The sequence below is a fragment of the Haliotis cracherodii genome, unplaced genomic scaffold (genome assembly GCF_022045235.1).
Source record: "Haliotis cracherodii isolate W230 unplaced genomic scaffold, xgHalCrac1.p SCAF_4, whole genome shotgun sequence".
Lineage (NCBI taxonomy): Eukaryota > Metazoa > Mollusca > Gastropoda > Lepetellida > Haliotidae > Haliotis > Haliotis cracherodii.
This window is the reverse complement of record NW_027266297.1, coordinates 9,747,270-9,799,042: the sequence shown is the minus strand read 5'-3', so window position 1 is coordinate 9,799,042 and position 51,773 is coordinate 9,747,270. Positions and strand designations below refer to the sequence as shown.

Below are 51,773 nucleotides of genomic sequence, written 5' to 3'. Positions count from 1 at the left end.
GTCTGGGACTGATACAGAAGCCATGGGCTGATACAGAAGTCTGGGACTGATACAGAAGCCTTGGGCTGATACAGACGTCTGGGACTGATACAGAAGCCTTGGGCTGATACAGAAGTCCGGGGCTGATACAGAAGTCTGGGACTGATACAGAAGTATTGGGCTGATATTAGGGTCTAGGAATGATATGGGAGTCTTAGGTTGATATTGTAAAAAGTGACAAAAAATTACCCATAATTATCACTTCATTGTTACATGAAAGTAACGCTGGTAAATACACGTGTTCTTTTCATCAGAAACACTTGTGTTCAAGCTACTACATTAATATTATTTCTGAATACAGCATGTATGTTTTGCATCGACTGTAATCGTACGCATCTTCCTTGATACATCTTCCTACACTGAAACTGTAGCATACCGGACGCTTGGTTTTATCGCAAAAACAAATATACTTAAGCAGCATTTAGAACTCGCAGCAAACCTATATTATTTCTGACAAATGATAATGACATGATACATTTAGTTTTAACATTTTGATAGCGTAGCTGACACCGTGTAGAATTGCCAGCAGTAGTTATAACATCGACCGTGTCTAGTTGTGTACAGAACAGACAGGCAATGCGCTTGTAATAATCACATCATGAGTGACATTGCGATACATCCAGCACATCAAGACATATCACGGCTCCCTGTAAATATTTAAATCCGGTTCAAGCATAAACTATCAGCGATGGTCCCGATATCACACTGTCACTCAGCCGACACATTTTAACCAGTCTATCCTCATCTTTCCTCGAAATATGACATTCTCGGAATACTGGCGATCAATTCAATTCACGAATTGCACCAAACATATCTTAATACATGAAGTGGCCGTTCTTCTGGATATTGCTCGGAACGGTTGTTTACCGTTACTGTTTTTGAACTTATAAAGAACCAGAAAAAATTCTTACAGCTTTGTTTTCAAAGCCATTTCAGTTCCCTGTTGCAATACGTGTACCACAACTCGAATTGTCAGGCTTCTATCCATTTTTGTTTATCGGACATTTAATCATAAACTTGCACCTTCACATCCGTGCACCTGCCCACGTACATATTCCATGCTGCTTGTGTTTCAGTAACATGTCTTGTATAACCGTATGAATTATTTATTTTGTCTTAATATGAACAGTTATGGATTGAAAGATTGAGTGACTGGGTTGGGTTTAACACCGCTTTTAACAGTATTTTCCATTTATAAGCGTGTCAGCTTAATGTGGGAGGAAAGCCCGAAGTGATGCAGGTCTCCTACGTTTAACGCTTCGGTAAAACCCACGAGCACCGGTATGGTGTTGACAAACCTAGAAACATAATCGGGGCGAACCGGGATTCGAACCCACAATCATAGATTTCTGGTGTGCCCAAGGGACGCAACTCTACACAGCGAAGCGCACCGCCTCGGACGAGTGGGCCACCCGTGCCCCATAGATTTGAGGATTGTTTTCTGTGAGCGAAAGGTTGAGTTATATAAAATGTTAAAATACACTTGCCTATCTAATATCATTAACATGTAATTACTTCATCTTGACACATTAAGGCTGACCGCATGTGGTAAAACTTGAATCAAGACTGAAGAGTAAATATCTTGTGCCTCCCTTACCGTAGCTGAATGACACGAAGTGGGGATCCATTTCTTTTAAATCGCATGTGTGGTATCATCCTATTGTTTACACAACCCATTATTTTCCTATAAAGGACAGTTCATTGTCAATAAGCTATGCCCTGGTCATCTTGAAACCACATGTCATTTAATGCTTTGACTTCAATCTTAGAGAAAATTATATCTACATCGACGCGAACCCGCATCGTATGATGGAGGTCGTGCACTCGGCGACAGCGATATATACACTGTGTGAAATAACTAAATTAAATAATTGTTATAAATATTTTATAATATCATGAGGCTAAAAAAGTAATATGTATTGTGTGGTTATAAAACAATGTTACCTAAAACAATATTCATGTTAAAAGTGATGTGATAACACTTTATGAGAAATGTAAAACAACAACCTAAAAAAACACATGTGTCCTTGTCCCGGGCTCTACATGTCATTTTCTCAAAACGTGCTCGCGATTTATAAAATACTTGTTGAGGGCCCCACGAAATTGTAAACCATGTACTGATCAACTTGCGACAGAGCGCGTGTGTCAGCAGCATTTGATACATTTCACGCGCAGCACACAAGAGCGACTCACAAAGTATGAATACAAACTACAAACAGTTGTCATTTATGTTTTGTTTAAGATAATCATGTCTAAAATTGGAGCCATTTGTCGTAACTGTCGGCTCGTGAGAATCCTCTTGTGTTTTCCTTTACGGTGACGGTGGATATACCTTCTGTTCAGTATACAGTGCATGACATTGTCATATTTCCGTACTTCCTCTCAACCTCTTTTCATTTTTAGTTTATGCACAAATTGTTCATCATTAATTTTTTTTCCAAACGTGTTTAAAACAAATACGTGAATGTTATTATCACAATGTAAATAATAGTCTGGACTAGCCAAACCAGTGGTTGACATCATGAGCAACAGTCAGTCACACAACACGTTGTAAACATCGGATGCCCATTTACTGATTTTATATAAACTACGAGAACCCTTGGATATAATCTGCAACGTAATCGATTAAATAATAAGCAGCTAGCAACAGGTCGACATCCTGACATACTACGGGAGACAATGTCACAACATCAAAGTAGAAGGAACATACATCGTTGTACTCATGCGAGGCTGACACATGACTTCACCTGGTTATGGGGAAGTGCACTCGATGAAGTCTTTTCCCTGGGGAATGTATGCATGTTTGACGTGTTACGAGCCATGCATTACATTATATGTAAATATGTGTGTTGCCATGCCTGATCTACTTCCTTCATACAGACAAACCCAAACAGCAACTATCCTTTTTAAAACGCTATTTTTGTTCATTTTACTGAGCATGTCGTTTCGGCTATTTGGGCACATCAAATGTCAATAGATAGTTTGTGTGTCATGTGAGACCCATGGTGTCATAAATATCAGTCACATTCGTTCAACAGAATTCACTTCTTGGTGGTTCACAATGAACAGATCTAAATAGAAACGTAATATACTTCCTGGTTTGTGCGCCAGAGTGTCAGAATGGCGGTGTGGGCCAGGGTTGTGTTTTGGGTGGCCAGTCTGAGTCTCGCAGCAGGTAAGTTCATTCGTTACCTACATGAGATTGATCACAGGATATTTGAGTATCATTGTACATTAATGAGTTCTATTTTTACACAATCGTTGAGACACGTGTACCGAATGGTATATCAGACAACATTGTCATTGTTGAACTGGTACCTGAAATCACCTTGTGTCATATATTAGGAAAATTATACCAGCGAATTCTCTCAATATACTCAAATGTCGCCAAATAGACAATTGACAAAAGTGTATAATTTGTTTACTGTTACAATATAATCATATCATACATGGTAATGAAGTATGCAATGGTGGAATGTCATCCTAATATGCTTTACGTGCCTCCGTGGTCTAGTGGTAGAGCGTCCGCCCGGAGAGCGAAAGATCCGAGGTTCGATCCCCGGCCGCGTCATACCAAAAGATGTTCAAAGATGGCACTTGTTGCTACCCTGTCTTGCGATCGGCATTAAGGGGCTAAAACAAAGACTGGTCGGTTCGTAGTCAGTATAGTGTGTCTGAGTGGGATATTCGTGTTAAACTGCGGCATAGTATATAAGTGGGATAGCACTGTTAATCGGCATCAGCCCGGATGATTGCCAGCACCAACCCCCACTCACAGGTGCATGCACGTCGTTATATAAGTACAATAATCTGGCGCGCGAGGCTAAACCCTATTACCCCTCCCCTATATGACATCCAAGCATGTACATTCATTGTATCACTAACGCGATCACTGTGGCCTGACGGGAGCACTGTAGCCGAGATACACACACATTTAGACCCTGTCATCACTAGTTTAACACAAATCTAGCCTTTAATGTTTCCTCGCGTCGATAGTGGGAAAGGTTGACTGGCCGCGTCTCGCCACCCGATATAACTTCCTGAATGACTGTCACGGTTGAATCAACAGGCTTGTTATTGTGTGGATACCAGTCGTGATACTAATTCTCGGATTGCCGTCACGCGTGGATACGTCTGTGCGTAGAAAGGGCAAGTTGAAATGCATATTTTGTGTGACAAAAGTCACTTCACAGAACAGGTCACAGGGTTTCAACTGGGTATAGATTACCAACTGATCATTCGTGAACTGCTTTGTATCAGGTTTGTAATGGAGACACGCTGACCTGTAAAGATCAATGTGTCTCTATCACAAAGTCTTCAAACTGGAAAAAACAAGTTTGCCGCTTGTATTATTCAAGTGCAAACGACACAACTGACATTCCGAATTGTATATAGATTACGTTATATCAGGGGAGGATCCATGATTCGGATAGTGGGGTATATGGGTGCGTGGTGTGCACCCAAAAGCTTAAAAAAAATCACAAACACTGTATGTTAACTTTTATTTTATTTACTTTATCAACATGGCAATGCATACTAAATGTCAAAATGTCATCAAATGTTAAACAAAATGTGTGTGGCCAACACTCCCCCGACACCTGCCCCCCAAAACTGCCGCGTTATACCCTGAATCCAACACTGTTATATTGTTATACTATACATGGGAGAAATATATTGGAACAGCTTCAAGTGTTGTTAACTATTTATGAAGCAATGTAATTCAGATAAGAAGGGCACAGGACTTTGGTGTCTGATGCATAGTCACAATTTGCATGTTTGTTGGGAAGGAAAACTATGTACAATAAACAAAAGATACCGTTTGCCGTAAACATGCCCACGTTCAACACACCCTAAGAAAATATGTTATCAATAAACAAACGAGCCATTGCCTTAAGTAAACTTAAAGCAAGACCTGACTGTTTATTCTGTCCCTTGTAACAGCCATTGTACACACATAAACTAACTCATATGTATTCGGATTTTGTTCAAACATACTTCAGTGTTTAATTTGTTGAGGAGCTGTATCACACCCCTTCACACACGTGTGTGTAAACCTGACAAAGCGGGACATCGTTATGCAGTTCAGTAGGACAGAGTCGCTTCAGGGCCCATGACAGATTAATGCACTTCAGCGAGAGACTATGGAAGGGACATTGTCGCGGCGTCGTCCTTATAAGAACAATCAAACAGTTGCAAAATTAAACAAAGCGCGACAATGCGTCATTATGACCATGTGTCGCATTGTCGCATGGTCGCATTGTAGCGCTTTGAGTAACCTTTTTTTATTTTTACCAAAGGTCGACAATGCGAGATCGCGACTTTTGTTCAGGTTAAAATATATCGCGTTGTCGCATTGTCGAATTGTCGCCACATCTAAAATGCGCCACACCGCGACATTGCGACAAAGCCTGATATTACTGATGTTGCATTGTTACATGGTCGCCCTTTTTGATTATTGGTGCGCATGGGTACTAAGTGAATTAATCTACGCACACGAAGACATGGTTTTACTCTTTTTGTCTATACCCCAGTTGTCTTTTGTTAGCTCCAGTTGTTCTGAAACCAAACTCGCAAGGGCCCTGGAGCTGCTTTTCTAATAATCAAAACAGTTCTTTCATTGTTGCTTTAGACGTTATTTCATACATCCTTATTGTCGGTGACGGGTTTTTTCTATACACGAAACGAATTTCACAGCAAGAAAAAAACTCTTTGCATTTCTATTAAATTTAATTCCGGTATCCGTCAACTTATCAAATCCATGAGGGCTCACGGATATGCGTTAACTTCAGAAACATATGATCGTTAGTTCGAATTCCCGGTTCGCCATGATTATTTATGTTGCTTGTTTTGTACCTACCTCACTTCCGGCTTTCCTCCCGCATCTGGCTGACACTCAGTGACATCGTAAAAACTGTTCAGACAAAGTTAAACAATACTCAATCACACACTCACTCATTCATGACATTCTTTTGGACGAAACGACGCCTAAAGAGCTTAGTATTCATCACTGAAACGAACTGTAGCCCAATCCTGGTCTGTTGTGACATGTCGGGTCAGTGAGATTCGAATGCTTGCCCTCCGTGACCGGAGACCAACCTTGACAGAGACGATTATACACGAAGTAGAGACGTTAACGCCACTGGCGTCTTGCAGGTCATTTCTTATTGTGCTGGCAGTCACGAAGCTTTGAGGCCTTCTCGCTGTCTATCACCTGCATGCTGCTTTGATAGCAGATCCAAACATCGCGCCGTTTTCATGCCCTGCTTTTCTGACTCTGACTGACATCAAAGACATCACAACATGACGATGTGTTCATCCAGTTTCAAGCATGGGCAAACGTGCATTTACTTGTTGCAGTCCCCTGTGGCAAATGTTGTTGTGCTCTCTGATAATGATGTGCAACGATTCTGTCATGGTACAAGAGCAGAGGGGTACGATTCTGTCATGGTACAAGAGTACGATTCCGACTATATTATGAATATGTGTTTATGAATCACTATCAAATAGTGATGATTGCGGGTGTTCGTAAAAAATGAGCGTATCCTACCCTACCGGTGGCACCCGTCACAAATTTGCTGAACAATATCAAAGTTGGAATAATACATTTCTGAAAATGAATCACAAGTATTTTAAGTGAAAGCAATGAACCCCAAGCACACCGACGTTGTTTGTAGCGGCGTATCTATATTGTGTTACAGTGGCTGTCTGTGTGTATTCAATGATACCCAGCCCCCATTATCACCTATGCCTTCACTGATAACTGAGCCAAATCATGCTAAGTGGTAACTTGACATGGATCCAGTTGCGATATCCACATATTGAGCACGGGTGGCCCTGACTATTACTCTTTGTCAGTCAGCACCATACCCGTGATCGGGCATCGTAGGTCCTGGGTTCTCATCCTAGATTCGCCCCAATTATGATCAATGGTTTGTCAACACCCTGTCCTTGTTGGGTTATGGACTTTTCTTCCTCATCAAACTGACAGGCCGTGAACTACTGTGAACTACTGTTCAAAGCGATGTTAACCGATCCACACCTGTATTATATACAGAACCATACCAACAAAGAGAGACGGGAGGCCAGAATACAATACATAAAACATACCGGTTCCATCTATCTTCTATGCATTCTATTAGGTTTAGAAAAAGGATAGATTAGTTCAGGACACAATTGTATTTAAAATGGTGGAAGATGGTTTCAACATCGGTGCAGTGATGGTATGAAACCATCATTCAACAGGACTCAAGAAGTCACCTTATGGAATGACTAATTCGAAAAAAGAACTCGTGCACCGAATCAAATGGTGATAATATTCGTTTCTATCTGTCTCGAGGGGCGGTCGGGTAGTCTTGTGGTTAAAGAGTTCGCTCGTCACGCCGAAGACCCGGGTTCGATTCCCATTATGGGTACAATGTGTGAAGCCCATTTCTGGTGTCCCCCGCCGTGATATTGCTGGAATATTGCTAAAAGCGGCGTTAAACCATACTAACTCATCTTCTCTTTCTCGATAATTGAAAAAGACAAACCACTTTCCATAGTCATAAGAAATATCTCGTCCATTTTACGATTCTAAATATATCATAAACGTTTGTCGCGTAACTTTGACTCTCTGAAGTTGTCATCAAATGATTCCTACAAAAAATATATAATCATAGCATGAAATATTTTGTAAGTATTTTTTATGGTCTTTCGTGGATAACATTGATAAAGAAACTTATTAAGAATGTTTATTCTAATCTTGATTGCTTGTTTGAGCTTGTGCTGTGGACGTACACTGTAAAGGCGGTTAACATACAGCAGCAAGTGTGTGCTGTGTACTTTTGCTCAACATCCCTGTGCCATCTATTATATCATAATGTTTAAAGTCACGTGGATATGTTTGTGCCATGTGATGTCATTATAATTACCTCCAATAAACAACATTATGGCTGAACATCCTCCAAAAGTAGTCAACTAATGTTCAACATCCAATAGTTTTCAACCGATAGTACAGGAACGAAAGCAGTTAAATCATCGTTGAATAGCCAAAACGCAACGCATTACTTTTCAAGTGAATAAAATTAAAAAACATCACTTCGGAATTGTTAACAAGTGAAATAAAATAAACAAGAAACAATTAAGCATTTTACTCTTGAAGGCCAAAGACACAACTGTTGTATCAGGCAGATTAACTTTCGAATCTTTCTTCTCCGATGCCGATGCTGACGTTGATTGGACAGCCATGTCTACAATTCCACCCGTTAAGTCTTCCGTTGTAGCAGGTACTGTTGCCCTCGATACCAGATAGAATTTTTGGTAACGGACGTGGCACCTTTCAAGGACTTCCCACGGATGACACTGTTCAGGAGGCCCCCATCTCTGCGGAGGTTCTCTGCAATTTAGTGTAAATAAGTCTATTTTCAATATTCTGTTTCTGGATTTGTGACATAGAGATACAGCTAATCAAGAACAAGACAACTATGCATATTATTATGAAGATGGAGGTTTAAGGATGATAGATATTGAATGTTTTATCAATGCTCTCAAACTATCTTCATTAAAAAAGTATATAAAAAGGTATGAAGATTCTATAACAATCTTCCCTCTAAAACATCTTTTCAAACTGGGTTCTAATGCTGTAGAATGTTTATCTAAACATGACAGCCCTTTTTGGAGAAATGTATTGTCTGCTTGGAAGATATTTTACCAAAAAATTAGTTTGTATGAATATGATTTAGACCACATTCTGAATCAACCACTCTGGCTGAACCATTTTTTTAAATCATCTTATATTATAAAAAAACTGGTTTAATCAAGGTGTTCAGAGTGTTAGAGACCTTTGCGACAACAACGGTTTTCTTAGTTTTGAAAATTTCAAACAAAATTATAAGATCCAGGGAATTTTTCTAGATATTCAAAAATTACTGAACAATATTCGTTCAAAGATGGCACTTGTTGCTACCCTGTCTTGCGATCGGCATTAAGGGGCTAAAACAAAGACTGGTCGGTTCGTAGTCAGTATAGTGTGTCTGAGTGGGATATTCGTGTTAAACTGCGGCATGGTATATAAGTGGGATAGCACTATTAATCGGCATCAGCCCGGATGATTGCCAGCACCAACCCCCACTCACAGGTGCATGCACGTCGTTATATAAGTACAATAATCTGGCGCGCGAGGCTAAACCCTATTATCCCTCCCCCATATGACATCCAAGCATGTACATTCATTGTATCACTAACGCGACCATTGTGGCCTGACGGGAGCACTGTAGCCGAGATACACACACATTTAGACCCTATCATCACTAGTTTAACACAAATCTAGCCTTTAATGTTTCCTCGCGTCGATAGTGGGAAAGGTTGACTGGCCGCGTCTCGCCGCCCGACATTACTTCCTGAATGACTGTCACGGTTGAATCAACAGGCTTGTTATTGTGTGGATCCCAGCCGTGTAGAATACTCGTACGCGGATTACCGTTACGCGTGAATACGTCTGTGCGTAGAAAGGGCAAGTTGAAATGTAAATTTTGTGTGACAAAAGTCACTTCACAGCAGTGTAATTCAGATAAGAAGGAAACAGGACTTTGGTGTCTGATGCATGGTCACAATTTGCATGTTTGTGGGGAAGGAAAGCTATGTACAATAAACAAAAGATACCGTTTGCCGTAAACATGCCCACGTTCAACACACCCTAAGAAAATATGTTATCAATAAACAAACGAGCCATTGCCTTAAGTAAACTTGAAGCAAAACCTGACTGTTTATTCTGTCCCTTGTAACAGCCATTGTACACACATAAACACACTCATATGTATTAGGATTTTGTTCAAACATACTTCAGTGTTTAATTTGTTGAGGAGCTGTATCACACCCCTTCACACACGTGTGTGTAAACCTGACAAAGCGGGACATCGTTATGCAGTTCAGTAGGACAGAGTCGCTTCAGGGCCCATGGCAGGTTAATGCACTTCAGCGGGAGACTATGGAAGGGACATTGTCGCGTCGTCGTCCTTATAAGAACAATCAAACAGTTGCAAAATTAAACAAAGCGCGACAATGCGTCATTATGGCCATGTGTCGCATGGTCGCATTGTAGCGCTTTGAATAATATTTTTTTTATTTTACCAAAGGTCGACAATGCGAGATCGCGACTTTTGTTCAGGTTAAAATATATCGCGTTGTCGCATTGTCGAATTGTCGCCCCATCTAAAATGCGCCACAACGCGACATTGCGACAAAGCAAGATATTGCTGATGTCGCATTGTTACATGGTCGCCCTTTTTGATTGATGGTGCGCATGGGTACTAAGTGAATTAAACTACGCACACGAAGACATGGTTTTAATCTGTTTGTCTATACCCCAGTTGTCTTTTGTTAGCTCCAGTTGTTCTGAAACCAAACTCGCAAGGGCCCTGGGGCTGCTTTTCTCATAATCAAAACAGTTCTTTCATTGTTGCTTTAGACGTTATTTCATACATCCTTATTGTCGGTGTCGTTTTTTTCTATACACGAAACGAATTTCATAGCAAGGGAAAACTTTTTGCATTTCTATTAGATTTAATACAGGTATCCGAAGGCTCATGCGTTAACTCCAGAAACATATGATCGTTAGTTCGAATTCCCGGTTCGCCCTGATTATTTATGTTGCTTGTTTTGTACCTACATCACTTCTGGCTTTCCTCCCGCATCTGGCTGACACTCAGTGACATCGTAAACACTGTTCAGGCAAAGATAAACATGCTCAATCACACACTCACTCACTCATGACATCACTGAAACCAACTGGAGCCCAGGCCTGATCTGTTGTGACATGTCGGGTCAGTGGCACGCGAATGCATGCCCTCCGAGACCGAGACGACAATAAGTGGAGACGTTAACGCCACTGACGTCTTGCAGGTCATTTCTTATTGTGGTGGCAGTCACGAAGCTGTGAGGCCTTCCCGCTGTCTGTCACCTGCATGCTGCTTTGATAGCGGATCCAAACATCGGGTATTGACTCCATGCCCTGCTGATCTGACTCTGACTGACATCAAAGATCACACCATGACGATGGGTTTATCAAGCATGGACAGACGTGCATTCACTTGTTGCAGTCCCCTGTGGCAAATGTTGTTGTGCTCTCTTATAATGATGTACAACGATTCTGTCATGGTACAAGAGCAGAGGGGATTGTACGATTCCGACTCTTAGTATATTATGAATATGTGTTTTTGAATCACTATCAAATAGTGATGATGGCGGGTGTTCGTAAAAAGATGAGCGTATCCTACCCCACCGGGGGCACCCGTCACAAATTTGCTAAACAACATCGAAGTTGGATATCGATTAATACATATCTGAAAATGAATCACAGTTATTTAAAGTGAAAGCAATGAACCCAAAACACACCGACGTTGTTTGTAGTGGCGTATATATATGTATATGTATATGTATATATATATTAGGTTACAGTGGCTGCCTGTGTATATTCAGTGATACCTAGCCTTTATTATCACCTACACCTTCACTGCTTACTGGACCCAGAGCATGCACATTGTTACATTCACATGGATGCAGTTAGGAAATCGATATCCACACTGCGAGCACGGGTTATAACTCTTTGTCAGTCAGCACCATACCCGTGATCGGGCATCGTAGGTCCTGGGTTCTCATCCCAGGTGCGCCCCAATTATGATCAATGGTTTGTCAACACCAGTCTTTGTTGGGTTACGGACTTTCCTTCCACATCAAACTGACAGGCCGTGAACTACTGTTAAAAGCGATGCTAAATCCATCTGCCAGTCTTGCCACCACGTAGAGAGTTAACCAAGCCTGTATTATATACAGAACCATACTAACAAAGAGAGATGGGGGACCAGAATACGATACATAAAACATACTGGTTCCATCCATTTTCTATGCATATACTGTTCTCCTCTGCAGAGACACTGCAACCAATGTTCCTGGTGCCCCAGGAACACTTCACCGACAATCATCGCTCTCCATAAGAGCATATACGGTGGTAACATATGACATACTAACAGCAAATACACAATAATGAACAACAAAATCGTCCCGCTATAAATCAAACTAATATATTTCACAACTAAATAAGCTCTATACATCCATGCAATTTGAACTTATACTTGTATCAGTTATATTACTGATATATAGAAATTATTGCTTTCAAATTAATATTGTTTCCATCCGTTCATATGATCTTCTACCTTTTAAATTTAAAAAATATATCTTGGACTGAATGTTAGTCTTCCTTCGCCCGCAAAAATTGATTACCGAATAACCTTGAAAAAAAATCATCACCTCTGTGCAGAACTTGGATAACGTGGACATCAGAGTATGTTTTCCTACAGCAGTCTTAGCACACCAAACATTGTCCTTCGTTTAGTGGAGGGGCGCAGTTAAAGTGCCTTGTATTTTCTTACCCTTCCTTGGCCTCTTCGTGATGCCTCAAAAAGTTCCGAATCACTGCCACCGAAATATACAACAGATTAATCATACTTCAATAAAAAAAATCGGATAATCTGCTTCTGCAAAAGAAAAAGTCATCATTAACAAGTTTCACCTTATCTTTTGAATGATTCGTTCACAGCGACAAATGCACGTGCATCTCCATTACATAAAATTGACTTTCTGCACAGTATTCACATACAGCTAGTAGAATACATCGTAGAAGTGGGATCATCTTTAATGAAACTGACACAATATACATTGGTGACATTTTTTATGTTTACTACAATCATTTCACCCTCAGTCAAGTTTGGTTTCCGTCATGACCATTCAAAGATCCATACAAGACATTACTGCCTCAACCCAAGGTCAACTTAAGGAATATTTCCTTTTTTCATTATTATATACGATCGGGCACATTATATCCACCGATCCACCCGTATCCACTTATCATTTGCAGTGGGTAGTTGATTTTGATACACTATATTTCGCAAAAGAAGTATAGTCGAGTATCCTAAGTTTGTATAGAGATGATGTCAAATCTTATCAATTCGTGTAAAATTCAGTGTCAAAAGGCACTTACAGTCATTACGCTAAATAAATGTTTTAAGCAGCTCCAACACACCCAAATATATGTTTTGTGTATATAAATATTCATATATTTTATTGAAACATAGAAAACAATCTATTTCAAAAAGTATCATCAGAGTACCATAACAGATATTTCCTAGTTCTTAAGAACTAATTAATGTGTCTGCATCAATCTCTAACTTCCATCAGAACTTTCATTGGAACAATTCTAAATACATATACACTTTTTAATTGCTATTTTGACATCAGAATAACACCTTCTTTGTTTATCGTGCTTTCTTTGGTTTAACGCAAGTGTTTCATGTCACGTCAGCTATATGTTGGGGGAAAGCCCCCCCCCCTGCGGAGAGCGGAAGACCCAGAGTTAGATCCCCGGCCGCGTCATACAAAAGACATTACTTGTTGTTACCCTGTGTGACGCTCAGCATAAGGGGAAAAACAAGGACTGGTCGGCTTGCAGTCAGTGTACTGTCTGAGTGGAGTATTCATGTTAAACTGCGGCATGGTATCAGTCCGGACTAGTACAAGCAGCCACGCACGCACGCACGCACTATATAAGTACAATGATCTTGGACGCCACGTTAAACCCCATTTTAGTAAGTTTATATTTGAAAACATATCGGTTATACAGGTGTGAAAGAAAATGTCGCCGAGAACAAACCAGCATGGATGAGTACAACACGCCAATCTTCACAGTCTGCTGATAAAGCTGTAGACGGAGTGACTACTACAAACCACGAGAGGTACTCAATCCACACCAAGGCTGATGAATCTACCGCCTGGTGGAAGGTGGATCTGGAGACATACGTACAGGCAGCACGGGTTACAATCTACTTCAGGACAGACTGTAAGTGTATTACATGCTTTACATGATTGATATGCTGCTTCCTGAATACCACTGCACCTTACCAGGATGTTAACTGTGACCGTCATAGTATACGTTGATGTTGTTATAATATATACATGAAACTTGGTTGTACAATACTTGCATAATAGAAGCTTTGCTTACAAGATACTAGCTGACAGAAATCCTCAGTAGATTTACATAAGTTCACCTTAAACCCGAGTGGTGAGGGTATGTCATTATAGCAGTAATATAATAATAATATCCAATACTTATTAGACTTTTTATCGATTCATATTCAATCTTTGTTATCATTTAGTACTCCTTTTACGTGAAAAGATGAGATGTATGTCTTGAAAGTGTGTTAGTTTGAGAAAGAAGGACAAGGGCACCATGAAAATACGACCTGGAGTTTTGATATTGTTTTATCAGAATGATCTACACATGCGTCATTCACAAAAACACTGCCACAGCATTCTTTAAAGGCAGATATATATTTGATATATACATCGGCAACCAGTTAGTACATGTTGTGCAAAATATTGTCAACTCTCTCCATTTGACCACGCATTATAGTATGTCACTGTAGTATGTCACTGTAAGACAAAACTTTCCTTTAACGTGGCATTAAAGTAAAGTATTGCAATATATTTTCCCACAATTCAGTTTTTGCAAACAAGCACCTTCTTCTTCCTGTAATGTACCAGGAGGTGTGAGTTGTAGCAGTTCACTCGACTCGAAAGTTTGATAAGTCACTATTGCCAAATGCATCACTTCTGAAATGTTGTAATGTATTTTATGTATTTGGTAGCATTTCTGTGCAAAACATAAAGTTATCTGATTGGACCCTGGGATGCATTTTATCAACGCATCAAGTCTGGCTCAATGACAGTATGGTTAATGACCCGTTTGTGTACGGATGGCTTCTTTAAAAGTTTGATACAACAGCATGTAATGACACATTCATTAATGGAGGTTTTATGACAAGTTAATGTATCGTTAAGGTTTGATACAACCGGGTCCAGATGTTAATGTGTAACACATCATTACAACCTAAAACTTAATATCTGAATCAAGAGAGACGAGAAGCAGTGGCAACGTTGAATTGTAAAATGTAAAACGGAACGCGCCACTCGAGAGGATACATAACGTAACATTATTAAAATCGGACATGTTCTCATCTGATAATCACCAAAGCCAATTTCAATAGTGCCCCAGTTGATAAAGATGTAAGGTGTAATACAGCAGTTGTGTGTACATCGTGGTCAGTAATAGCACAGGCTAACAGTAAAAGTGGTAATAATTCACGTATCGTATTCTGTCAACGACTGTAATTGTCGACTTTGTCAAAAAATATATTATATCGCCATCCCTCCAGTAAACTGTAAAACGATGTTTGTAGCTTGTTTAGGATTTTAGATTACATGCAAATTGCTGTTGTCACCCAACTCACTCACTCACAAAAAGTAAAGCGCAGTAAAATCTATATTGTTGCGGGTCCTAAAAGGCAAAATAGCGGTGAAAATGGATCACTGAAAATTAGTGATGACACAAAGGGTAGAACATGATCCCGTAAGAGGTCGTCCCGGTTGCGTTCGCTATGTGTTCTCCCATGATTTACGATGCCACCCCATACCATTTCGCTTCTAACCCCCAGCCCCCACCCCCACCCCCACCCCCAAACTGACGACTTTGAATAACGCAAGCGTCGCTAAAATGTTCTGCACGCCTGTAGACCCCTGCGGGACCATCAGAGCTGTCCAGATGAAACCTGAACTGATTTGTGAACAGTATACTGCCCCAGATTTGTCTTTTGAACCTTAGATGTTATCTGCACGAAGCTGGGTTTGCCTGCGGTGATGTGGAATCACGATCTCAAAGATGAGGAGATGTCTTAATGGACAAATATCATGACCTATTATTAAATTTCATAAAAAATACATATTGCTATTGAACTTTTTATGAAGCACTTTTACTTTCCCCCGTTAGTATACACATTTAAAAAGGCTCATAATTACGGTACTGACTGTTTCATTTTGGAAGCCAGGTTTCGAAAAAATCACAGTTGATACAAAACAGATGGTGTGGCGCAATCGACCTATTATATTCATTACATATACTTGTATATCACGTGGTCACTTGTATATCATGATGTTTTTATTAATTACTAAAGGATTAACAGGCAAATTGTCAAACGTTCTACAGAGCATGTACTCATCAGTTAAGGCATGTCTCAAGACAGATAAAGGAATCACTGAATGTTTCAGAACTTCAGCTGGTGTAAGACAGGGCTTTGTACTCAGCCCTGTCCTATTAATATTTTTCATTAATGAACTTGTAACTGAAATGTATCATGAATGTGATTACGGAGTCTTTGTGTCACAAGATATAATTGATATAATGCTGTTACTATTTGCTGATGATATTGCTTTATTATCATTTTCAGTTAGTGGCCTCCAGAAACAGTTAAATGTTCTTCAGCTATATTGTGAGAAATTGGGCCTTGAAGTAAATTTTATAAAGACAAATGTTCAGAAAAGGTGGTATTTTAAATAAATTTGAAAAATGGACGTATTGTAATAAGACAGTCAATATTGTTTCATATTATAAATATTTAGGATTGACTGTATCTTCTCGATTAGCATGGTCAACAGCATGTAAGCAGTTGGCTCTGCAAGCATCTAAAGCCTTGATTCCTGTCTGTAGAGTTTTTAAAGAAAACAAATTTATATCTTTCCGAGTTGTTTCGGACATTTTTCACAGAAAATAGCACCGATTCTTCTGTATGGTTCAGAAATATGGGGATGTCATCATAATGATTCCATAGAAAACAATTCATGCCATGTACTTTAGACGTTTTTTAGTTGTCGGTAAATTTGCCTCTAGCAAAGCCATTCTAGGAGAAACTGGTTGTACCAGTCTTTTTGTTTTATCCCAGCTACGGGCAGTTAAATATTGGATAAAGCTACTTTGTATGAATTCAAATAGATTTCCTCTTCGTTGTTATAATATGTTAAAAGCCTTGGATGAAAAGGGTAAATATTGTTTATGGGTGTCTGATATCAGGAATATTCTTTGCATGTCTGGTTTTTCTCTTGCATGGATATTTCAAGATGTTGGAAATGATAAATTATTTATCTTCATTCTTAAGGAAAGATTACTTGATATATTTTCACAAGATTGGCACTGTCAAGTATCATCCTCAAGGTTTTTATGCCATTATACAAATATAAAATCATTTCTGATTCCTGAAAAATGTATCTGTACTTCAGGATAGAACTTTGAGGAGATCTTTGTGTAAATTACGTATATCATTACACAATTTTAATGTTAATAATCTCAGAAAGAAAAATGTACAAGATCAAGAAAGTAGTTTTTGCCATTATTGCAATGAAGGCTATATTGAGGATGAGTTTCATGTACTTCTCATTTGTAAATATTATCAGTTTCTTAGAAATAGATACCTGCCTATGATTTCAACTATGTACAAATATGAACAACTGATACAAAATTTGTTGAACTCCCGAAATGCTAATAAAATATCATCTCTGTCAATATTCCTGAAGAAGATTCTGGAAATTAGACGTTAATATTTGATGTAAACTTATTATTACCTACACGTGACTGTACAATGTTGATACAAAAAGCACTTTTGTACTAGAGGTCGTGCGGCCTAAAATATTGAATAAACTTCTGTCTGTCTGTCTGTCTGTCATATCACGAAGTTGTAAGCCCAGGCTGTTCAGGCATATCTATAATGTCGTGAATCAATAGAGATAGATATCATTTCAGCATTTCTTCCCTTTCAGACAAGGCACGACGCAATGGCCTTCAAATCTACACCTCTGGTACGAATTCATCGGACCCAAAAGAAGGAAGTCTATGTAACACAGTTACTGAAAGTCCTGACGGTACAGAAATCCCTGACGTACTGAATGTGACCTGTCCTGGAACGTGGCGCTACTTGACTGTCTACACTGAAACAAGTTATGATGGAAAGGGGGCTGTGCTAGACTTTGCTGAGGTAGAAGTGTGGAGTAAGTATCAACACAAATACAGATCATTTGCATGTTAATATGAATTGTTTTGTTCTCATGGTACTTTGTAGCGCATAAATATATTTGTCAATTTCAAAGTCGTGTTTTTGATACAAGATGAATCAGATCTTACCATTTGTATTTTTGAAGAAAGGTCACGTGTTACAGGAATAACACACACAAGTAACATTAGTAAAATCAGAAAAAAACAATGTCACTGCAACAACATCAGGAACAACGTAAAGTGAAAATCTTTTGAATTGTGAAATTTAACACCATGTCTTGGATCTTGAACTGCCAATGAAGTGTCAAATTTAAGTCACATTAAGAATAGACGACAACTCAGCGGCTTACTTGCAGCTGTTTAGTGCAATGAATGGTAGAGAGTGTCAGCAAGAGTGCAACTATAACACGACATCATGAACAAGCATGGGGTTCACGGTAACTATTTTGACCCGCATTGGAATAAAGGAAGGTGGTTAGCAGTTCACTATCGTCATGCCCTGTTGTTTCATACTCAAATATGTCCGCGTAACCAATTACTGATTGCCAGAATAATCCTGGCAGACGTTTTATGTGGCTGCATTTGTTTTATGTCAAATAAGGTTCACTGTGCCCTAAACAATTGAAGGACCCACCACGATGACGATTATTTGTCGTTTTCTGTCCAAATCTGGAATATGTTATCGTCTGACAAACAACTGATTTAGGTTAGATAAATGTAAATGTGTGAGTAATCTGGTTAATACCACGTTTAGCAATATTCAGCTATATTACGATTTTGGTTTCACACCATCTAAGACAGACCATGAAATCACGACTAGAATTTGGATCTGGCCTTCTGTTGTGATGTAATCACGAGTCTATATCACAAAGAAAACAGAGTGGAAAGCACGGATATAGATCAGGAGACCAAACGGATGTATACATGTGGACATATGAATGGAAATGGTCGCATATCAAACTAAATGCAGTTAGTTATTTGTTGCAGTCAATAAAGCCACGGACTTGTATAGTTCCTAACTGCTTGTTTAAAAAAGTGTTATTTTATGTGAAGTATTACTGCTTTTATTAATCAGTATGTGTTTGGCGCAAAGAGGATATTGAAAGATCTTTTCTGGAATAACATAACATGAAACCTATCCACCAGATGTTCAGCAAGCCGCTAGATTAACATAGACACTCTGAATATTCTTAAAAAACTTAATTGTCCTTTGATATATCATCGAAAGGAATATAGAAAGTTTGTCTGAAGAAATCTGTTGGCATGGGATGTTTTGGAAAGTTGTATTTCACAATTAGACAAACGCCTAGTCTCTGAAATCATATTATTTCGATAAAATTGAGCAACTATATTTAAATTGAAAAGGAGCCACAGTAACATGTAAATTTCTGAACCTGACGAAAATCTAGGCTTGCTTCATTTGGGGTTATAGCATTGGGGTTATGGTTCAGGGAGCGTGAGACAAAATACTTCACGGTCTGTATGAAAGACTAGCAAGCCGAGGGCTGCTTGCCGTCGTGATCTTGAGTGCTTAGCAAACTGAGCCATCTGAAACGGGACACCAGTTGCACCCATCAGATACAACTGACTCCTTATCTATCCAAACGTAAAATAAAAGGTGGTTGGTTGGTTAGTTTGTTGTTTAACGCCACACTCAGCAATATTCCAGCTATATGACGGCGGTCTGTAAATAATCGAGTCTGGACAAGACAATCCAGTGATTGATATCATGAGCATCGATCCACGCATCAACCAAGTCAGCGAACCTGACCACCCGATACTGTTAGTCGCCTTTTACGACAAGCATAGTCATAAAATAAAAAGAAACATGTCCGAAGTGTATGTTATTTTACCTCCAAACTTACCATTTAGATACGTTTTATCTTTTAATATAATCAATGTATCTCGTGTTCAAAAATGCGATGCTGGTGCAGTGTTTGTCGCCATTGTGTAGATTTTGTGGAGTCATTATGAATATCAATTACATGTATCGAAATATGAACCAGTCAAAGAGCTCAGCATTGAACCCATTTGAATGCCGTGTACGCATATACCGCTTAACTACTTATACACACTTCACAGAACATAGAAAGATTTTCATTGTACCTTATTATTCAACACCCTCCAACAATGAGGTATTAAACTTCTTATTTTATGACCAAAGTGATGGCATAAATCCTGCTGGGGAGTCATGCAGGAAGCATAGGTACTGTAAGTCCCCATGATCTCCAGTAAGGTGGTCTAACTTTTGTTATTAGTGGTCTATAGCCTTGTTTTAATTGATAGGACTTAATCTCTTATTGCTATATGTTTTAAAGGAAATTATGATCTTGTTTGTTTTATTAAAAAACTGTGATATAACTTACTATTTTACTGTCCTTTGTTGACAGATATTTTAGATTTAATACCTAGTTTTCATCGCTATATGGCTGAAATATTGCCGATGCGATGTAAAATTTAACTCACTCACTCACTCTTATTTCATGACATATATAGTTTGATTAATGAATTAATTAATAATCTGGTAACTTGCGTTGATAGTTTGTATGTAAGATAGTGCACATGTCTCAACCCTATGGACTCTTGACTTTTCATAATGGTTTACGTTCCGTCTCTGGTTACATACCCACACTAACAGATTGAAATGATTGGTTTTTTTCTTATTTCAGTTTAATTAATTCATACGTAAAATGTAAAAATTGACTTATCATCGTATCAGTCAAACCGGTTTATATCACTATCTGGTGTTACTCTTTTATTTGAATCAGTTATAATTTTAAAATGCAGAAAGATATACTGCATTAGACATTGATTTCCCATTATTTGAAATGGAATATTATGATATTTAGAGCATGATATAATGATTCGATTTGACGATGTGTGTGGTGGTAATGCACACTAGACAGTGCCCTCGTTTGTGTGTCCTTGTTCTATTCAGCCAACAGTCCAAACTTGCCTCTGGTACAGCTATTTATACCTCATTGTCCGATGTGAATAAATCGATGACAAATAAGGATCTCATGCTTATCGTCGATGCCAAGCTACATTATCGCGTATTCACTATGATCAAATTGACTAGTGTGTACATTACTTCAATGGACATGTACATGGTCACGCACTTAGTATTATCAAGTACTACAGTTCTACTATGAATTGAACTGTATCAGCGGTGACATTTGATATCAATTTTCCATCGATATCTTTCTTGGTTGGTCTATTCATGTTTTACAAAAGCAATTTTAGATATTTCACTGAATGATGTATATTGAATGTATACATGTGCATACAAATTGTATAATTTTACTACTATTACAATAGAAGCTGTATATTTGCCATCAGTTACTTGGGGGATTGCGTTTTGGCCCGCTGATATATTTTTAACGGAGAAACATTCATAATGAACAACACAGGAAAACGAATGACGGCTTATACCATACAATAACACGTTCAGTTTGGCCTTCGAGCTGTTGCCCCTTAGAAACCTTTTACATATAAACATTCACTTTTCATATTCATAATATTGTAAGATATCTTATCTGGTATTCAACTAAAAGTACAAGGCAAATTATTATTCACGTACAATTAACTGATCTCCGACTGTCATTTAGGAAGATTGACGTGATTACTTGTCTTGTAAACTTCTCCAGTCACGAATTTCATGTCTATGTTTGGGTTACACTGTGTAGAAGAGCAGACCAGTATTTAAAAAAGAGTTTACAATGTATGTAAGAGAAGGATTCCCCCGTCCAAACACCAGGGAAATGAAGGAATGTCTTGTATACTTGTACTTGTGTAAACATTTTCCTTAATTTTCAGCGTATGATGCTGCACATAAACGGTTCGATCATAAGTAATCATAGTTTGCTCTTAACATTAAAAAAAATAATTGCTATGGTCAAGATTGTGCAAGATATGATATCAGCTACCATTCAGCAATACGACACACAGTTCGTGTCACTCTTGGCCACCTTTATCATTCGAACGTCAATGTCCTGGCCTTCCAGATCTCCGGATCTGAACCTGATAGAGCATCTGTGGGATGAACTCGGTAGACGTGTATATTAACGTCACAATAAGGCACAGGCACTTGCACAACTGGCCAACGTGTTGCTTGGAAGATGGATAATTCCACCGGACAGAATCCATAGGCTTATTCAGTCTGTACCGAGGGGGTGTAGATGAGTGATAACAGCACACGATGGTCACCAGGATTTATCGAAACGACCCCGTCCTGGGCGAACGTGTCCTGTGACTCGACAATCAGTATTACCATTATGTCTATAGAACATGTGACTAACACCAGGCTAACTTTCCTCCTTGTGTCATTTGCACATTTAATTGAATATTTTGAAAGTTAGCTTGTGTATTTCTATTTTCGGAGAGTGTATGTTCCACAGTATTTATAAAAATGCAAAAGTCCACTATTTATTATACACTTTACTTGAAATGAGTTAATGGATTACTTGAGAAAAAAATAAAAAATGTTAAGACTTTTAGTTATATTAGATAATGTACCTTTTATTGTAAATAATAATAGCAATGATAATGATATTGATAATAATAATAATAGTAGTTAGGTTTTTGCTTAGCAAAGAGGAAGGTTATCAACCTTGATCTCTTCAGTATAGATCCCCTCACTCACCTCCTTTGCATTGATGACCTTGAACTTTTTGCCAAAGTTGGCTCCACACAAAGAAACACAGATATCGGCATGCCCTTTGGACTCGATAAATGCAACATTCTTCGTCTGAAACGTGGCAAGGTGGAAGAGGCGAGGATCAGTCAGTTTACTTGGGGTGGTTTTTTTACCATCTCGTGGAAGGTCTGGCCACCGTTAGCATCAATCAAAGCTCTGCATCGGCATCTGATTGACGTCAACAATGTCTATAGTTCTTGTTGTGGAATTCTGAAAGCAAGGCAGTCTCAAGTTCCCGGATGTTTTGAGGCTTAATTTGGCGTCGTCCCACAAAGGTTCAATTGGATGTATGTCTGGATGGTCAAGGCATAACATCCACGTGGTTTGCCTGCAGAAAGTCCCGTGTGATGTGTGCCGTGTGACTTGTTGCAATGTCACGCTGAAACGTCATGTCAGCGTTGGCGTTTGGGTAAAGGACAACATGCTCAGAAAGAATCTCGTTACTGTAGCGCATCGCATTTAGATTTCCACGATTAAGAACAAGAGCAGCGTGATGTCCCTGTGCAATTCCAGCCCAAACCATTACAGATCAAGCTCCTCCAAAACGATCTCTCCCAGCAACACAAGTGTCAGTATAACGTGCATTCCTCCTTCTGAACACCTGATGTCGACCGTCACTTCTGGAGAGTGAAAAACGGGAATCTTCACTGAAGTACACTCCTTGCTCAAGCTGTGCAAAAGCCCACTCTGCACATTGACGTCGATGACGTTGGGTAAGAACTGGCCCAACGTATGGCTCCCTGGCCCTCAGACCATGCTGTCGCTGCCGATTGTGGACAATTTGAGCACTGATTCTGTTGGTATGAGTTTCTGGAGTGGTCTGTGTTGTAACACAGTTGCTGGAAAAAAGCATTGCGTAAATGTGACGTCACAAAATAGCGGTCTTGAGTTGGTGTTGTTACACGTGAACGTCCACTTGTGGTTACTCCAGTTGCGTTGTAACGCTTCCTGGAACGTTGTACACATACGTCTTATATCTTCACATACGCACCAACTTAGCAGTCAGCAGTACGCATGCCTCAGTGCAACATTCCGATGGATGTCAGGAACATTATTGGGGATTCTTGACATTTTGTGTTCAAGGTAATCGTGTGAAAAAGAATGTGTTTACGGTGTTTTCTCGTGTGTCAATAGACGTCAATGATAACTAGTCATCCTACCATTCACGCATACGACATGCAACTTGTGCGACGCACGTTCGTTTTGTCTGTGTTTAGGAATGTGGTTGTAACGTTTGATAATGCTTAATTAACTGTGCTGGTTTGATACCCTTACACGCTTGTCTGATTTACCGCCTAAGTTATTGTAGACAAAAATACGAAATATAGTTCAATTCCTTTCTGGTTCAGTATATGAGATAGGTTTTTGAAAGTGCATTCGTCAATGGACGATAATAATACATTAATCGTATATCTAGCAGCATAGGTATAATATGTTATATGCTATATATTGGGCTCTAAAATCATCATATCTTTTACAGATCAAAATAAAATGATATTCATCTTCCATACAGTTCTCTTTACAAAAAAACAACACATATTCTATCTTCTCTCTTTTCTTTAGTAAACATTCCTGATTCAATTATTTTGCCATAGGAACTGTATCTAAACTGTGCCAATGCGTTTCTAAATTTATGGTTTGTTTGTTTGCTGTTTTGTGGTCGGATTGTACTCAGCAATATACCAGCTATATGACGGCGGTCTGTAAATAATCGAGCCTGGACCAGACAATCCAGTGATCACGCAATTGGGATCGATGATATGCTTCAACCAAGTCAGCGATCCTGACCACACGATCCCGTTAGTAGCCTCTTACGACAAGCATAGTCGCCTTTTTACGGCAAGCATGCTTTCGAAATTTATGACATGTAAGTCCTTGGATATAGTATTCGATGATAATGTTAAATTTATTAGTAATGAGTGATCATATTATTTTGTTCTATCAGCTAACGCCCCATGCAAACCGTTTGTTCTTCCTTTCTTTATTGTTTCTGTTGTTCTGTTCTGTTCTCTTTTGGTGTTTCTTCTAGTTTGCCAATCCTTGACACAACATCATCTAAGCCGCATGATGTCAACATTTGAATTCAAATCTTCCAAATCTGACCTGAGTGCCTTTAAGAAGTCATTCATACTCATGGTCTCAGTTCTCAATTCCATGACGTTTAATTTCACAGATTTAATTTTGTCGAGCAACTCTCGCAGCATCGTAAACTTTTCAGAAGTGTGACCAACAGGGCCAGGAATAGTTTCAACATCGCCACAGATACCACAGATACATCTTCGAAAGTCGTTGTTTACCTTTTCAAAGTTGTCAGACATCTGCATGTATATCCTTACGCGGTGGCTTAAAATTGCAGCAGACCTGGCAGAAGCTACTTACAGAAGCAATACTTACAGAAGAATGAGTACAGTGCTCACCATTCTGTACTTCAGTTATGTCGCGTCCGACCAAATCTTTGATGGCGTGTACGATCCAACATGACGCCTTGACTTTACACAAGGCTCTCTGAATTTTCCTATTCTGCGCTATCAATAGTTTGATAAAATTCCCTTTTGCTAGCTCATATATTGAAGAACATTTACCAGAGCACCGACACCTGTGCCTCAATCCACAAATAGGAAGCACCTTACAATATATGTTTAAAAAAAAACTGATGACAAAATATCGGAGAATTTTAAAATCTAATGGAGCCGCAACGAAAACAAAATCTCCTCAAACGGCTCCGTTCGTGTGCAGTGGAAAGATTAGAAGCATTATTTCTTACAGGTTCAGAGGAGTAGGGGTATTGACGACGTATACCCTCACTCACTCACCCGGATATATAGCAGGTTAACGTCACTGATCATGGTATAAATTCAAAGAAAACTGACATCATGGAAATAAGTATTTTTGGACACATGTAACTAAACTGGATATACAAAAGTCTTTATCTGATTTGGAGTTAATTTCTTCTTATGTCATTACCACAATATGCCAAGCAATAAACATGAAACTTGGGCATATATCTCAGGAAAATATTTTCATATTATGAATCAAATTGTCAAGATTTTCATCATTGCAAAACATCTGGACCTATGAATGACGTAAATATAAGCATATATTCCAATAATCTTTTAAACATTTGGATAGAGATTCATGTGAATAGCTGACGGATCATCCCAAAAGAATCTAGAAACCCCAAAGCATTCTTGTACAGTAAAAAGCAATATTTTGTAATATACTTGGAAAATAGTGTGTTTGTTTTGGAGATATCTTTCCGTCTTTCATACCAGAAATGTAATGATGCGGAAAAGGGCATGCATCATGGGTGAGGAATTCAAAAAGCTTGTCATCACCACATCTTGAGGGTCAGAGTCACTAATGCGTATCATGATCTTAAGTTAGTCAGAAGCATTGTGTTTATGTCCCGCTACGGGAGACAGGTATTTCCTTAACCTGGGAAAGGAAGTCATTACACTGAAAATGAATTTCCTTTACCCAGTCTATTTACAAGAGATATGTGATGATTCAATAAGCATGGCAATCCCCGCTGTTTTAAGCATTTCTTCTTGAAAAGTGACACTGAGATACTCAAGGATTGTCTTCATGTGTTATTTTTGAATTGCTAACCAATTGTGCACCTTTGCGTTGAGATGTCTGACTCAATATGTTTAGGGAGGGATGTACGTGTATGTAATCTAAGCCGAAGTCAAAGTGTTGGCATTTATAGGCATTTCGGAAACAATGGTGATGTGTCTGCTTCCAGTTTTGTATGCAAATTGCAAGCTGGTAGATAATTGTGATTAAGACTAAACTTATGATTCGACTATTTATATTTCTAGCATGTGGTTATGGAACCAACTGTAACCAACGCTGTGATACCCCTTTACAGTATTAAAGAAGTTGTATTCCATAAATTGTATCTACTTTGTCATCCGTCAAGGCCTAAGTAATGCCTATCAAACAATTTATTTGGATAATAGACGATGTACAACAAATTTCATTTTGGGTAATAGGACATAGACAATTGTTGATCCGCACATTCAATAAACAGCACCCTTTGTATTGTTCTTTGATATAATTCCTTTTGAATGTGTTTATGCAAGTCAAAGTAACACTGGTGAAATGTGCTGTTATGACATACCGTATCACTGCTGAATTAATAAGTCTAGATTTGATAATTATAACAATAGGTTAAACTACGACTTAATTCGGAACAGTGAAAGTAATTGTTATTTGACTGAACCAGTTATAAGCATAACTGAATGTTGTAACCCATTTTATTTACCAGCATGCACTTCTTGGTATTACGGAAGCAGCTGTGGCCAACACTGTGATGCACGTCACTGCAAGATGACCTCCAGCTGTGACGTACAAGGACAATGTGTCGGTGGATGTGAAGCTGGATATCAAGGAACAGACTGTATTCAAGGTAATAGTCAACACATCAGATCGCATGATAGTTTATATGTACTGCAATAACAAGGTGGCTAGTAATCGTGATAAAGATATGATATGACAGTCTAAGTTTCTAGCATGCACATCTGGGTATTATGGATTCAACAGTGGCAACCGCTGTGATGCTTGTCACTGCAAGTCTGACTCTAGCTGCGACTTCATACAAGAACAGTGTGTCGTATGAATTGCTAACCATATGTGCACCATTGCAGTTAGATGGCTGTTTTCAGATTTGCTGACTTAATATTTTTAGGGAGGGATGTGCGTGTATGTAACCGAAGTCAAAGTGTCGGCATTGTTAGGCATTTTGGAAACAACGGTGATGTGTCATCTTCCAGTTTTCTCTGCAAATAACAAGCTGGTAGATAATCGTGACTGAGACTAAAATAATGATTCGACTATTTATATTTCTAAAATGTGCCTCTGGCTATTATGGAACCAACTGTGGCCAGACCTGTAATACCCGTAAATGCAAATTCAGCTCGAACTGTGATGTGGTACAAGGGCAGTGTGTTGGTGGTTGTGCGGCTGGATATCATGGAACAGACTGTACTCAAGGTAATAGTCAAAACACCATGATACTACGAGTCATACGACTCCTGCGCGGAAGTTGTGTGACGAAGGTGACAGTATTCAAGACCCCAGCAAAGCTTTCAAGACGTTTAATGGCAAACACGTGGATGGCATTTACAAATTTGAAGCAACAGTGACAAAACTAACACCCGATGCATTTCCATATTTTGACATGTTCCATCGCTTCTCTCGTTTTATCAAGTGAACAATGAACGTTTCCCTTCATGAGTTTGTGACGATTGCCACCGGTGTTGCAGAATACGCACACCTTTTCGCGAACACCTCTTATCATGATAATGATTCATATACACATGATTGTTGCTCTGTTGTTTTTGACACCGAAACTGGTTTAATTTTTGGTCTGATTTATACACTGTCACAGATATTTTCTTTTTGCAAGCATTGGTTTGTAGGTACGTCTTTTCGGTGTGAATAGGTCAATTCAATATGAAGAGATCCCATATTACCTGTTGTGAGTTTAGAGCTTGGCTACAGTAGGTTAACACCATAGGTAAATATTGTAAATATTTGGGGAATCACGAAGGACAATAAAAATTCAAAAAATCTTAAGACATATATGCCTTATAGAAGCAGGGGTGGTGAGATGTTGAGACAGTATGATTCATTATTGTCTAACTTCCTTGATAGGCAGTATGTCCCGCCGCAATGAAGTATGTATTAGGAAAAGAGGTGGTCTGACAAAATATTTAGCAGTTTGCTTTTTACTAGCTTTAAGTAAGCAGTGTTTGTTGGACAAACTTATCTCTTGGTCTATGACTCAATAAATATATAATTTACAATGTTCTCACTCTCAATAATATCTGGTAAAATTATATATCTGTTCATTAATAATACACATATACATCCCAATCAGTTTGCATCAAGTTTACAGATATTTCATATAATGATTGTAAATAGGAACGTTGTTTGCCAGCACTAGAGATCACCAAGTCGTTGGTGCTCTTGGACTCTTTTCCATTTTCTTTGATTCAGTTAATACAGTTTCATGAAAAAACAGTTACCAACAGCAATAAGTATCAATATTTACAGAAGTTCTTTACGTTACGGGGGTACGAGTGGCCCAGTCATCTGAGGCGCCGCGATTCGCTGTGCAGAGTTGCGTCCCTTAGGTACGCCAGAAACCTATGATTGTGGATTCGAATCCCGGTTCGCCCCGAATATGTTTCTAGGTTTGTCACACCATACCCGTGCTCGTGGGTTTCACCGAAGTGGTAAACGTCTGAGACCTGCATCACTTCGGGCTTTCCTCCCATATTAAGCTGACACGCCGTGATCTAACTGGAATACTGTTAAAAGTGGCGTTAAACCCAATTCACTCACTCACTTTACGTTGCACGCACTTGATAACACTAACAAGCTAAAACATTACGCTCTGATCAAAACATGATACATTATGAATATGAAAATCTACAAGAAGGTAGCATAGTTATGTTTTTGAAATTTACATCTGAGACATTTGTAAATGGAAGAATTTTGATTGCAGTTTCACATCCATAATATTCAGAGACATGACATTAGCCAGCATATAGTACACGTAGGTACTACCTACAGTTCTTGCACAGTCGACATAGCTGCAGCCTAAATCCCAATGCAATATGTTTCACAAAGGATTCGCTGAAACAATATTGTTATGTGTCGAGTTCCAAATTGATTCAAGCTATCCCAGAAATCTATTCGTAAAAAGAAATTTAGACACATTACTGCAAAGTAATTACAATGGCAGTACACAATGGAGGAGCAGTAAAAATTTGATAGTAGTACAATTACAATGGCAGAATAGAATACAAAAACTGTGTTAATAGCCAAAAGGTAAGGGATAATTATATTCACATAGCAGCAACAGTGGTCAAGCTTCCAAAATGGGACTAGGCTGGATATCCAGGCGGGAAACAATGATCTTCACACATCCGCTTGTCAGGATGTAATGTGAGATGAGACAGACATGTGCTTGCCCCTATTGATATAGAATACATACCTTGGCAACATGGCAACTGCAATCCAAATCACCGTGCAATGTGCTTTACGACTGATTCGCTGAAGCGATGTGATGGCATCAGTCTCGTTTTGAGTCCTGTTTTAGTAATTTTGCCAATTGATCACAGATACCACCACCACTTCTGTTACTATTAAAGTCACGTAAACTGCTCTAAACTATACTATTAGTTGTGGTGTATTTAGTGGCCAGTGTAAATTAGGTTATCAGAAAAAATTGTGCGAGGCGTGAGCCGAATATTTTTCTGTTAACCTAATATGAAACCGTATACGGCCACTGAAGACTCCATAAACGAATTTATTATGCCGAAAATGTTACGGTATTTGGTATCTTCATCGAATATTTCATGTCAAAGTGAAAATTTGAAACTTACAATCGGCATAAATGACAGGACCAGTACATATGTTTCCGATACAACACTTTAATGAAAATCTACGGTCAACTGTTACTTGATAGCAGTCCGTTTGACCCTAACGATGGGCTGCTATCTATTCTATTGCTATGTGACGACATTGGTCTCACATTTCTTGTTTGTGAAGCCATCCTGTATTATGTTCTATGACGTTGCTATTTGCAAATCATTGCATGACCTCCGTTGTGATCTTTGTTCTCTATAATTTTAGTAATAAAGTCATGAATGTAGTTTTTTATATAAAATAATGTCTTTGCACATCTCAGTAAATTATATTGAAACACAAAACAATGTAGAATAACGAATTTCTGTACCTGATTGTTCTGTGAAATATGTGAAGTGGGGATAACCTTATATGGATATCAACTTCTTTATTTTGAGGAACCTGATGAAGGAGTAAGCATATACTCCAAAACGTTGTGGTCCTTATAATAAAGAAGCTGATATATTCCATATATTCTCTTCCTCATGTGTATTACTTCTAAATGCCTTTCAAAGATATGTGAAGTGAGTTAAGAACAATCCAAGATGGCTGTTACTGACGATAAAGGTTCTCATATTAGGTCAGTAACAACCATATTGGATTTTTACTGACGGCACACATGTTCATATGAGGTTAGTAGTTCTGCTCTCTGATTGGTCAATCTCACTTTGAGGCATAATAAATGTCAATATTCATTATTATAATTATAGCCAAATATTTATTTCGCCTTAAATCTTTGATAGTCATTGATTGTTATTACAACATTCAAGGCCTATGGCAGATATGTGTATTACAATTCTAAATTTGATTCATCAGTGACAAAAATTATGTCCAATGCAATTCCCTACTTTGACTTGTACCATATGTTCTCCTGTTTTGTCAGGAAAACAATTGACATGCCTTAGCATGTGTTTGTTACGGGTGCCACCGGTGGGGCAGGATACGTTCACCTTTAACGCGAATCATCACTATTTGATGGTGACTCATAAACACATGCTCATGATATAGTCGGAATCGTACAATCGACCCTGCTTTATGCAGAGATTTCTATTGGATATTGGAAGGGTTTTGTCACTTTATTTGGATAATGGAAGGTGTACAACAGATTTCATTATGAGTAATATATCATAGGTAATAGCTGATCAATTTTAAGAAACAGCACCCTTGTATTGTCAAAAGTGTTCTTTGAAATAATTCCTTTTGCATGTGTTTATGCACGTCAAAGTATCACTGGTGAAATATGCCGTTAAAACATACCGTAACACTGTAGATTTTGTCAATACAAATGGCAGGGATCAAATATATTGTTCGTAATACCCTTTAGTTCGTTAAAGGCGTGTTCGTTATAAACGTACTTTACTGTATACCAATAGGTTAAACTACTACTTAATTCAGTAAACGCAATGGTTATTTGACTGAAACAGTTATATAACTGATCGTATATTGCAGCATGTATGTATGGATATACGTATGGAGAGAACTGCAGCAAGTACTGTACCTCCCGCCACTGCCACAACGCTCGGGACTCCTGTGCTACTGACACAGGGGCGTGTTCAAATACAGGGTGCCAAACAAGATGGACAGGAGCAGACTGTACAGGTGTGTTTTGACGTGGATGTATCACATAGCCCTGTTCCAAAGTTGACGTTGACGTTTTACAGTAATCATTTTAGTTAAATAGTCCATGTTTGTCATCACTGCAGAAACCACCGAATACACACGTTCGACGTATATGTTGCAATACCTTGTACTTCTCGACCTTAGCAAAATATCTGTATTTTCATTATGGGAGGGGTGACGTCACACAAATGTTTAAACTTAAACGTTACAAGGCTTGCTTTAATTGCTTCAGAGTTTTCACTTTATGTTTTCGGTTACGAATCTTTTTGGTCGCCACTTCACAGCACAAGTGTCTACTGTGCATATTGTGGTCAACATGCCTTTAAGACTTGTACTGACTACGGTACTTTCAGCATCCAGTAGTAATGTAAGAATGATCGTGACCGTTATACATATCCCGCAACATGTAGCTCTATGCTCCTAGGCGTGGGGTCATTCGGAAACAGAGGGTGATGTAACATAACCTTTCTTGTACTTAAAGACAGTAGAATCGTGATCGTGATAGTTTCACTGGCACAGGTGCAAAGCAGGTAAGAGATATATAGAGAATATTATATGAGTGTTCATGTCATACTATGTTTTCGATATGAGTGTCTAAATTCCGGTATTTCCCGAGAGAGATAGAGAGTCACCATGTACTTCATGTACATCAATGCCGTCCGGATGACGGAAGCAATACATTGTTGCCTCGTGAAGTGATATGACCCTAGGACACATATGATTTTTTATGAATCCCGACATGTCTGCCCTTCTCCAAATGATATGTATTATATAAATTTATGTTCATTAGTATCCAACAGGAGATATGCCTTATGTAATGTCAAGAAGATATCCTATTCATGTACTTTTCGCTTTACGGATGGAAAACGGTCCAGCGACGTTATGATTTACTGAGTCATTGTGTTCAAGTATTACGCAGGCTATGATTCTGTGCAGAACATTTTACATGTGTACGTATCAGGGAGTTTTTATTCTTATCCTCACTTAAATTTCTGATATCTCCAAAATACCTTTTTAGCATGTAGAATGATATATTCCGTACATTTGAGAAATAATAAATGAAAAAAATGTATGTTGTAACTACATAACTCGAGACCGCCTCCGTGGTCTAGTGGCAGAGCGTCCGCCCGGAGAGCGGAAGGTCCGGGGTTTGATCCCCGGCCGCGTCATACCAAAAGACGTTAAAAGATGGTACTCGTTGTTATCCTGTCTGGCGCTCGGCATTTAGGGGCTAAAACAAGGACTGGTCGGCTCGGAGTCAGTATACTGTGACTGAGTGGGGTATTCATGTTAACCTGCGGCATGGTATCTCAGTGAGCTAGCACTATAAATCTGTATCAGTCCAGACTAGTACAAGCAGCCACACACACACTCGCATGCACGTAGCTACAATGTATATAAGTGCAATAATCTTGGACGCGACGTTAAACCCAACTTTACTTTACCTCACCTCACCTCACATAACTTGAAATCTTTGGTAATGGAGAATTCAAATGCATGTAAAGCCTTGCCGTTGTAGCAAAATATATTTTTCCAACTGGTTATCCGATGAAAACGTTATAGAGTAAATGTCAAAAGACACCCAGTATCGGTGACCTTCCTGATTTATATCTCATTCATATCTTCACATTAATCATGAATATATCAAAATCTCCAACAATATATGTTTCTCCTTGTTTGGACTTAAATATTATCTCATCAAATAGCATAGTAAGGTTTTGAAATATGATCTGCGACAAAGTGTAGTTATTGCCTGAAACATATTATCACAATACCACCTACATTATTAATATTGTGTCATGGCATTGCGAGTTGAGGCACAGGTGGTCAAGTCGTCTAAGGCGCCACAATTCGATGTAGGGAGTTGCGCCCCTTTGCCGAATTCGTCCTCGTTATGTTTCTAGGTATGTCAGTACCATACCCTGGGCCACTGGCTCCACGAAAGTGGTAAACGTCTGAGACCTACATCACTACTTAGGGCTTCCTCCCACATCAACCAGACACACCGAGATATAACTGATTCGTTCAAGGCTGCGCTCAACAGAATTTCTTCACTCATTTTATTTACCAGCATGCATTTCTGGGTATTACGGAAGCAACTGTGACCAAAGCTGTGCTGCACGTCAGTGCAAGATGGCCTCCAGCTGTGATGGACAAGGACAATGTGTCGGTGGATGTGCGGCTGGATATCAAGGAACAGACTGTATTCAAGGTAAAAGTCAACACATCAGATCGCATGACGGGTGCAACCGCTTGGGATACGCTATTTATCGAAGACAATAATTCTCTTGGTATATATATTTAATTATATATAATGGCTGTAAATATGATTGTTGTTTGCCAACAGTTGGCATCACATCCTGAGTAAGGGTTCTTGAATTGCTTTCTACTTTCTTTGTGTACATTCACGGAACACCTTAGTTACCAGCAGCAATTTTGACTGATGGCCAGATGTACTTCATGTTGCGTGTACTTGCTGCACGATGTGATGTGCTATATCAGAACAAGTCGCACTGATCAAAACATGATAAATCAATATCTCCAAGAATATATAACTTAAGCTATTGAGATAAGATGTTAAAAACACCGATTATAGATGAAGAGCAAAGGTTAGCTAATCATTAATTTCAGGCTGTGGTCCTGGGAAATATGGAGAAGGATGCAGCAAGTTCTGCAGCAACCGTCGCTGTAAGACACAATCTGCCACATGTAATCACGTGACTGGGTTGTGTCCTGATGACTGCGCTAGTGGTTTCATGGGAGATGACTGTTTGCAATGTATGTTTATTTCTTTTTTCTATTTTTAACGCATTCACATTATAGTACATTTCACATAAGCCGTCTTTAATACGGTTACTAATTTAATGTATTAATTATTTGAACATTCCGTTACAGTCATTGATAGGCGATGAATGAAAATGAAAATCAACTGCAAAATATCATTATATATTGTGTTAAGGATGTAAGTTACAAGTTTGATGCGTCCAACCAACACTGGATGTTCCACACAACGGCTATGAGGACTTTCTCATAGGTTATCTATACACTTTTTATAATAGGTTTTACGTATACCCTATTCAGCATGTATCCCAGGGAGGACGTACGGCCCTAACTGTGACAGTGACTGCAGTTCCCGACACTGTAAGACACGCCCCTCTACATGTGACATATACTCAGGACAGTGTACTGCTGGGTGTGAAGATGGGTGGACAGAGACAGACTGCTCTAAAGGTATGTACATTTAACCATTGTTTTGTGTTTCTGATAGTCAAAGGACACATTTTCAACTGCATTTACATAAGAGCTGATCGAGCAACAAACATATATTTTGGACAGACGTAAGTTGCAGTCTTTTGTGTCTCCAACCATTAGTTCTCGTACATGTACAGCAGACAAGAGCTATGAAATAAGGTGAAACCACACAGTTCACACAGTGCAGTATTCATTGTTACCATCGTAACTGGACGCGTTTATCTGAATAAATAATACCTGTCATCTATGTTAGTAAATGGAAGGGGTACGCTATATTTCTTCCATATGATCTTGTGTCAAATATACATGTATGACAGTTACTTTAATCAGGAAAGTAGATAGATAACACCCTTGGCATTGTCAAGGGGTGACAACATCTGACATAGAATTGCTTCTTGAGCTGGGTGCACGGTAGTCCTTGTAACAGTGTTCACAGAGTTGGGGGTCATATTTCTATTTCACATCTTGGACTCAAATCAAGAAATCAATATTAAGGATCTTCACAATAAAAAAACAACATCACAACACATATATTACGTTACATTGGCATTCTTATACAGCCACCCAAAGCCCCAAACAAGTGATATTAGGGCAACTTGAACGTTTGTGCGAGAAATGTGACTATGTTTGTATGTTTTGGAGCTCTGTATGTAATCAACATAAAGCTGATGTATATATGCAAATCGGTGTATTCATGCTGTCTATCAAAATGTATTATGTAGACTGAATCACATAAGTAAGATAATAATTAATTTCAGCCTGTGATCCTGGGAGATATGGAGCAGGATGCAGCAAGTCCTGCAGCAGCCGTCGCTGTAAGACACAATCTGACACATGTAATCACGTGACTGGGGTGTGTCCTGGTGGCTGTGAAAGTGGTTATTCTAGAGAAGACTGTATGCAAAGTATGTTTTCTCTCTTGTAATTGATTAACAAGTTAATGCATTTCATAATCGCCCTCTGTCATATGGGAAAGAAATTCATGAATATATGAAGATTTCCGAGGTAAAAAAATGTTGTTTTCAGTTGATATTCAAGTAACACATGATATCAGGCTATTCACAGATGGTACAAAAACAGTTATTTATCAAACTGATTTTCAATCCGTGTAAGGATGTACTTTCCTGTTCTTAATCTATATTTTTAATGACTTTTGGATAACTGGATGGTCAACTCTGTGGAAGTTAGAAGTCTTTACAAGTTTATACATTCTTCATACGTATATGTCACTCCTACTTGATGCAGCATGTACCTGGGGGATGTACGGCCCTAACTGTGCCAGTGAATGCAGTTCCCGACACTGCAAGGCACGCTCCTCAAGATGTGACAGTGTGACAGGACAGTGTCCTGATGGGTGTGAAGATGGGTGGACAGAGATAGACTGCACTAGAAGTAGGTTATAAAGCACCATTATTTTGACAGTTTCAAAAGAACGTTCTTTTGACTTAAAAATGTTATGTAGCAGTTTTGTCAGTAGTATATCATTAAGGCAAAAATATTTCCGTCAAAAATAAGGCTAGGCCATTTACTTTATCTGGACTAAAATCCAAACAATGACCATGTCAAATTCGTATCTATAACCACAGTGTTATTCTGCACGGGTTGTACGTACATGTTATAGGCGACACTTATTTCCCATTATAGATTATCACTCAGCCAGGACCCCCCTAAAATGCTTCAAAATGGTTCGACTTCTTTTTCCTCCACTAAAAGGATGATGATGCGTGAAGGTTATTTGGGCGCAGTTGAAACTCTAAGAAGCTAGGTTCCAATATATTGGTCAAATATATATAATAATAAGGAAGCATAGAATCCAAGGTACGCTAATAACACTTGAATTCCAAAATTTGAAGGTAAAGAGTTTGATATGCCCATTTTCTTTTAGACTGTGCTGATGGCTTTTATGGAAATAACTGCTCTCTGAAATGTGCTGATAGACATTGTACTAGTACATCCTGTCTTGGTAATGGAGTATGTAGTGCTGGATGTGATGTTGGATGGGCACTGCAGGACTGCACACAAGGTAACATTCATTTTTCTGACACCAAATTGGCATATTATATATTCAAATATTTCGTCTGCCATCTATTGTAATCCAAGCATTCAACAAAAAAGTACATCTAAACTATATTCGTCACAATATGAGATATAAAATTAAAAATAAAACTGCAGTACTCGGTGCCATTTTTAAAAGTGTCTCAAGCTCTTTGTGAAAGATAATGGCAATACTTTTCCCTGTAAATGTACTTTGGTTGTAAAATGACCTGAATTGACATTCTACGTGTATATTAAGGGCAGACCATATTTTACACCAAATAACTTGTTCCAGCAAGAACATAATATATTGTTCGAAATTACACCCCAAACATAAATTGTACGTTTGGCATTCTGGATGTTTTGGACAAAGATGAGTAATGCAAATAATAATGTCTGTTCCTCAATTCACAAAAAAATGCTTTAAGGTAGTGACGGAAAATATATCCTAATTCTAACATAAATCCCAGTCCCACTCCCCCACTCCCCCTCACCGAATATTGAATGACCGGTCCATCGGTGTCGATGTGTTAAAATAGGACTTTTATTTACTCTGTGCTGTTCCAAACAGAGTGCCCAAATGGCACATATGGCATCAAATGTAACTCCGCCTGTGGCCACTGTGGTGACAACAACAAATGTCATCACGTCACTGGAGCCTGTCCAGGTGGATGTCAGGCAGGGTGGCAACTTCCCCAATGTCAGACAGGTGAGTGTGCAAATCTATATGCAACAACTGCACTTAACCTCAAGTTAACCATATAATGATATCAAAACAAATATAATCTTTCGTGTTTGCCTTTTGCACTGGAAGCAAAATAGCAATAACTGGTAGAATCCCAAATCACCTCAAGTAAATGTCAGATCCACACATGTGAGTAATGTGAACAATCGTTAATCCCGTTATGTATTATGCAACTGCATTGTATAGAACTGTTCGTTTTCGATTTTAGAGTGTGACAATGGGACGTACGGAGTGAACTGTGAGAAGATCTGCGGCCACTGTAACGGAACATGTGATGCTGTTGACGGAAGATGTCGCTGGGGATGTACTGAGGGATACAATGGTTCTCACTGCTCAGTGAAGCTTGGTAAGTTATCTCATACAGCTCACATAAAGTCTGACTCTTACGTATCTGTAAATGGGCACCGGGAATCAATGATAGTCCTTATACTACTCGTTGCGTAAATGTTAGTCTGTGTGTTGTGAACCATGCATTACTTATTATATGATATGCAATACAATATTCGACATTATTACGCTTTGTACCTGTCAGCATTAGCAATCATTGTATGTATGTACCTCTACGTAGTAGTTTGATGATTAAGGATGTGATAAGACTCAATTCTCTCACGTAAAAACATTGGTGAATATCAAGGCTTCATCTGCATCATCGGCCTCTCAATATATGGGGAAAGCTACCGGTAAAGGGACCACATGGTCGATCACCGTTTAGGAGCTATCAGCTAAAATAAGAGAATGCATGATTTTATTAATATTCTATATAAGTGATGAAGACTTACGTATGTTACATATAGACTGTACTAATTATGAAATCTCTTCATTAGAGCTTTCAACAATGAAATTGTTTAGAGGTATCCTAAAGGTACCGCATGGTCGAACGCACATGTATGCAGCACAAAGTGAACACAGAGACCCTGCAGAACACGTAGGGAAAGCAATATTTTACTTTCGCTTCATCAGGCACCTTTCATCATTCCCCCATCATTTTGGTCAATGATACATAATTGTGATGCGAAACAGGTTTGTTTTCGTAATAATTACTTCAAAGTCATCTATCTCTCAAACGGTGAAGTCAGGAAAATTTAAAAAAAACATTTAAAAAACGTATCTGTCTGTATGAGAAACGTGTAAATGTGTGGTATTCCAGACTGACGATGGATAGTGGGAATCCAGGCTCTTGACTTCAGCTTGATAATAAAATGATTAAACATGATTAAATGTTTATCCTTTTAATTGCATACTCATATTAAATGCATCCATTTTATTGTCAAATGAATTATGTAATTAAAAATTGTGGTTGTCGTGAGAGGAGACTAACAGGATCGGTGGTAAGGCTTGCTGACTTGGTTTGATGCATGTCATCGTTTCCCAGTTGCGTGGATCGATGCCCATGATATCAGCCACTGGCTCGTCTGGTCTAGACTCGATTATTTACAGACCTCCGTCATATAGCTGGAACATTGCTGAGTGCGGCGTAAAAACAAACAAAACTGCATGTAAACATGCAAGTATAATGGTTTATTATTTGGAGTTGATTACGTTTAATAAAAAACTGATAGTCTTAGGTATAAAGGGACCACTTCTACCATTACGCATGAGCGCGTTGTGTGAGATATATGAAGATGAGCATACGGAAACGTCCTAATTATCATTGTTTTATGGCAAAATGAAAACAATGTTTTCTCACTGAAACAGATTTCTCAAATTCTGATGATACCATTCTTTGACAAAGCACTACGCCTTAAAGCTATTTAGTTCATTTGTTCTACTTTGGAGGGATGATATTTTAGATTATAAACCCACGTGGTACCTTTACCGGTTGCCTTCCCCATATACTCCCCACTGCACTTGCTTGCGTCCTCGCCCTGTTTATATACCGCCACATATAATTCATTAACCATTGAAACGTCTCTGCAGCCCATGTCCGAAATTTTAGATTGTACATTAATTCACCAGATACATGTTGTACACATTTACAGCTCCTCTAAATGGAAAAGGCACATCCCAGTTGTTTCCAGTGTCAGCTGTGGCGGGAACAGTTGCAGGTCTACTTGTTGCGGTCATCCTCATTATTATTGTGGTCCTTGTCATCAGGTAATTTCTGACAACATCTTGTACACCAGCTAAGTGTGACTCCATATGTATGTACATTCATCACAAGACTACCTGTTGCCAACTAAACGTCAAACCATACTTGGACATAGTGTCAATTAGGTCTAGATTTCAGCTTTTAAACAATGGTTCATCCCGTAAATGGGATTCGAAACCCATACATCTTTTGGACTACGTATATTTATTTTCCTTGATAGATATGTTTTCACTGCCGATGCTAGAACAGGATGTTATATTTATGTAAGTGCCATGTGTGGTCTGTTTATGTTAGTAGCGTGTGGTCTGTTTATTCTAGTCCCATGTGTTATGCTCATGCTAATGTCGATTGTTCTGTTTATGTCAGTAGCATGTGTTTTGTTTATGTTAGTCCTGTGTGTTTTGTTTATGTTAGTCCCATGTGTTTTATTTTTGTTAGTCCCGTGTGTTTTGTTTAATATTAGTCCAGTTCGTTTTGTTTTTGTTAGTTCCATGTGTTTTGTTTATGTTAGTTCCATGTGTTGTGTCTATGTTAGTAACGATTGTTTGTTACGTAGTAGTGTGTGGTTTGTTTACGCTCGTACCATTCTGATGTCACAGGAAGAGGAGGCTTCACCAAGGCGACATCAGCAAACACGTTGCAGAGATTCACCCTACAGCACAAGGTGAGAACACTACAACGACACTGTAGGAAACCATTTAGTCCACCAGTTCTGTTTTATTTCATATTTTGTTTTATGAAAAGACGTGTCAGAAATTATTATTAAAGTTTCAGATGTCTTTATATGAATGCAGGTGTTGTTTAAGATGTAGAGGTTAGGCTTAGAATTGTGACTGTTGTGTTAGCTCGTTTGCAACATTTAAATATAAACCTTGAGGTAAACTATATTTTAAGGAAATCCAGGGAAAGTAAATACTAAAGTCGTATTGAATCAGGGACGTACTTATTTTGCATTTCTTAGCTACAGCTCTATTCTTTGTCCTGTGATAAAACAAGCTCATAACTTTCATTACAACAGTGAGATTTCAAGACAGATCCCAACGCAAAGTATAATGCATGTACTGTATGCTTTCCATTGCTGTAGAGAATGGCGCTGTTGGTAACCGTTTTCTGGATGAGAACAAAGCCGTCCATCAGAAGCCACCAATAAAACCAAAACCTGCCACACACGCCGCATCAAGCAAACAGCTTAGTTCTAAAGACAAAGACCAGGAGGAGGAAGACGTTGATGAGGAAGTTCGATCACCTAACAGCTGTTACTACAACGCAGACGCCGAAGACGCCATAAGAGACGTCGTTGTGCCTGAATTAGCTGCAACAGTGGCAATGCTTAAACAGAGGGAAGATGGATTTGAAAGAGAATATAACGTGAGTCGTAGATAGTACTTCACAGAGGGAACACTGTTGTATTATTGTAGCAGTGTGATATTGTGTTTATGTAAGTCCCTTGTGTCTTGTTTTTGTTGGTCCTGTTCGTGAATGTTAGTGATGTTTATGTTGACTCACAATCTGACTCTGCATAACAATATATGCTACCCGAGATCAGATTTCATATCTGAAATGTATTGTACTTCCAGCGACTGCCGACTGGATTCACAGCGTCATATCAAGACTCTCAGAAACCCGAGAACAGTGGCAAAAACAAGTTCAGAGGCTATTACCCCTGTGAGTTGAACTGATTTGGTTGAGCTTACAAAAATATACAAGATGTGGTTATCAAGAGTTTAACTGACATTATTTTAAATTTCAGACGACCATAACCGAATCCGCCTGACTCTCCTACCAGCTACCCCTGGCTCTGACTATATCAACGCCAGTATCATGCACGTGTGTACTTTTGTAATCTCGTCTTCTTTCATTCAGTGTCACTGCATTTTAACCCTTTCACGGTTATATTTCGAATCTGTTTACTCCGGACATAGTGATCTTTGTTAAATCGCCCGGATAAGGGGTACTGAGAAATGTTCCTTTTGGTATAACAAAATCGTTCAGAAGGCGGGGTTTCCAGACTAATACGGCATACACAATACAAACACAGAAAATAGATGGCTACAAGGATTAAACTATCCAACTGCCCCGTTTCCTTAATTTCAGAGCTACAACCAGAGGAAGACTTACATAGCAGCTCAAGGTGAGATACAAGTACATGTATTTTGGCGTAGTGTTTTTGAAAACGGTTGAATGATCTGTTGACAGAATGAAATAACTGACACAGATGTGACCAGTACATCTTACTAATGTACACGCTTGTCTCTGTGTGTATCTGACCGCCTCCGTGGTCTAATGGTAGAGTGTCCGCCCGGAGAGCGGAAGGTCCGGGGTTCGCTCCACGGCCGCGTCATGCCAAAAGACGTAAAAAGATGGTACTTGTTAGTCTGTCTGGCGCTTGGCATTAAAGGGCGAAAACAAGGACTGGTCAGCTCGTAGCCAATATACTGTGTCTGTGTGGGGTATTCATGTATCTCAGTGTGCTAGAACTATAAATCTGCATCAGTCCGGACTAGTACAAGCAGCCACACACATACACGTACATGCACATCGCTATATAAGTGCAATAATCTTGGATCTTGGATCTAAAGCATATAATTGGAAAAGACAGTATTTGAGGGGATGTTTCAATCTTGTGATGATTTAACAAACAAATGGAAATTTGTACATCAAGCCAATAGCATCCTCGTTGTTTCAATTAACTAATGGGTCTAGCCCCCAACAAGAAGACAGTGGGCGACTTCTGGAGGATGATCTGGGAACATTCCTGCAGCGCTGTGGTCATGTTGACTGGTCTGGTTGAGGAGACTAAGGTAGGATTTCATGATATGCAAATAAATAACGTCTCGATTATCCTATGAAACATTCAGTTAAAAAGGCAAAACATCAGATAAAAATAAATGAATGGATCAATAACGATCTTGGCTTCCATTAAAAAAACGTGCAAGATTTCAATATGACTTTGTGTCTAATCACAGGAATGCACATTGTGTCAATATAGACCAACTATTTCAAATCGTAGGTGAAATGTGAGCAGTATTGGCCGACAGATGGTGCAATGGACGTTGGTCTCTTCACGGTAGAGGTGGAGGTAACACAAATCCGTGCGAACTTCACAATGAGACACATGAAAGTCACTTCAAAGGCAGTGAGTATTGGATCAAAACAGTCACAGCATGTGTTCACTAAATTATGTCGTGGTATAACTGGACAATATGCTGAAGTAGTGCGTGAGTCAACATCTGAATTTACATTGACACACAGCAATTTGAATTAATAAGGTAACTCAGCAAGTAAAACATATGATTGAAGTTTGTTTCATGTTACCACGAAATATAAAACACCTTCTGTCACAGACTGGAGAGAGTCGGTCAGTTATCCAGTTCCACTTTACATCCTGGCCTGACCACGGTGTCCCCGACACCCTCGCTCTCGCCAGCTACATCTGGCTTGTCCGACAGACAGTTGAAGGAACAAACGGGCCACTGCTTGTCCACTGCAGGTAGGTAAACTTTAGTTACAAAGACAGCTAACAACTACTTGTCCACGGTAGATTCGGAAGCCATTCTTCAAATAATCCCTACTTTATTCACTTCTTGATGATTACATCATTCATACTATTTTGTTAAATGTTCTGACATTACGAATTGGACATACGAAAATTAAAGGATTGTAATTTTTGAAACATCATTGTTCTGGACCCTGAAATACGCTGATCAATACTCTGTCGGTGAAGTTGATTCATTAATCAATTTGTTAAATCCAGACAATTTATCTGGAATCAGTGTCGTCCGGGATTACAGGTATCCACTGTAATATGTTCACATCACTGGTATATGATGTGATAGAACAAATATCGTTGACGATTTGAGCTCAGAAATTTGACAGCTTAAGGAAATACATGCATATGTATGGACTATTTCAGAGAGTACAGACACATGTACATTGTGGACTATTTCAGTGCGGGTATTGGCGTACAGGCACAGATATGTACATTGTGGACTATTTCAGTGCGGGTATTGGACGTACAGGCACAGATATGTACATTGTGGACTATTTCAGTGCGGGTATTGGACGTAGAGGCACAGATATGTACATTGTGGACTATTTCAGTGCGGGTATTGGCGTACAGGCACAGATATGTACATTGTGGACTATTTCAGTGCGGATATTGGACGTACAGGCAGAGATATGTACATTGTGGACTATTTCAGTGCGGGTATTGGACATACAGGAACAGATATGTACATTGTGGACTATTTCAGTGCGGGTATTGGACATACAGGAACAGATATGTACATTGTGAACTATTTCAGTGCGGGTATTTGACGTACAGGCAGAGATATGTACATTGTGGACTATTTCAGTGCGGGTATTGGACGTACAGGCACAGATATGTACATTGTGAACTATTTCAGTGCGGGTATTGGAGGTACAGGCAGAGATATGTACATTGTTGACTATTTCAGTGCGGGTATTGGACGTACAGGCACATACATCGCCGTGGACTCCCTGATAGACCAGGCCCGAGGGGAGGGGGTGGTGGATGTCCTGGGGTACGTGTCCGTGATGAGGGCACAGAGGAAGAACATGATACAGACAGCGGTAAGTGGAAACAACAACTACATACCTTTGTATGACACGTGAGTGGCGGGAGCAGAACACGCTTATCCTTTCCAAGAACATCTGACGTCATCAGTACGTTTCACTGACCCATTCTTATAATGTCATCACTAGTTTGGGTTAGACCCAGTGGAATCTGTTTCGGAAGATAATCGCGACTAAAGATTAAAGCGTACGTAAAAGGGTTTACTGGCTGAAATATACCCCTTATATCTTGTGTATTCTGCTATATACACCTATTGCAATAAACCTTTTCAAAACCAATGTTGAATTCCGACTGCATGACGAACATGTGTTCATGAATCACTATCAATGAGGGATGATACCAGTTGTTCGCGAAAAGGTGTATCCTGCCCCACCGGTGGCACCCGTCACAAACATTAAATATTATTTGTAGTTTTATATCGAAAACAATTGTCACGTCCAGATACTGAAAGAAACGGCTTTAAAATATGTGCATAACCCAGCGCAACCTCGTCATAAACTGCCTGCACGTCAACGATAGGGTCTCGAACATTCATGTCATGATGATCTTCTGAGGTCAGTATATATATCTGATAACTGAAAATCGTTTATTATATCAGAATATATTCTGATTGTGTCAGTCATGAAACCATTTGAACCGAGGTTCTACTCCAATTAGAATGTTTTCTAAAAAAGGAAGTGAGTCGGAAGTTTAATTTACCATCTTCTAAATTGAGCTGCAATGGCAGTACTTTCAGTTCAAAGTATTTAATGCAGTAAGAGTTTTTTCGAAACGGTTCATACCGACGTGAAACAACATTATGTGTTTTTTCTCAATCACAGGCCCAGTATGAATGTGTCTTCCACTGTCTGGTGGAAATGACGACATACGGCAGCACCAGCATGGACGTCTCCAACTACACCACCAGTTACGGCAGCAGCGGCATGGACACCACGGTTGATGGCCGGACTCTCAGACAGTTGTCACAGGTCAGTGTTGAAACGTATGTTTATTTGTTGTTTTTTTTCTCTAACGCCGCACTCAGAAATATTACAGCTACATGACGGCGGTCTGTAGATAATCGAGTCTGGACCAAACAATCCAGTGATTTCCATTATATGTGTTAACCTAAAGAATTTCTTTGTCGCACACTTAAAACATGTAGCGAGAAACGTCGGAATAAGTGTAAATTGCTGGATGTCAAAGACATTTTGCACAGTGATAACTTGTGAATAAAATAATAACAAGGCAAAGACTCTTGGTCCCAAACACTCTCACCTCAGTCTACGATTATACACATTCTACACAATACATACCGTCCTGTTGGACTACCATAATATTCAAGTAGGTCATATTCCAAATATTTTGTAATTCCACGGACACGGACAGAATTCCTTCTGACATACACATATACCTTCCTCTTCTTACACGAAGATGATATTCAACATTTTATTGGAATTGCAATTCTTATCCATTCTTATGTTATATTGAGAGAATGAATTATTTTCCTTTTTATCTGTATGTTCACAGATGCTGGTGTCAGAGACCCGAGATGGTAAGTACACATGATTGTCAACATTGAATTTGATTCAAATATATGCATTGATGCTGATGATATGCTGTAAAGTGAACATGCACTCTTTTCAACAACACAGTCCACATCTTACACGTCTAACGTGTCTACTGGTGACCCATGAACATGTGCTTTCAGTTTCAGTCCCCATAGGCACGGAAGTGGACGTGTAGCTACATAGCTACATGTGTAAGAGTAGAAACGTTTGGGAAATTCCCTGTTCTAAAACATGCAATTCATTTTCCTGGATCAGTGTACTGAACATCCTTTACGCTGCAGTCAGCAGTAGTTCAGCTATATCACGGTATCAGGCAAGCTATTGACTGAAAGCATGAGAAGCGACCCATGTCGTCGGGGATTCTGTACCAAGTCACCTTCAACCTATTCACGCCTTACGACCAGCATGGAATATGAGTTCATCTCATCCCTGCATGATACTAAAGTGCATAGTTTACGTCAAATTAAAGGTTAAGTTGGTTAGGTGTAAAGTCGCTGTAAAGGAAACCATGAATAGATGAAGGTCTTTGACGATTTTCACTTTGGTGAGACCCTCACACACGGGTACCGTGAAAACAAAACAAGAAACATGATGAAGGCGAGTCTTGGATTTGAACCCACCATCAGCAAGACGGCATGACCACTTGTGATTGAAACGATTAACCACACATGAAAATTGAAGATTTATTTATTGACTGTGTTTATGGAATAACCCAAAACCTCCCCATCAATAACGTCGTCGACAATCATAGCTAACTGAGATTTCTCTAGACCTGATGCTGAATGATGAGACTACATATTTATGTCCTCTGATATTCTGCTTGTACTGTAACATTTTGCAGATACCCCTAACCGACACAGAATGTGGGTGGATGGTAACCCTGACTTCATTGTCCGTGTGGGGCCGGTAGGTGGACAATATGTTTAATATCTTTTATTGCTCATAAAACTGTTTTAATAAAATGTTTACAAGTATAATAAAGAATACCAAATTTACTGGTGAGATAGAAATTCTGATGAAATAACTGCAAGGGAACAACACACAAACTGTTGCATCTAAATATAGCAGACAGACTCCCTGTTCATATTACCACCCATGACACCCATATCCATTCCTTCTTCCAGACCCTGACGTGCCTGAGGGGGTACCTGCAAGCCGATACCCCACCCCCGAGATTAGTGAAGTTGTTGTGGAAGCTGGTTGAAGAGAACAACGTCCACAACATCATCGTCGTCACGCCAAATGTATGCACATAGAATCTTTTGAAATAGTTAAAGAAGTTGTTTTTCACGCTTACGCATCGTGTTTGAGATTGATAGCCCATAATTCCAAAGCTGTAGCATTTCATTCCTGTTACTAATACGTTCACCTCAAGCAAGTGTCTGCACCACGTGATACTGTAGTCTGCCTTTCCTTTCAAAAATGCATGTGTTAAATACTGACGTTTGTAACATGTCCTCCCTAGCCGGGCTTAGTAGAAGCAGAGGGCAAGTCCAAGACGCACGGTTGGATTACTGTGACGACAACGAGCAAAACCAACTTATCGGGGGACCTCTCCATGATCAACTTGCAGCTTGCTACAAAAGTAAGAGTTCTTGGTCATTAGCTTACAGTATTAGAACAAATATATTCGCAATACAATCTTTTCTTGACTGACAAAATGCACAAAATTATATTAGTCGAGTCTCTTTAAGTATGCTCCTGTTAACTGAATACTTTCTTTGGTCACTGTATTTCTTTTCTCATCATCCTATGGCTCCTGATAACGAAACTCCTTCAAGCTGAAATTACGAGTAACAAGATGAACTGGCTCAAAACAAGGTGCTATACATCAGCTGTACATGGACACATTTAACGTATTTTTAGAGACATCGTATCGTTAATGTACAGTTGTTGTTGTGAATCCCTGCTCACAAAACTAATTATACACATGTACCTAAATCTGAGGAGCTTGCAATAATCCTGAAATGTAAATAAAAGCCATAAAACTATTTCAATTATCATATGAATGAAATGTCCATCGTACGATTCCGTGCAGTAAGTGACTTATCTCACGGTCAAGTTGTGACGATACTAGGTGTGGGCGAAAATATGGCATCTCCTGTGCATCGCAGAACGTCATTCTTTCTATGTCTGTAAGTGCAATTGCACTAGTATATATGGGATTACATGACAATGACAACATCATATGTGTGATAGGACAACAATATAAACAATAAATATGCATGCAAGCGAATGTTATTCTGTCTGCGGACAGTAGAGTGATATTATCTTGCAATATTTCATACGTGTCACACAGGCAGGCAGACCCCGGCAAGTGAAGATGGTCAACGCTGACGCCCACTTAACAATGGAAGCCATGACTTCACATTTGTTAAACCACGCCGACCTTCAAAACACATCAACTCAGACTCACCCTGTTGTTGTTGTTCACAGGTTAGAATGTCTCCAGAATATTTGACACATTATCATTCAGATTATTAGCCGAATATGTTCCCCATTGTAAGTATAATAGTCAAAGAAATCCATTTGTATGTTTCTATTCCTGATATATGTTATATAGGATTGAAGCACATGCGGTTCAAGATCTCTTTGTTATTTTATTTCTTTCTTGAAATAATCGAAGTTAAATACATATTTTCATTCACTGATGCAAATTTGAAAACTATGTTAATACACAGATAGAGTAAATAACTTCCATGTATAGTGCAAAGTGAAGCCGATCCTTATTTGGTTACAGAAATACACACACTTCCGGAAACCTCCATATACTTTGTTTGGGAATAATTGACTATGATTTATTGAGGAAGTGGGCGTGCCATCGATCTGTAGTGCTTATCAAAAGTAGTTCCTGCTTGGCGACCTCTTGTGTAAATATAGTGGGTCGTGATACGAAGTTTATATGCTTGGTTTATCGTATTGATAACACGATACATTATGTGATAAACACATTTACTGTTATGGATACATGACACAATGTATAACAGGAAACATGACATGTAACTATTTGAATTGCAGCAACAATGACCGAAAACTTGCTGTCTCGCTCTGCATCATGGGTAATATTCTGTCCGGTATTCGTGAGGATGCCCGTGTTGACGTAGTCGATCACGTGAGGACGTTCCTCCAATGTAGCCCAGATCTTCAGTTCACCCAGGTAGTGACACAGGAGTTTCCTCAGTTTGCCGATAAATTCTAGCTTTAAATAACATTTAATTTAATATGTCTTGGCATCATATTGGGTATATTATATGATCGGGTGATCAGCTTTGCTGTCTTGGTTGATGAATGTCATCCTATCCCAGTTGCGTGGATCGATGCGAATGATATCAATCACTTGACCTGGTCCAGGCTCAATTATTTACATAATGCCTCCATATAGCTGGAATAATGCTGAGTGCGGCGTTAAACAACAAACAATCAAACCTTACATAAGGAAATCAGAATAGACGTCAAGAAGCAGCCGGATTCAGAAGACTGGTCTCAGTCATCACTCACTACTGTCATTATTGATACTGAAGTGAAATTGTAGCATTATGTAGCACATGTAGTACCGAAACAGGAGCGTAGTACACCGTAGAAACTGCCAGCAGCAATGGGTTGGGCTGCAGCTGTGTGGGAGTTTGAACCGTGGCCCGCAGATCAACGTCAGCTGTTGACCAGAACTAGCCACAATTTTTTTAAACTGGGCTTGTAGACTGTTCTAAAACTTTGAGAACGTCTGTGGCCAGTAACGGATATTGTATTGATGCTTACCCCTGACTCAGACCCTGCGGTAGCCCTTAAACAGTGAGTTGTGTACAGATCGTGATGTCATAACCGTGACACCTGTACGAGCTTACCGGTATTGTTGGTTCCCGCAACAACGTACAACACTATCAGCTGTCTAATTAAGATAGAATGTGACCATTAATAATGCAATATAAAACATCATAAACACAAAATATGGTTAGCTAAATGTTGAGTATCTCATGAATACTCCTTCAGTAATATGAATGTGTTTTCATTTTTCAGAGCGATGTGCAGATGTTCCACGACTTTGCGCAGCAGTGTATTCTGAGGACAGACCCATCTAATACCTACGCCAACATCTGAACTTAACACCAAACAATCCCAAAGGACCACATTACATCAACTGTGCTAATATCTGAACTTACTACCACACCTTATGAACTTCATCTTGCCAACACTTATGTCATTGTCTCTGTATGTGTTTCCTTAGCTTTACACTCAACACCTGTAGCCTAATATGTGATGCGTGTATCATATACGAATATGTATTCTTCAATTCAGCTTTTGGTAATCGTAAGGTGAAACTACCGTTACAGGTGAGAAACGAAGGAAGGGATATCCAATGCTGTCGCGGTTATATAGGCTTCATGCTATGACCGCCCTACAAAATATATATGTTGTTTTCACATTATGTTTCGACAAGCATCATATTCATATACTGATAATATACACTTGCAATGGGTTACGTGAAAGTATCAACTTCTTAACTACACAGAACGTATGCACGTCTGCTTATGCAGCACCTGAGGCAAATATGAATGTCACATAATTATTGCTTCTGAATAGTTTACTTATCAGAGTGCATCCTTACACTGTTAATATTGACTAGATAATAGCTTGCTGACGTTAGATATATCACTGCAAGATGGTTAACCCCCAATCTTGTGAAACCGGAACGTATTTGCTCGTCCTCTTGGTCTAAGCAATTACACGGTGGACCATGTGCTTTTCACGTTGTCTTCTTGAATGCCCCAGTTATGTCTGAATACTAATGTTCTTCCCCAAACGGTGTTAAGTGGTGTTAAGTTAGGACCCTGCAGGTCAAACAACACGCTAGTACAAACGCTACATCAAAGCATTCCTGTGCATGTATATTTTCAATCGAAGGCTGGCATACTTGAGAAAGTACCGTGTGTATGCGGTCATGTTCATGCTCTTAGTCGTGGTACATACTGAAGGAAGTAGTTATGTTTTTGTACGAATTCCAAAATGTCCACTTTATTTCTATGAATTAGCACTTTCTTGAGTTACACATATCAACCACATGTTACATATTCGTGCTCTAGTAATGAAATGTGTGAAGCACTGTGATATTGCTGGAATATTGCTAAAAGCGGCGTAAAACTACACTCACTCACTCACTCTAGTAATAAACTGTATGCTATTAAAATGAATTGATATGATAACCAGGAAGCGAATCGAATGGTAAACAGAAAAAAACAAACATATATAAGGTAAGATAAAGTTCATCAATATATCAAACAGCTATGCATGACCTTTCCACTTAACAGAGTAAAAGTTAACATGTGTTGCCTGAGACACAACACTTGGAATGTATAGTACAGGTCAAACAAGGGAAATGGATTGGACATAATTTTGGTCAGTGACGCCTGAAAGTCGGCAATGTCCTCTACATCTCTAGCATAAACATATTTTGAAAGATTTACTAATGCCTTGAATGTTGCAGCCCTGATAAAATCATATTTGAGGAAGAATCATATGATGTTTTTCAAAACCTTTGTAGAAGGAACTTTTTCGCTCGACTGTACATCAAAAGTTGTGAAATGTTGACATCAAAGACTGGAGCTGCTGGAATATTGCTCGATGTAAAGGTGTAGCTGACCTCTGAGAAGTCACTCCTCTTATCACAGCCTGGTTGGAGAGGAAGGGGTGGGATTTCATTACTCTTCATTGGTTTGCAAATGTCTAAATATGAAACAGAAGAGACGGTTTTACTGGCTCGTTCTATTTCTCGTTCAGGTGGGTAAATATGTAGAAGGGAATTGCCTATTTGGCCATTAGCCGCACATGTACA

General features: G+C 39.1%; 1 protein-coding gene across 1 annotated transcript; it reads left to right on the top strand.

Annotated features, from left to right (window-relative positions):
- The first annotated feature begins 3,159 nt into the window (after positions 1 to 3,159).
- On the top strand, positions 3,160 to 50,138 carry LOC139478510 (uncharacterized). Its single transcript, XM_071261000.1, has 34 exons — positions 3,160 to 3,214; positions 10,266 to 10,292; positions 13,691 to 13,906; positions 17,713 to 17,940; positions 26,911 to 27,051; positions 27,155 to 27,255; positions 27,443 to 27,635; positions 31,509 to 31,658; positions 33,751 to 33,891; positions 34,311 to 34,457; positions 34,761 to 34,910; positions 35,690 to 35,836; positions 36,177 to 36,323; positions 36,817 to 36,954; positions 37,537 to 37,674; positions 37,919 to 38,056; positions 39,690 to 39,804; positions 40,399 to 40,463; positions 40,884 to 41,167; positions 41,377 to 41,464; positions 41,550 to 41,626; positions 41,894 to 41,930; positions 42,503 to 42,600; positions 42,810 to 42,935; positions 43,144 to 43,289; positions 44,206 to 44,392; positions 45,218 to 45,364; positions 45,906 to 45,930; positions 46,788 to 46,852; positions 47,071 to 47,190; positions 47,412 to 47,531; positions 48,246 to 48,382; positions 48,965 to 49,103; positions 49,961 to 50,138. The coding sequence occupies exons 1-34, from the start codon at positions 3,160 to 3,162 to the stop codon at positions 50,039 to 50,041; spliced, it is 4,314 nt and encodes a 1,437-aa protein (XP_071117101.1). The 3' UTR covers positions 50,042 to 50,138.
- Positions 50,139 to 51,773: the final 1,635 nt, after the last annotated feature.

What these genes read in the sequence shown, in the direction of transcription:
- LOC139478510 (XM_071261000.1), top strand. Translation starts at nt 3,160, where the DNA reads ATGGCGGTGTGGGCCAGGGTTGTGTTTTGGGTGGCCAGTCTGAGTCTC. An exon ending in ACTTCCCCAATGTCAGACAG is followed by an intron (nt 37,675 to 37,918) that starts GTGAGTGTGCAA and finishes TTTCGATTTTAG; the next exon opens with AGTGTGACAATGGGACGTAC. An exon ending in CTCTCAGACAGTTGTCACAG is followed by an intron (nt 45,365 to 45,905) that starts GTCAGTGTTGAA and finishes GTATGTTCACAG; the next exon opens with ATGCTGGTGTCAGAGACCCG.